The 68,723-nt window shown below is 36.3% G+C and overlaps 1 protein-coding gene and 1 long non-coding RNA gene across 17 annotated transcripts; both read left to right on the forward strand.

Annotated features, from left to right (window-relative positions):
• The first annotated feature begins 26,951 nt into the window (after positions 1-26,951).
• Positions 26,952-32,054, forward strand: LOC110878312. Of its 16 annotated transcripts, none has more exons than XR_004867032.1 (10): positions 26,954-27,124; positions 27,232-27,487; positions 27,572-27,627; positions 27,789-27,868; positions 28,960-29,034; positions 29,559-29,625; positions 29,970-30,202; positions 30,675-30,765; positions 31,106-31,432; positions 31,721-32,054. It is a non-coding gene; the product is annotated as an uncharacterized LOC110878312 (long non-coding RNA). The 16 variants fall into 16 exon arrangements; XR_002557821.2 differs by lacking the exon at positions 31,721-32,054 and having other exon boundaries at positions 26,958-27,124; positions 31,106-31,197; positions 31,359-31,634; XR_002557823.2 differs by having other exon boundaries at positions 26,959-27,124; positions 31,359-31,515.
• Positions 32,055-56,927: 24,873 nt separating this feature from the next.
• On the forward strand, positions 56,928-59,089 carry LOC110876180 (zinc finger MYM-type protein 1-like). Its single transcript, XM_022124359.1, has 2 exons — positions 56,928-58,974; positions 59,052-59,089. Exons 1-2 carry the CDS (start codon positions 56,928-56,930, stop codon positions 59,087-59,089), a joined length of 2,085 nt encoding a protein of 694 aa, XP_021980051.1.
• Positions 59,090-68,723: the final 9,634 nt, after the last annotated feature.

Consider the following 68,723-nt stretch of genomic DNA (forward strand, 5'->3'; position numbering starts at 1 on the left):
AAGTGTCAAAAAGTGCACAAGTTTGCACTTTTGCGCATATCTCGCGTTCTGAATATCCCGGGACACCCAAAAATTTATTTAAGCACTAAAATATTTTATTTTAGTGTGTGACGTGATAAAATTCCTCTCGTCGCGTATTTTGGATCGTTTTTAGCGTCTGTCCGTGTTTCGTCGTAATTCGACGCACAACGTGACCGTACGGCCAAACTAATCGACATTCGGCATATTTTTGAGCATGTTTCATATTCCCTATGCTTAGGCATCATTTTATAGCCTTAAAAATGGTTTAACGGGCCTCAAACGCATCAGAAAGGGGCTAGAAGCATGCAGGGACCAAAACTGCCATTTTAGAAACTTGATTTCCAGCTGTTACCAGCTGTTACAGTTGTTTTAATCAATTGCAAATGGTTTTCTTCAGTCCTTGGGCAGCCCATAGATCTCTAAAACAAGGGGTAAAGGTGTACGGTCCAGATGTGATCACGTTTATCAAGAAACGATCCTAACGGTCCTCAAAAACCTATATATACCCATTGAATTTGGCTCTCATTTGCACCATTTCCTTCAAATCTGCTATGATCTCTAATTTGTGAGGGTCTTGAACTCTTTTTGAGAACCTCCTTCAGTTCATAGGACCTCTTGTAAGTACCCTTTCGTGCCTAGTTTAAATTTCTAGCGGTTATAGCCGAAAGGTCAAACGTTTCGATAAACGCTTTGACTTTTAATCGGTTGAGCCATGGTTCGGAACGAACATGCCTACGTGACCGTAATTAGTAGGTGATTAACCCTCAAAAGGGCGCCTCCTAATTACCAAGTTTACTTAGTTTAATTGTCGGGTCAAATTAAAGTCAAACGGGTTAGTTTTAAATAAAATGCATAACTATTAAATTAGAAGTCATAAAATCAGTTTTGCCACATTAATAACTTGGTAAATATTAGTTGAACATGTCTAAGCATGATTCAACCCGACAATTCTAAGTATAGGCCCGGTTCGGAGCTGAAAGTCGCGAAAGTTGACTTTTGCTTTGACTTTCAGTTCTGGCCCGAATTAGACTTATTTAGATATGCCTTAGGATTCCTTTAGGATCATGTTATGGGTTAGTGTAACCCTCTGAGGTTATACAACCTGAATCCTTAGTTATCCTATTCATTTGCAAGTTTCCGTTATATGCCGAATTGTTGACCGTTATGCCCTTTTGACCTTAAAACAATATTTTTGAAAATGTGAGAGGATAGAAACCTTCACTACTGAATTATAAAGTTGTCCATAAAATTCGACATCAGTTTGAGGTCTAGATTAGGAGTTATGCTCAATAGCGTAATTAGAAGCTTCTTTAGTAATTAAATAGCGTAAATTGCATATAGCCTATCTAAACCCAAATTTTTGTATAAAACTTTATACCTACTGTATTAAAATAATATTTTGGGATTTTTAAAGATTTTTATTCAATTTTAGGCTGAGCATAAATTAGTGTTCTAAGCTTAATTCGGCTAATGCCGGTTTTGCCCTTTTAAGCCATAAAATGAGTTTTATAAATCCGATTGACCCCAAACCTTTTTCTACTGATCTAATATATTAAATATATTATTTTGAGCCTTCTAGAATTTTAAAAATATCAGCTTTCTTTATAAAACCCGGAAATGGCTCCAAATCGCCTTTTTTAAGCGTTTTTAGCACATAAGTATGCACTAGAACCTATTTAAGCATATGGGATTGAAACCAACTGATGTATTCAGTAAAATTTTATATTTTAACAGTAGGAGGATAACTTAAACTCAGAATTTCTGTTTTGACCTTTTAGGCATTTTTGAAATTACCAAAACGCCCCTACGGTGTCTAGAATGATTAAGATTGATAAATTTCACATAAGGATTAATACCCTACTGTTATAACTTAGTAAATTAAGTTTATTTACTGATTTAATCAGACCTGTAACTCAGGTTATTATTTAAACCCTTTTACACCCTTTAAAATGACCAAAATGCCCTTATGAGGCATAAATTGAGTTTAAAACCATTTGGGGCATGATGGAAGGTATCATTCCGATATCACAACATGTTTAAGGCATATTAACTTAGGAAACTTGTATATGACTGTTATGGTTACTCGTTACGCACTTTATGCGTTCGGATCGGCGTAGGTAACTAGTTTACCCATTATAGCCGAAACGGGTCAAACCATATCATTTCGGTCTCAAAATCCAGAATGTGATTAAGTTACCCATATTAAACAAGTATGCAAGCTTGTTGGGTCAAAACCACATTCTAAAAACGGTCTTCGCCTTATCGTGTGTTTAAACCGTAATCTTCATTTAAGAACTAACCGGTCTAGGCTTAGGCCAAATTAAAGACCCGTTAGAAATCTAATAGGTTATTAAAAACCTTCGTTCCAGATTTAGGAGCCCAGTAAAAGCTATCTGTACTTGCTTGGTGGTATACGGCTGGGATTAAATTTATATTTAGCTCAGGTAAATACGTTTAACTTATTTTCCCTATACGGGCTTGGGGTACGGTATATAAAATACCGCTTGGTCGGGGAATTGACCTTAACCAGTTGATGGTTAAGTGCTGTCAAATTAACTCGTTTAAAAATGCTGTTTTGTTTGTTTAACGCCTTAGGGGGTTTAATGACCATGTCCCGGATATCCTTGGCATCATTCAAAGAATGGCCACGACCTTAGCACACGGGTGTAGGCGTACACCCGTAGTGCATTTTATTATGTATAATCGTCGGCACGGGAGGAGTCTCGCGGCGAATTATATTAAGTGGTGTGTCTATTAATCTTTAACCCGGCACGACCCGGGCCACTGAACGCATAACGAACATGTAATTCTTTTACAAGATTATTAAGCAAATAATTATCCCAAGTTATAAAATGTTTTGTGCCACGGGCATTCAAATCAATTTTTAAAAACCTTTTCAAAATGAGTCAGTTGAATTGTATTTACCAGTGAAAACTGATGTATTTTCCCAAAAAGACTAAGTGCAGGTACTACGCGTAATAGGCTGGTTTCTCCTAGCATCATATAGAAGTCTCGCAAGCTTAGATGCCTGAAGTCTGTTGAACAATGTTTTATTTTATTTGCGATCCGCCTGTGGATCTTTTACTTTCCGTATTGTAATACTTGGATATTACTTCATATCGGATTGTAATATATTTTTGCTTCCGTTGTGCATTTAAATTGTGTGGTTTGACTATGATGATATCAACTACGTCACGTACTCCCCACCGGGCCCACCGGTAATACGTGGAAATATCGGGGTGTGACAGTCTATAATTATAAAGGTATAACCGTTGGTTTTCCCGCCACGGCTTTATGCTTCGTGGCGTGTCTATTAACCTTAAACCCAACACGACCCAGGCGACCGAACGCATAGTGAACATGTAATTCTTTTACAAGATTTAATTGATTATTTATCCCAAGTTATAAAGAGCTTGTGCCTTGTGCATTCAAATCAATTTTATTAAACCTTTTACAAAAGTGTCGGTTGAATGTATTTACCAGTGTAAACTGACGTATTTTCCCCAAAAAGATTAAATGCAGGTTCTACTCGAAATAGGCTGGCCACTCCTTAGCATCGTTAGAGTCTCACAAGCTTGGGATGCCTTTATCTGTTGAACAATATTTCTATTTTATTTTGATCCCCTGTGGATTTATTTCGACTACTTGTGATACTTGGATATTACATTCGATGGTTGAAATATATTTATCTTTATGCTTCCGCTGTGCATTTAAATATTGTGTGGTTTGACTATATTGTTGCCAACTACGTCACGGTAATCCCCCACCGGGCCCACCGGTGAAACGTGTGGAAATCGGGGTGTGACATAGAGGGCTATCCTTCGCGGCCCGCGAGGAATTCAATTGCTGGCAATTTTTTTTTTAATTTGTTTGTTTTGAATACGTGACTTGTTTTAAACGGTTTCTAAGGCCTCGTAACCAATGTTTAAGGTAATTTTGATATTAAGAATGATGAGGGAAAGTATACATGAAGGATGAAAAGGTAAATCGTTGCGATCAAAGATTTTGATCTACAGGATACGACATGATCGTCGATGACGATAATGCATGAAGTATGAAATGTAAATTGATTATAGTATGATAAAATGAGTTAATTATGATGAAGGAAAGTGTGAAAAGAAATTTAATGAATGAAATGAATGTTTTATGTAGATGGCGGACAATGTAAACATGAATGATGATGAAACCATGAATATAAGTTGACTAACACGAAGGCTATTAGTTAAAGAACAAGGAATAAGAAGTAAGTGTAAGAATGAATGTATGTTTTGATTAACATGTCTAGAATGTTCGTAATGAAGGATAGTATGGTTTTATGACCTACGTAAATGAATTATTGAAAGCAAATAATGCATGAATGATAAAGAAAAGAATGATATGGTATCTAATAAAGTATGTAATTGTAGATGGCGGGTGCAGTGAGTATAAATGATGATGATGATATTACCAATAATGATGGTAAAGATGATGCCCTATGATAAACGGTATGCGGTGTGGTCACGAAGTGAACGTTAGCACCGAGAATGATGAATGGTATGGTGTGGTCTCGAAATGACCGTTAACACCAAGAATGCTGAATGGTATACGGTGTGGTCACAAAGTGACCATAAACACCGGGGATGATGAATGGTATGCGGCGTGGGCATGAAGTAGCCGTCAACACCGAGGATGATGAAAGGAATGCGGTATGGTCACTAAGTGGCTATTAACACCCGGAATTATGAAATAAAAGCATGATAACCATAATTAAAATGACAAAGGTCAATAAGACGTAAGCATGATGGCATGAAGTAACATATAATGAAGTGAAAAGTATATATAAAATTAACGAAAGTGTAATAAGTAAGAGAATGAAAGTCATTGAAATATGTTAGGCATACTAACATATTTCCTAAACTATGATGTAGAATATTTCTTAAGGCAAATCCAATAGTTTCGTTAAAGTTTCCGAAAATGCAACCTATGATAATTAGGATCCTCTAAATGTCAACCGGGTCATGTCGAAATGTTTCGAAGTAAGAACATATATGATTGGAAGGTTGTGAATGAAGTTCTAGTTGGGTTTATCAACCCTATAATAAGAGATATGTGGTGTGGTCATAAAGGACCGTTAACACCTAGCATGAAAGAAAGGAAAGTATAAAAACTTAAAATGTTAGAACGAAGTGAACATGACTAAAGAATAAATTTTAACAATGATCTCGAATGATTTAGTAGATGGCTGATGAAAACAAAGAAATTGTTAATAAAATATGTTCCGAGTAGCGGATGGTGCGAGAAAGTAAGTAAGAAGGATGAGGGATTCCATTCCCCCTATGAACGAAAGGCATGCATGATGTGGCCTGCCATGACCGATGTTGATGATGATGTACAAGTGGAATAAAAGTTATTGAAACATGATTATGAATACATCAATGTGACTTGAGATGACATGGAAAGTATATGAAGTAATGAATGTAGAAAATGCTTAATGTAGATGACGGGCGAAGGAAATACAAACGATAACAAATGACACGGTAGAAAGGAATAAAAGCAATGATTACGGAAGGGGATGGTATGGTCCTAACATGTAATGAAAGGTAGGAAGATAATTACGAATAAGCTTAGAAAATATTGAACATGAAAGGATGATAGAATTTCAAGTATAGTATAGTCCTAAGGATGAAAATTTTGTCAAACAAAAAGTAAATGTTAATAGAATTAAAATTCTAAAGGAAGATATTTATGGGGTAAGCATGGATAGAGCCTTAAGAAAGGGTTGAAGACGGATGAAAGTTAGAGTCATTAGGTGGGAAGGAAAGTATGAAAGCAAATGAGGATATGCTTTTTCTCCACCTAACTAAAAGATAAGTATAAGCATAACAAGTAAGTGGCACAGATAGCCAGGTGGGTCAACCATAATGTAGGACAAAAAGAACACATACCTATATATATATATAAGTAATGCGTATGTGAATGTATGTGACATATATTGCCGTTGGTCGTGGGAATATGAGTAGGGATATGTTGATAGTTAATCGCCGTAGACTTAAACGGGATATACGAGTAAAAGTAAAACATATGACAAATGTGGTAACATGTGATGGTGTAAGTAATTATATATATACATGGAAGGATGTTGAGGTAATAAGATTATGATGAAAGAAGTATGCTCCGAACACGTTGCGTATTAAGCATGTGATGATCGATTTACGAGGACTAAAATGAAAAATGGGCTAAGACCTACATGGATGATTTGAGCACCGACGAGGATAGAGATTTTTGTAAGAAATGGTAAAATGATAACAAGTATGTCTAAAAATCAATAAGGAAGTACATATATGCGAATTAGTCCATACTGTAGGAATGGATTTACAAGCAACTAATAGTAATAGAGTTATTAAATGTTGAGGCAAGACTATGTATACGTATATATATATATACACACACACATACATTAGTAGTCAAAGTTTTTACGCCACAAGAAGGGGTGAATAGGAAGAATGATGATATTAATAATAGAGGAATCAAGTAGTAGGCTCATGGTGAGCATTATTGTTTCTAACGGCATAGTGAAGGAACAAGTATGGTTAGCAACTTGGAAGGCATAAGTAAATGACTCATAATGCTAGTAAATAAATTATAATCTTCATATCAATACATGAAATAATGGCGGCTCTAAATTCTTGTTTATTGTAAAGTACGGTTATTAGATGTCTTGAAATGTCATGATGGAAATATGGTAAGAGTCGACCCACAGGTCGGAAAATGGGTAGTAGAAAGGAAAGAAAAGTGAGGAACTGTTAAGAAAGCAGGGTACACACTTAGTATGCCAAATTTAGAATAATTAGAAAGAACTGTATGAAAGATGTGAAAGGTTAACGTCGAAGGAAACTAGAATGAAAATATAAGAATGCGTAACTGTTAGAGATGGAATGTTACATAAAGAGGGGTTGACTGGAATGTAAAATATGATGAATATTTAAATGGATATTTGAATAAATCTTGCCCTCTGTCGAGTTCCCTATCGTATGTGAGGAATTCTTAGAAGATAAACATCTAAAGAAATGTCGAGAGTTAAAGTTTTTATACGCATGATTCTTGATTTGTATTACAAAACAACCCTACGTGGTAGAGTATAAACTTAATTATCGAATGAATGGTTGTGCCAAGTTTTGTAACTCATACGTAAAATGGGTGGCATACGTAATAAGCTTATAATCTCGTATGCAACGGAACCTAGGTTGATAAGAATGAACCCTTGGAGACATAATGTTAGGTAATAACCTTAGTATTACAATTGCTAGAATGAATGACGTATGTATGACAGCTATGAAATGTGATGACAAGTATAGCTAAGTGTGACACCTCGAATGTAAGATGAGTTATCCAAATGTAAGTATTGATTACATGATCATACTGATGACGTGATTAAAGACTTATGTTGACCCTTGTAACCTAAGGATAGACGGTAAAGAGGTTAGAGCAAGATAATATGTACACGATTTGTATAAACGTATACGTTAAGCTATGGTTAACCATGCAGTTATGATAGATCATCAGTGAAAGAAATATTGGTCTCGAGTAAAGGTTACGCAGGTATTGCAAGAAATTGTATGAAAAGAACTATCAAGCAAGGGACATGAAAGAAATTTTGCTTGATTTTGGCCCTGGAAGGATGGGGGTATGTAGAAAGCTAAATAGTTATAAACTATTGAAGGATGTTTGATTTGTGATTATATATGAATGAATAGGAATGAACAAGTATGAATATTAAAATATTATGATAATTATTTTCCCCTAAATAGATGTTAGAGGTATGCGGGGATGAATAATCTGACAGATAAGTTTTAAGAAATCAGCTTGAACAATTGAATAATAATCATGAAATAATGTAATAGGATCACCTTGTTTCATACAAGAGTGAATTACCAAGTGTATTAGACAAGTTTAGAGTGGTAATGACCGATTCATCACAAGGGATGATCGAATGAAAGCATGTTATCAAAGTTCGAGGTATGTAATTACGAAGGGTTACAGATAAACTTGTCAGAATGTATGTGTTCAGGTTTCGGGGATGAAACCTTATTTAAGGGGGGTAGACTTGTAACACCCCAAATTTCGTATGTCATATTTTAATGTTATAATAGCAATATTTTTATGAAAAGAAATGGTAAATATAGATTTCTACAATTTTGAAAGTGTTGTAAATAATAGTAAGTTTAAAACCCTTTTTTATGAAAATGAAGTTAACCAAAGGAAAGTAACCAAGTTAGTATGGAAATTACTAATATGAACATACTCTAAAAGATGAAGGGCTGAATGTGTAAATGAGGGTTATAATTTGATAAAAAAATGCTCAAGGTTTTCCCCTAGGGTATGTGCGAACAAGAGAGGGAGAGAGAGCCAAGGGAAATCAAAACCCTAACACCCTAAAATCCATCAAATTGAAAGGGAAAATGAAGGTTAATCGAATGCATGAGCCAAGAACTTTGATTACCTAAGTGAATTGATATCAAGTAAGTTCAATTTTATGTTTTGGTAAAGTTTGAGAAAGTGGGTTGTGGAAGTTGTGATTATGTATGGAATTACACATGTTTGCTAGATGATATGAACAACTAGGAATGTAAATTATGCTTGAATCTGTTATGTTGATGAACTTGGGGGTAAAAACCCACTTGAATGTCATGAAATGATCAAAGATTTGTGAAATCTTTTAGGCTAATTAGTATGATGTTGATGATTTAAGCAATATGCTGATGAAATTTTTATGAATAACTGATTTAGAACTATATGTTCATGGTTAGGATGGTAAATTGTGGAATTAGGGATGTTTATGTTAATCAATGAATGAAATATGGAAATTGTGCTTAAGATGCTTGTACATTATGCTAAACTAACGATACGCACACAACATGTTCGACGAAATGCCTAAGTTGGTTTAGTTATGGTTTTATATGAATACTTGATAAGTTGATGTAACACGTTTATAATAAAGACGTATGTGATTAGTAGACATCATAATATACGGTAAAGAATATGAAAGCAATAAAAGCTAAGACACCCAAAAGACATTCCAAAAGGGTTTGCTAAGACACCCTAAATATAAGCTTCCCAATGAAAAGATCATGTACGTAAGAGGCTACAGGCATTTTTCTTCTATTCATAATTACCTAACAGTTCCGACTAACAGAAGGTAATTATTTTTCCTGACGGAATACATATAGACGTTTACAATTGTAACCAGGTTGTTAAGCCTTACAATTCTCAAAAACATAAGAGGGATTAGTCATACATAACTTAAAACGTGTTTAAACGAGTTCGTTATACGGCCTGCCTACTGTTTACAGGCCTCAAACATGATTCTGATGCAGGGGAGGCCGGAAATTACGGCCTGGGCCGTAATTTACGGCACCTGAATCTTTGTTTCGTCCGTTTACGTTAAAACTTGCGTAACTTTCAATCCGTTTAACCGTTTAACCTCCTGTTTCTTCCCACGTGACCGTATATTCATCCTCTATCATATGGACTCAAAATCTAACACCCGAACTAAGGAAATTCTTAACTTATATGCTTTCGGCTTAATATTCATTTACGAATTATTCGACCCGTTTATGTTTTTATCAAAAAAAACTCATATGTTTATACTCCAAACTCACATGACATTAAACTATAACACTTTTACATTATCCGGAGTTCCGTACATGGGGTTTATGAACCCGATTCCCGGTATGCGTTAAACTCAATCATTTCAATCAATTATACGTAAGTGAACTTCATTAGTAAAACTTCCTTATTTTGACCCGTTGGTCTACATAGCGAAAACCTGCGCTTCTAAATAACCAAATCTTAATAGGCTTCGATTACCATGCTCAAGTAACTAGCACATAACTTTGCTTAAATAAACTAAGAAGTGATTCGGAAATCACTTACTTAATACTACTTAGTTGATATCATCAACAATAACGCATTTCAACATAACTTCTAACAATTATCATACAATTAATCTCTTTTACTAAAGAGGGAGTCCAGGAGTTTACTTACCTCGTACGTCCAATTTACATGTGGCTTCCGTGTTTACCTTAGACCCGAAGCGCTTCCATATTCGTGTCCCTATTGACATGACTCCTATCCATACATGTCATCATAAATGTAGCACGATTAGCTTACGAACATTCGTTCATTCGACTTTCAAATCATGCAATATTTGACTTTTGTTAGCTTATTAACACATATAAGGAATGTGTGTCATCATACTTTATTACTACCGAACATAACACATTAGCTAGCGAGTTCATAACGCAATAGTTTCTTGCATACAATGTTTACCTTTTTAACTTCATATCTATACATAAACCATTTTCCTTTAACTACGCCGTTCACTTATATAACTATTGCATTCACATATAGTTTGCATTCCATAACGCTTTACATAAAAGACCAATTCCATTTTATATCACAATTGACAATATATCAATTTCTCACACAAAACCATTTGTTCATATCCTATTCAAAGCTACTTAGATTGTCATTCAGGCATTTCATCAAACACCTAGTGTGCGTACAACATATGAAGCATTATGTACATGTACCCTATGCATAATTTCACTAGATATCATCATAATTCACATAATCAACCATTCTTGCATAAATCATTTATCCTACACATAGTAATCTATCAATGTTCTAGTGTTCACACAATTATTCATAGAATTGCTCTATTTATTCAAATGACATAAACATCATCCTACTAGAACAAGTGGGTTTTCTCTCAAATCTTTAGCAAATCAAATTGAAGCATAATATACCTTCTAACTAGTGATTCTAACTCATATATAAACTCAATTTCATAGTGATTCACGGATTGGTAAAACCCACTTCATCAAGATGCATCAAAACATGAAATTCTTTCTTACCTTATTATCAGAATACTTAGATTAGTGAGTAATCAAGCACATGCATTCGATTTGTGTCAAGAACCACCATTAATTTGATGAATTTTGACCTTGATTGAACAAGTAGGGTTTCACCCTTTCTTCCCCCTTCTGGTCGCGATACCCACACGCACCCAACTACTGGGTTTTTAATTTTATTATGTTATTTATCAAATCTTACACATTCAACCCCCATGTTATCCATTGTTGTCACTTAATAACCTTTTTCCAAGTTTTATAAACTTTCTTGATATTTTAAAAACTTATCTAATTATATAAAACATTTAGACATTAAAACATTCTATTTTGCAATTTATGGGGTGTTACAATACTTGATAAGTTGATGTAACACGTTTATAATAAAGACGTATGTGATTAGTAGACATCATAATATACGGTAAAGAATATGAAAGCAATAAAATCTAAGTATATGAAATTATGATGTATAGGAACAAAGAAAGAAAAAGGAACAATGCTATCCAAGGCACAAGAAACGCAAGACCCCGGTAAGTTCTTATGAACTTCGCTTATGTAGAAAGTAGAATTTTATGTTAGTTCTCTTGTAAATAATTATTTGATGTTTTATGTGGGAATCATTAGTAAAAATGCCTTATTACGAATTGATAGTGGAAAAAGGAGAAAAAGTATGTTGACGATCCGTGCAAATGGGTCTAAAGTATGAAAATGATATTATTCTGGATGATGTATTAAACCCGTAGTTAAACGGGTCAAATAGGATGAAATTGTTATGAAGTTAAGGTAACTAGATGTTGATTTTTGTACGTCAAACTAGTGGAGAATAATAAACAAGAAAGTAGTAATATGCATGATCCGTGAGAACGGGTCGGATGAAATAAGATGATTTTATGGTGATGGAAGATAAATGGCATGATATTCGTTAAAGCGGAATTGTAGTATGAAAGATTCAAGTAAGATGATGTAAAGATGAAGTGACTCGGTAAAGGGTCAAATAATGCGGTAAAAAAGAGCTAAATAAGAAATAATAATGTATTAGTAATAATGTTTTATCCGAACTAACATGCAAGTTTATGTTATGAATGTAGGTAAATTTCATGCTTAGAATGGCGAGCTCGGATTCGAACACACCACATCATCCATATATGCGCTTCCGGTTCAAGTTAACTTTTGAAATGGGTCAAATAATTTTTGTAATGTAAATGTAAATTTTATGTTTTAGGATGTTCGTAGGTAGTTTGAATTTTAAAACCTTTTTGAGTAGTTCGGACATAACCCTTGTGTTAAGTCTTGTATGGTCACAACTTTTATTTCTTTTGAAAAAGTGTCGTAGAAGTTTATTTGAATGATGTTTGTTAAAAGCAGGGGAATTGTTTATAGTACGAACGGGTCATGCCCAATTTTCGTTAAAAATAGTATGTCATCATTTGTATTTTCGAATGTGAAAAATGTGGGCGTTACACTATCGCAGATTCATTAAAGACATCTCGAAGATCGCTCAACCTCTTACCTCGTTGACATAGAAAGGCGTGATATATTCTTGGGGAACGAGGCAGGAAGATGTTTTCCAGCTCTTGAAGCAAAAACTCTGCAGTGCACCAATCTTGTCATTACCTGAGGGTACCGAGGATTTTGTGGAGTATTGTGATGCTTCTATTCAGGGTCTCGGTTGTGTGCTAATGCAACGCGAGAAGGTGATAGCGTATGCTTCTCGGCAGTTGAAGGTTCATGAGAAGAATTACACGACTCATGACTTAGAGTTGGGGGCTGTGGTCTTTGCGTTAAAAATCTGGAGGCATTACTTGTACGGTACTAAATGCACTATTTATACCGACCACAAGAGCCTTCAGCATATTTTTGATCAGAAGGAGTTGAATATGCGACAGCGTCGCTGGGTAGAACTCTTAAACGACTACGATTGTGCAATCAAGTATCACCCAGGTAAAGCTAACGTTGTAGCTGATGCCCTTAGTCGAAAGGAAACGAAACCCAAGCGTGTACGAGACTTACAACTCACTATTCACTCAAATCTTCCTGATCAGATCCGTACGGCTCAGGCTAAAGCGTTGAAGGAAGAAAACCTGGAAGCTGAATATTTGCGAGGCATGGAAAAACGACTCGTGGAGAGATCAGACGGCATTTATTATTTCATGGAACGGATATGGGTTCCTTTGTTTGGAAATCTTAGGGAGCTTGTGATGGACAAAGCGCACAAGTCCCGATACTCTATTCACTTGGGTTCGGATAAGATGTATCAGGACCTCAAAGTCTTGTATTGGTGGCCGAAGATGGAAGCTAACATCGCGACATATGTGAGTAAGTGTTTGACTTGTGCGAAAGTCAAGGTAGAGTATCAGAAACCCTCAGGCCTGCTTCAGCAACCAGAAATACCCTTGTGGAAATGGGAGCAAATCGCTATGGATTTTGTCACGGGTTTGCCAAGAACTCAAAACAGAAACGATACTATCTGGGTGATCGTTGACCGTCTCACAAAGTCAGCACACTTTTTAGCAATCAAGGAAACGGATAAGTTCTCACAACTTGCTGTTGTTTACCTAAAGGAAGTGGTTTCTAGGCACGGGGTGCCAACCTCTATTATCTCGGATCGTGACCCACGTTTCATATCGGATTTGTGGCAATCAATGCATAAATCATTCGGCTCACGTCTCGACATGAGCACTGCTTACCACCCACAGACGGATAGTCAAAGCGAACGAACCATCCACACGCTTGAAGACATGTTGCGAGCATGTGTGATCGATTTTGGTAAAGGATGGGAGAAACACTTGCCGTTAATAGAGTTCTCTTACAACAACAACTACCATACCAGCATCCAGGCAGCTCCGTTCGAAGCATTGTACGGACGGAAATGTCGTTCTCCTCTCTGTTGGGCTGAGGTGGGTGACACCCAGATCACAAGTCCGGAACTTGTACTTGAAACTTCAGAGAAGATTGTCCAGATCAGAAACCATATGGCGGCAACGTGCGACCTTCAGAAAGCTACGCTGACAAGCGTAGGAAACCCTTGGAGTTCGCTGTAGGCGATCGTGTTATGTTGAAAGTTTCACCCTGGAAGGGTGTGGTGCGATTTGGGAAGCGCGACAAGCTTAATCCACGCTATGTTGGGCCGTTCAAAATTTTGGAGCGAATCAATAAAGTGGCCTACAAGCTCGAGTTACCTGCTGAGTTGGGTAACGTTCATGATGTCTTCCATGTTTCACAACTAAAGAAGTGTTTGTCCGATGAAACACTTGTAGTACCACTTCAAGAACTGAAAATCGACGACAAATTGCAGTTTGTCGAAGAACCCATCGAAATTATGGATCAGGAAGTCAAAGTCCGTAAGCATAGTCGAATTCCAATCGTGAGAGTTCGTTGGAACTCAAGACGTGGACTGGAGTTCACGTGGGAACGCTAAGATCAGATGAAGCTCAAGTATCCTCAACTATTCCTAACTGACCAATCTAATCCTAATGCAACTAGAGAATTTCGGGGCGAAATTCCCTTTCAAGTTGGGGATGATGTGGCACCTGGGGAAAATCCACAGTCATCCTGATCTAACACCATGCTGCATTAAGTTATTTATCTGGGGAAAATCCACAGTCATCCTGATCTAACACCGTGCTGCTTTGAGTTACTTATCTGGTGAAAATCCGGAGTCATCCTGATCTAACACCGTGCTGCTTTGAGTTACTTATCAAATTTCGGGACGAAATTTCTTTCAAGTTGGGGTTGATGTGACAACTCGTGATTTCAAGGTCTTTCATTTACGCATCATTTGTTTCTCAATCCTGTTTTATGTTGTATCATGTGCATCGTGTTTGAATGATTTATGTACTGCTATGTTTGAATGCTATAGGAAAACCTAGGAGTTGTTTAAGGGTTAGACCCAACATGTTTTATTTAACTCTGTGCATCACACACTGGAATCACGAAGAACTCAGGGCAACGAAGAACATGGTTCTTCGTCACGGCCACTCTCGACGAAGAAGTGGGTTCTTCGTCACCACTCTTTGGCGAAGAAGGGTTCTTCGCCAAACAGGTCTTTTGCCGAGAGGTCTTTTGCCAGAAAGGGCCTTGGCCCAGGTTTAGTCATGGGCCTGACTATCATTTAGTTTGTATAACTTTTCATAATCCTCAACCGTAAACACAAAACCCTAAAGTTCTCTCTCCCTACTCTCTGTGCGACGGCAATTTTAGGATCTTGAAGCCTTTCATCTCGTTTAAACTAATCACTTCGGTATCACGGTTAGTGTCCATCATTGTTAGTTGCTAGATCTTGATGTCGTGATTTTACGAAAAACTAGGGTTTTATTGTTTAGATCGTGAACCTAGAACATGTGGTTGAATATGGTATTAAACTATGATTGGACTTGATGATTAGAAACCCTTGGATTAACAAACTGATGATTTGTTCGATTAGTATGATGATTCGCATGATAAATTGTTAGTTATGATTTGTTTGATGAGTAGGAACTGTCATGTTTTGAGTGGAATTGAAAGGTTGATGATTGTTCATAAGTAAGGTGCATGATCAGGATTAAAAGGCGTTGTTTGATCTGAATTGGAAACTGTCAAATCTGTTGGCAACTGTTATAACTGTAAACAATGAATTGTAACCGTCTGTTGAAGCAGCGACGAAACACTCCTCGCGAAGAACATAACTCGACGAAGAACTTGGTCCTTCGTTGATTGGCTGTCGACGAAACACTAAGGTTCTTTGCCACCATCACTCCTCGACGAAACATGGTTCTTCGCAGGAGGGTTCTTCGCCATAAGAGCATTCCACAAAGAATTGGTTCTTCGTGGAGATGCTGCAAGTGAACAATTAGACAGAACAGTTCATGATGTTTGTGAAAATGGGTATTTGTGTTGCATGATAATAATGTTGATTAGGAATGAGAAACTTGATGTGAATTGTGTGAGTAACCATTTCATATGTTACTGGTTATTATGTGATATGCACATGGGATGTGGTCTTAAATGAGAATTGAATACGTGCTGTGTGATGTACGGTAATTTTGTTGATAAATTCAATCTTTGAGAAACTACGTGACTTAATGGTTAATGAAACTGATTATTATGGTAATCACGGTAGGGTTTAGGTTGACCAACTTGGACGGGTAACTTAACATACCGAGCAAAGCTAAGGTGAGTTCATTTCTCTTGAGCATGCGTCCCGGTGGGTGGGACAATCAAACGGGTATTCCTGAGAGGAATAAGTCTTTTCTGGGTAAAAACTGGGATGTTAGATAATACACTCATTTCCTATCACCTTAATTCCCATCTTCTACCGAATAGTTACCTGAGAGGTAATGGGGTATTAGTTGATAGCGCTATTAGGCTTGGCAACCTCACACCGTACCTGAGAGGACGGGCGTGAACTAGTGACCTTAAATCATGACCAATGCTTAGATAGGGGGCATTGGGGATGGGCAAAACAATCTGGAAGCCATCTTGTACGGTACTCGAGTTATTATAAACATTATAATCAATGAACTGGACTAAACACTTGGTAACTAACGTTTTCATAAAACTATGAACTCAACAGCGTTGTCTGATACACTTGTAGCATGCTCGCATGTCGCTAGATTCTATGGACAAGGAACTTGCTGTCTGGAATAGCTGGAGTGATCATGGGTCGTACCGCGTGGATAACATGATGGGCTTACTGTTTTTACATACATTTGGTTTTGAAATATTTAAACAATGATTTACCTTTTTGCTTCCGCTGAACCTGTTAAACTTGTGATATGATTTGGAATATTTGATTCAATAAATGGGAGTTTATTTTAATGTCTTAACATTAGTTCAATGTGATTGGTGGCTAGATCCTGGTACGTCACACGCCTGGCGGGGTTTCCGCATGTGGTATTTTGGGGGTGTGATGCAGAATGAAGGTTTTTATATAACACTACAAATCTCTATAAACCACTACGAATAGCATATAACACCATATAACCCTTTTATAACTCTATATAACACTACAACATTATGTATAACACTGCAACCACCATTCAAAACTATATAGTGTTATATATTTTTATATAGTGTTATATAGTGTTACATAGTGTTATATGGTGTTATATGGTGTTACATGGTGTTATATAGTGTTATTTAGAGTTATATAATGTTATATAGTGTTACATAATGTTATATTTTTCTGATAGCATGTCTATGATAGATGTATAGTGTTATATATTGTTATATTGTGTTATATAATGTTACATAGTGTTGTTATATGGTGATACATAGTATTTTACGGTGTTATAGGGTGTTATATAGTGTTACATGATGGATGTATAGTGTTATATATTTCTTGTAGCAGTTACATATTTCTGGATTTTTTAGAATGTCCGGATTTTAGAATAAGTTTAAAATTAAATCGCTAGAATTTAAGAGTGAATCGCTAGAATTTAGGAGAGGTTACCTAATTTGAAATATATACGAAGACACTGTTACCCCTACAATTTTCAAATCAGTCCAAATAATTAAAACACAATTTATAATTTGGTCCATATTGATTTCAACTATTAGATCAAAGATCTATTGGTTTAAAACACTTCTTACACTTCTCACACTTTAGACGCTTTGTACACTATTCCTACCCTGTAAAAATAAATAAATTAGTAGGGTATACCCATACAAAAACAAACATAGGCCCACTTACAAAACTATTTTTATGTTTAGATTAGTTATTAGCCCATTGGCATTAGGTTTAGACCTTTAGTGAGCTCAATACCAATTTTCGTTAAGGCCCAAGGATACGTTTTTTCAAGCTCGAAGATGGTATATGAATTCTCAAGACCGACCTTGATCACGTGGTTAAACAGTTAAATACTAACTTAAAAACCTATAGTGATAGCCAATCCATAACGGATCCGGTTGGAGTGCAAAAAAATCCAAGTCCGTAGACCCGCAACCCGGCCCGAATGGAGCATGCATGGCTCAACCTAACTCTGTCATCTTTTCAAGACATGGCAATGCATACCACGTTCTCATGTTAATCCTATTTTTTTAGTTTAATTTGCATCCTTTACATAGTTGTACTCTTTGCATTGTGACTAGTACTTTGAATTCCCATTTCCCCTTAAGAATAGGACATAGTTAGTGGCTAGTTTTTTTTGTGTGTTTCTTTCCTTTAAGTATGTGTTCGACACAGTAATGAAAACAGTTTGGTTGATGAAATTTCTTGTGTTAATTATCTCATGTTTGTGGGTTAATTAATTCGTCTATGCTAGCTCAACCGTGGCGCGTTGGGTGGTGAACTTAGACACGATATCTTAGCCGGAGTGGTGTATCTGTATCTTCGGTTGGACATCGCAGCCCTACCGTTTCGTTTGGTGGTGAATCTGTATCCAAACGAACCGTAGAACTATCTTTCATTTTACCGTTTGATTTGAACCGGTGATTCGGGGTGTTACTCCTATCATTTGGTATCAGAGCCGAACGATTTCATCGTCGACTCTATTTCGGTTTACTTTCTTGCAAACCAACAAAAAAAAATCCTCCAAAAAAAAAAAAAAAAAAAGCTTTTCAATTTTATCTTAATGGCAAATGAGAACCAACAAGGATTGGTATACCGGGGAGGATGTTTAGTCATCAGAAGGACTCTTGATGGAAGGCAAGCCATTGAAGAGAATCTACAAAGGGAAGCTGTCTTTGAAACAAGGTGCACTATCAAAAACAAAGTCTGCTCACTCATAATTGACGGAGGCAGTTGTACGAATATAGCATCTCAAACTTTGGTCTCTAAACTCAAGCTCACAACAGTACCGCACCCGACACCTTATATCATCAAATGGCTTAATCAAGGAAGAGGTATTCTTGTATCTGACCGAATCTTACTAACTTTCAGCATTGGTAAAACCTATGTAGATGAACTTTGGTGCGACGTATTGCCCATGGATGCGTGCCATGTGTTGTTAGGCAGGCCTTGGTTATTTGATAGAAGAGTAACACATGACGGTTACAAAAACACGTACTCTTTTAAGTGGGATCACAAAAAAATAATCCTCACCCCAATACACCCTACCCAAATAGCCAGTAACCCACCCGCTCCTTTGAGTACTCTCATAAAGTCCGACTTGCCTGAATGTGCACCAATTAAAGAGCTTATTCCGATAGGGTTAGATGAAGAAGAAAAACCGTCATCAACCGAACAACACCTGCTAGTTAAGCCCCTGCTTCCACCTGAGATACCCCTTCGCTTACCTCCGATACGAGATATCCAACATAATATCAACTTAATCTTGGAATCCGTTTTTCCTAATACACCCGCTTTTAAGGGCAACCACCAAGAACCTGCTAAAGTTCGACAACAGATTGAAGGGCTGCTATTGGAAGACTACTATCATAAAGAAGATTCAAGAGTCAAAAATCTTGGTGATCATGAAAACGAACAGGAAGCGATTGGACTGGATGAAACTGAAAGTTTGGTGGTACCACGAAACCTTAGTAACATGCCGGCTCTAGCAGAAACTTTACAAATGGAAATTACTATCTATACAAGATGCACCATTGTAAACAAGCATGTGTATACACCGGAAATTCCTCCTGAACCACCACCAAAGCAAGAAGTACACCACAGGATATTATTTCATGCTATGCACCATACGTTATGGTACCCATACAAGGCCCAAACCTGTTTTAAACTATACGCCATTGGATATCCACCGGAAATACCTCCTGAGCCGCCGCCTGATGATTCTTTTCCAAGTTTGAGGACAAACTTTCTCAAAGACGAAGAGAATGATAGCCAATCCATAACGGGTCCGGTTGGAGTGCAAAAAAATCCAAGTCCGTAGACCCGCAACCCGGCCCGAATGGAGCATGCATGGCTCAACCTAACTCTGTCATCTTTTCAAGACATGGCAATGCATACCACGTTCTCATGTTAATCCTATTTTTTTAGTTTAATTTGCATCCTTTACATAGTTGTACTCTTTGCATTGTGACTAGTACTTTGAATTCCCATTTCCCCTTAAGAATAGGACATAGTTAGTGGTTAGTTTTTTTTGTGTGTTTCTTTCCTTTAAGTATGTGTTCGACACAGTAATGAAAACAGTTTGGTTGATGAAATTTCTTGTGTTAATTATCTCATGTTTGTGGGTTAATTAATTCGTCTATGCTAGCTCAACCGTGGCGCGTTGGGTGGTGAACTTAGACACGATATCTTAGCCGGAGTGGTGTATCTGTATCTTCGGTTGGACATCGCAGCCCTACCGTTTCGTTTGGTGGTGAATCTGTATCCAAACGAACCGTAGAACTATCTTTCATTTTACCGTTTGATTTGAACCGGTGATTCGGGGTGTTACTCCTATCATATAGTCCTATGGATTCGGCCATGTATAAAACTTTCGGTTTGGTTCGGTTATTTCGATTATGAAAATAAGAATAACCATAACCGAACCGCAACAATATCGACCTTTTGGTTATTTCATTCAGTTTTTTTATTATTTTGGTTATTATTTGGTTATTTTGATTTTATGCACACCCCTAATTAAAGTCACACATTTTACTCTTACACAACTGATATAAACATGAATTGTACACCCATTGAATAAAGTGAACGAACAACAAAGTACACGAAGCAAGACAAAGATTGAGGTCCCTATCTTCTAGAATTGTTAAAAACTATAAATGCAAAGGCAATGGTCACACTCCAGAAAAGAACCAACTTTTCTTGTACACTTCCTTACCCTTCCATGTTTAACCTTATCATCAAATAAAAAAAAGTTTGTAATTATATATAGCGTTCTATTAATTTCTTTCATAAAAATATGTTAACTTTTAACACCCACATTATCAACCAACTGGGGGTGGGGGTTCCAAATTTTGTATTCACTAAAAAGTTAATTTTTAACTTCCAGATTTTCTATTTAAAAAGTGCTCGGAATTGATTATGTTGGCCGTTAAAAAAAAACATTTAAGGTAAGATTTTACAGGGCAGCATCGTCGTGGAAGTCGTTAGAAGTTGTTTCTGAATTTACATGATTAATGAAAAGTTGTAAGAAATGGGTGTCGGTTAAAAGTGATTATTAGTAATAAGTTGCTACTCATCAACCACAACATAGCCATCGTTGATTAGCATTAACTGATTATTAGTAAACATGAGCGGCCCTAGGGGTGGGCGGGGAGGACCATCGGCCAGGGCCCGATATCCCGAAGGACACGTTATTTTATGAAAAAAAAACCTGATATGTATATGTAAAATATGAATTTTAATAGGGTATACCTATACAAACACCAACATAGGCCCACTTACAAAACCATTCTTATGGTTTATATTAGTTATTAGCCAATTGACATTAGGTTTAGACCTTTAATGAGCCCAATACCCAATTTTGTTATGGCCTAAGGCCACGTTTTTTCAAGCTCGAACAGAGTACACGAATTCTTAGGACCGGCCCTGTGAGTAAGTGAACAACACTTTGGTTGTAAGTGGCAATTAGGCCATTAGTAGCAACTTGAAAGATCAACAGAGGTCTCAAAGGTGAATTGCACCGCCTCGTACACACTCCTACCTGCTAAGACTTATAATAATATCTTATGAACGTCAATTGTTACACAATAATTTTAAATATAGAATTACGTATAAATACTTATATGTTACATGTTACGTAAATACTTAATGAAGTTGTTATGATATTCTACTTAAAATTGATTTAGTATAACATACTTATTTGAAACACTAAAAATTTAGTAAAAGTTATAGAATGAAAAATTAACATTAACATAAAAAATAAAAATACTTAATTTGTTAGTTAGAAAGGCCGAATCCACCAATGTCTATAAGAGTCAAACTAAACGGGCGTTGGTATTGAATAATGGATGTTCGAAAATGGATGTTTGAGAATGCAAGTCATATGGTTGTCTGACTGACTGACTCTCCGCTGAAAACCCAACTAATATATATTTCGAGGGGTTGGTTCCGGTACAAACCATATTTATCATACAAACCGTAAGAACAGATACTAGCACTTAAAAAAGTTAAATTAGCACATACTAAAACAATACATAAATAAAAGTAGCACTTTTAAATTATAGTAGCACATGAAAATTAATCAAGATAATTGATTTTAGCACATATGTGAAATGCTATCAACATTTTTCTTTATCAGCACATTGAAAACAAAAGTAAGATCTAAATAAAGAATAATTGTTTGTTAGCATAATTATAAAGAATTCAAGATAATTGATATTATTTAGGTTATCATTTTACCATTTCTCTATAATTGGTTGGATGCCACATGCCACTTTTTAAATGATTCTTACAGTTTGTATACGAAACGTGGTTTGTATTTGATCCTACTCCTATATTTCGATTATTCAAATTTAACCTTATTGCGAAAATGATTACACAGGGAATGTTAATTACTTCTAAAAGTGTGTGACTAACTTTTAATTGTTTATTTAGTACAAATAGTCTTTTTGTACCATTAACAAAACATTTATTAAACTTCAGTACGTTGAAAACTTGAAGTAGAAGTGAGTTAGGATATTGGAGGATAAACTAACTAACTTTTTTTTTAACGGCAAATTTGGATCAGTGACAGACCATTGGAGTATAATCGTGCCATCAGCGGAACCACCCGAATATATCCATCTCCACTAGGCATAATGTCTATACACCAATTCAGGAGGAAACCCAATAAATATAAGGAAACCCCCTTGTGGAAATCGAACCTAGAACCAATTAGTGTTGTTTAAGAACAAAAAGCTTGAATTGCACTTGTAATAAACTCACTTAAAAGTGGATAGGTTGTAAATCACTCGAAATTGAACCAACTTTAAACATAGTGCCGTCCAAGATTTCCCCAAGGCTAACTTTTAATCTCATCTAAACTTATATATAAATATTCTAATTATTTAAAAAAACTAATATAAAATCAAATAATAAATAAATTAAGAGGTGAAATATGATATTTTAAACTTATGTATTTTAAATATTTTAATGTATTTAAAAAACCTTAAAATAACATCAAGTAATAAACAAATCAATAAATAATAATACTTATAACAAAATTATATGAATTAAATTTGATTTTATAACTTTAGGTGATATTTATATTAAAACAAGAAGGTTTAATGTGTTTTACCTATTAATATAAAGGTCTAAGTGAAAACAAATTAAATTAAGCGGGTTCAATTTGTATTTTAATTATTAATATAAGGGTCTAAGTGAAAAAAGTCTACCACGCGATTGGGGGTGGCGTTCTAGGACCGGTTAAATTTGATTTTAACAAAATAAAAAGGTTCACAAAGCGCGTGTTACTTTTTTTGCTTTTTCTTATATAGAGTTTTCGTTTAGAAGTGCTTTTAACAAAATGAAACCGCCACGCAACGTGCATGTTAGGTTTTTATTAAGAAGTTTTCTATCTATGTTTTTATTTCAATTTGGTTTAAAATTGTTAAGTCCTCCATCGCGAAGCGCGGGTTTCACGCTAGTTATTACTATACAAAAGGATCTCTTCGTCTTCCATTGTAATTTCACAAAAAAATTAAGACACCTAAAGATTTAAAATATAAGATATAATTAATCAAAACATGAAAATGATTTCTTCCCATTCCAATAGCAATAAATTTATGACTTCGATACGAAGTCACAATAGAAAACCTAAAATCAGCAACAACCTTTAACAGTAAATGAGCTCAGAGTAGTAACATGCGCTCACTCATTTTACAACGTTCGATCAACGGTAAACTATTATCAACATTAATTGTCGTCAGCAACAAGTTCACGCTGATGTTGAACAAAACTTAAAAATAAGGTGCAAGATGGGCTATCAAAACCCCCATCGTCCACAATCATGATGCATGCTTGTGACGATGCACCCTTTACGGTCCATTGATTTCTTATTGTTAAGGAAACAATATCTAAGAAGAGCTCTCCCTTATAAACCTATGCGAGGTTCTACCTTCCTCTTATACAATAAATTTATGACTTCGTTACGAAGTCACAATAGAAATCGAGTTATTTCTCATAGTTATTCCATTTTAAAAACAACATATTTTAGTCGTTATGTTGTAACCAGTGACAGAACCAGAATCTTTCAGTCATATGGTCACTATAAGATTTTATTCTCTACCGATTACAACAAGGGGATCCAACTCATGTTTAAAAAAAATCCTAATATTATATGGATGAATCTAACAAATTATGATGATTACAAGATCAACGAACCCTCTTGATTTCCATTGGTTCCGCCCCAAATTTTAATATCAATGTCTAAGGGTGTAAACGAGCCGGGCTGAGCCGAGCTCGACTCGGCTCGATTCGAGCCTACTTATTTGAGCTCGAGCTCGGCTCGCAAGTAAAACCAAAAGCTCGAGCCCGGCTCGACTCGGCTCGAGCTATTTTTAGAACAACCTCAAACGAGCTAAAAGTTCGGCTCGAGCTCGCTTCAATATCGCTTAAACGCGCCAAAGCTCGGCTCGCCAATGTTATAATCATTATTATTATATTATATAAAAATAAATAAATTTTTGTTTGGTCTTGTTTAGGCTCGCGAACCTAAACGAGCTTTGTATTTCAGGCGCGAGCTCGGGCTCGATAATTAAACGAGCTCGGACTTGGGCTCATTAAAGCTCGGCTCATTTAAGCTTTAAACCAAGCAGCTCTCGAGCCTTTGGGCTTGTTTATACCCCTATCAGGGTCTGCCTGTGCCTGACGTAGTAATGCAAAGCAAATGGAAATTGTTTGCTGTTAAAAAAAAAAAGTAACGCAAAGGCGCATAGAAATTACATTGCTTTTGCTAGGAGCCTAGGAAGTAGGAACTCCTAAAAGGTGATATATTGGGAGTAGATCTCTACGGATCATAACCAATAAAAATATCATTAAGTTTTCTTTTTTTTTCTAAACTAAACTTCAATAAAACACACTTCCGACCCAAACGGACAAAAAGCCAAACATACAAATAAAAAACGCCTCCGACCTAAATGGGCAAAAGGCAAACAAACTATAATATGTACAACGGATATTTACACGAGTCCTCCCATTGAAGATTTCTTAAGGAAGACCTATTTCTTAACCACACAAACCTCTAGATTTGACTTCCCCTCAAATCTCCTGGAACCCGCACTTACTGTTGTGAAAAACCGTCTCGTTTCTTCCTTTCCATATGCACCAGCATGTGATTATAATAAGGCCGTAGATAATCTTCTTAGCTTTCTTTCCTAGCTGTAAAAATTTGCGAGCTTCCATAATATCTTTGACCCCGAAAGCAAAGAGCGGCAGAATGTTACACCACTCACTAAAACCCATCCAAACCTTGTTTGCTATCATACAAGCCGTAAAAATATCATCCACCGATTCCTCGTAATCCTCACAGAACGACCACACATCTGAGGAAATATTCACATTTCTTCTTATGAGATTCTTCCTAGTTGCTAATCTATCCAGGTTTGCTCTCCATGCCATAATATTACATTTGAGGGGTGCCCAATTGCACCAAATAAACTTTGGCAATTGAATCTCCTCCCTATCTTCACATTTGAGTTTTTTTCACCGATTTGACAGAAAAATACCCGATTTCACTCCCAACCACTTCCATGAGTCACTTTCGCTAAACAAAACCATCAGCGTCACCGTATCTTGGCACTCCTGCCATTCCTGTAACTCAGTTACCGACTCCGGCGCTCTGACCCAATCCCAGTTGTACCCACGACTCCCCAGATTCCGAACAATCCTATCTGCCACTCTACAAGACTTATTCGTCTCCGAATTGAAAAGATGTGGCCATCTAAAAAAATATCATTAAGTAACTTGTATGTCATTATAAACATGGCCGGCAAGGGGGAGGTGTGGGCGGGGAGGACCACCGGTCAGGGCCCGGTATTTCGAGGGGCACGTGTTTTTATGAAAAAAAACCCGATATATATATATATATGTAAAATATTTTTTAATAGGGTACACCCATACAAACACCAAGAATAGGCCCCCTTACAAAACTATTCTTATGTTTTAGATTTTTTTTTTTTTTTTTTTGAACGGCCAACAAAAATATTATTATTTCAACTAGCAAGAAGCTAGACACCAAATTTACAAGACAAGACACCAAATACACCAAACAACCAACACCAAAAACCGTACTAAACAAAATACAATACTACATTACCATATCAAGTTAAAGCTTTGCCAATCGCTCCAAGACCAATGCGGAGACCTCGACCGATTCTTAACCCAGTGAAAGGCCAACGTTTTGGATTCCTCCACAACCTTCGAAACACTCGGAACGGCTTGACGAAATAGAGCCTCGTTTCTCATCTTCCATAAACACCAAATTACTACCTGAGAAATAGCACTGAAGACTTTCTTTTTCTTAGCATTACCTTGCACCAGCATATGGGAATCCAGGATATCCTTTAGACTAAAGGCTATCACAGGGGGAGATTTGCACCACTGGGCCACAACTAACCATACCGATTGAGCGAAATGGCAGGAAGCAAACAGGTGCTCATTGGTCTCATCGAAATCACCGCACAGAAGATACCTTGAGTCACTGACGAAAATATTCCTAGCTGCTAGATTAGTTATTAACCTTTTTGGCATTATGTTTAGACATTTAGTGAGCACAATATCTAATTTAAGTCCTAAGGACACATTTTTTTGAGCTCCAACAGCGTATATCAATATATCATTAAACGCTCGCCTTAATGAAGAGACGATTCTCATAGCTAATGCAGAGATGTGAGTTAACAATTACTTGTAATACTTCTTATCTAGTTTCATTTTAGACTTCAAATAATCTTTTTTACCTTCTATCGCATGTTAAAACACAATCACAAAATTAATAACGATTTAACTCTTAAAGTTTCAATCAACTTTATTTAATAATAATAATAATAATAATAATAATAATAATAATAATAATAATAATAATAATAATCACAACAACTGAAACTGGTGCCAAGAAAGAAAAAAATTGAAAATGAAAGACATCTATACAACCTAATAAAAACCTTAATTAGGGGACACATGTCCTCCATCTAGAGCTTCAATTCTTCATTTTCCTTGCCAAAATTGACATCCATTCCTATTCCCTGTGGTGAAGAGTCACACGGGATCCATTTCCATTCATTCGGGTCGAATTGGTTCTCCTATATAAACACACAACCCGACAATTTTGTTTCTCAATTAGGGTTTCTCAAGCCTCTCTCCCTCTGCTCTCTAAGACTCTTCATAGATCTGCGTATAATCCATCCGATTCAAGGTTAGATATTCCATATTTCTGTAAACATCGTGATTTTATAATTCCAATCTGTAGATCTATGTTTTCCTGCAAGATCTGATTTTCATATTCATTCGTTTTTTTTCTAGGGTTTCATAACAATCGATTTATCTACAACTACATCAAGGTATGATTGCGATATTAAGATATTATTATGATAAGGTGTTCTTATGTGTTCTTTGTAGATCCAACATAGATTTTTTCAATATTTATTGATGATTATTGATCTTGATTTTTTTCATGTTTTGATTTTTGAATCGTTCGATATTATCATCCGAACTGTTTCTTCTCATCATTAATCATTGGAATCCTAATTGTATCACTACAACAACGTCAATACACCAGGTACGATTCAGATTTGTATATTCTATAATTTTGATTGTTGATTTTGAATCATTTTTTTCAAATCTGGATATGTTTCGTATCTAGGGTTTGTCGTCTTCCAGCACAGATCTTCAAAGGTGATCTAATGCTTCATTAACTAGGTACTGCCCTAATCTTTATATTTTTTTATGGTTATGTTTTATGAAGTCTGATTATTACTATGGCATGTCAATCTACATGTTGGATTCAAACGCAAAGTCACTAATAAATGAGTTTTAACAAGGATTGCATATTTGCATTTGTTTTGATTTTGAAATTATAGATGGCAATGGATGTATTACCTGTACCATTGCCACAAAGTTCTTTGCCATGTCCAATTTTTCTCGACAAGATCTCAAACAGGTATATCACTCTTAATTTTGTAAAGTATTTGTCAATTTGTAAACCACTAAACTTTACATTCTACATTATCACGTAGAATTTGAATTTTGTCTTAATCGAAGCCTCTTTTGATTTTATAATGTGTGAGCGACAAGGAATTTAAGTCTTCTTTGATATTATAAGTTTGTATACAGTTCAATTTGGATATAGAAAGTTGTAAGCACTATCAGTGAATGTTAATAAAAAAGAGTATATTGATAGTGTGTATATATAAAATAACACAGGGTAGCCTACAACCTTTTACACTGTTCTAAACAGCACTAAATTGTTCATCTATTTATGCAAAAAAAAAAAAAAAAAAACAAGCCGCATTCCAAGTCAAGTGATTTTGATTTGAATGGTAATGGTTAATAAAGTACTATGTCTCAACAATGCTTCGTGAGAAATAGCAAACTAATTTCTTCTGATGTGTCAATATTCGATAACTTTCTCCCCAACACACATTTGAGCAATCAGGTAGACTTAGCCCACCGAAATATAGTTAGGTAATCAACTTAGTTAAATCTTATTATTGGTGCATTTCTTAAGCTTAAGAGTTCTGTGTTTCAGTTCACATAAGTTTCTTTATTGAATAGTGGTCGTTCATTTTAGTTATAGATAAATAAACTCATAACTATTCGTTGAGCTGTTCTAAATGAGATTCATGGTGTACTATTGTAACAGTTATATCAGGTAATATTGACTGAGATGTAAAAATTTGTGCCGGTTAGGACTTTAAATGTGTTGTTTTGGGTTATCTTAATTATTAATAGCCAGAAAGAATGGACAAATTTTAAATTAGAAAAACGATCAACGATCAAGGATGGAAATGCAACTGATTTGATAATTTCATGTTGCATTTGTTGACTGTCTCTATTGTTGCCACTGTATTTCTCTACAGAAATTTCAATGTACAACACATGAAAATAGATGCCATGACTATTATGTAAATGCTCTTGAGTGTTTGTTGAGTAGTGTTTTTTGGGGAAGAGGATTATTTGTTTAATAAATCTTGCTGTTTGTTTATCTTTTTGCCATTTGAGTCATTTGTTTCTTCCATTATTTTGTTTTAGTGATATATGGCATAGAGTTTGCTTTGCATATGCAAAAATTGGTGCAATTGTCCGTTCTAACTCGAACCTATGGTGGTATGTGACTATTTTCTTTTGACTACTACTCTGCACAACTGTATGTTTTCTATCTACCAATTCGCTTGCATTCTCAATTTCTATTTCAACCAATGTTTTAAAATCCGGTTTTTATACGTACCGAATTTGGCTCAGAAACGACTTAACCGGGTGTATTGGGCGGTTCAACCGGGTGTACCGGGCGGTTTAACCGGTTCTACCGGACAGATCAACCGGCCGATTTGAATCGGTTTTTAAATCATTTATTTCAACAGCTTGGTTTCATGTTACTAGCCCTCATATGGAAGTTTGTCTTTCCTTCATGAATTAATTACAATTTTTTGCGATGGTTAGAATTTGTTCTTCAACAGAGCAATAATGTATTTTTATTTTATATTATTGTTTAGATATTTGAAAACACCTGTTGATGGTGTCATGAATGAATCAGTTCTAAAAAAGGCTCGGTTATCAAATCAGTTATTCTTATTAGTTTCAATCTTTTTTTAGCATTACATTAATCTTTTTCTCCTTCTATTTTCATGTAGGGTTATGTGTTGTGGTGCTTTTATATGGAAATGACATTGATCAAGAATGGGTTATTAACATTGTAAGGTAAGTATTCTTGCTTCTAGCATCATGTCAACTTCTATATGCCATCTATACAAACCATAGTTATTAAAGGCGCGAGGTGCACTCAGGGCGATTTGTTGGGCCCGGGACTTTATCTACGCCTACGTGCGCCTGGGCGCTCGCCTTAATAACTATGCAGAAGATTATGAACTAACCTGAAGATTAAAGGCGTGATGTACACTCAGGGCGATTGTTGGGCCCGGGGCTTTATTTGCGCCTGGGCGCTCGCTTTAATAACTATGATACATACATGTAAAGTGGGTTAAAAGCTCTACTACAAACATTAGTTTTAAACTTAATTTACTTTTATTTTCTATTTCGAGCAGAGAGTATGAGGCAATGAAGCATCACATGCTCTGATGACTAATCGAAAAGGTTAATGGCATGCAAGGAACTAAACAATTTTTATTGAAGATGATTATAGTGATGTTGACTGATATTCATGCGTGAAATCTACTCCCATAAGCAGTGAGAAATGCTTCAATTTCCACTTTAGTTTTTCATAGAATATAATCTTTGTCAATACCGCCAAAAATGAAGATTAAGTCAATTTTTTAAGGTAAGATGCATTGAGTTACATATATAAATTGCATAATAATACAGTTCTACTGCTCATGTTTGAAAAATGGGTGCATCATATGTAGGGATGAGCTCGGTACCAACCGGTATCGAAAATCCCCAAAATGGGTACCGGTATCCCCGGTTCGGTACCGGTATACTCGGTTCAGTACCGGTATTTCAGGGTAGAACTGGTAAATACCGGTACCAAAAACATCGAAAGTCAGTACCGAATATATTTCCGTTCTGGAAATTCGGTACCTGTTCGAAACCGGTACCCTACCATTTGCTCATCCTACCATATGTATATATTCCAACACTAGCCCATCAACTTTATAAGAGGTGGTGCACCTATTTTTCCTCATTGAGCTTACTTACATATATGTTCTTTATATGAATCCTTCTTGCTTCGTTTGATACTTAAATGGACTTCATTATTATTTATGGTAATGCACTTCCTTTGTTAAATGCAGTGTTGTTAATTTGGTAAAGGACATCTATTTTAAGTTACATATGGATGATGATAGAATGTTACCTGTAACATTAATAGTTGGTTTCCAAAGAGTAAGTGATATTTTCACTTATGTTTTTTGTAAAGCTTTGTTTATCAATATTTTCAAGTCTTTATATCATTGTTATATGTAGTGTGCATTTGTTTGGGTATGTACTCTACTCACTTATTAAGGAAGATTTGATTTCCTTATTCTTACTTTTTTATACTTTTAAATACAAGCCAACTGTCAATGGCAGTTGCTAATTTGTATATTCCAAAATTAAAAATTAAAAATCTGATTCTAGCTTTATTCATTGTGTCAACATGAACAATTGCTTGGTAGTTTCGTTTTGATTTGAATATTATGAACTTGATAAACTTTGAAAGAATGAGTTTTCATGTCGAGGCCAGTAAGTGGAAACTTTATAAACTGGAACACTAGATAGAAGGATATGACGCTTACTGTTACCGGAAGCCGTAGTTAAAATAGAGGTCGACTATCGGTAAATTCCATAATCGAATTCCTTTGATGAAATATTATATTCAAATATTCCCAAAAATTTTGATAAGCAATGTGTCCCATTTATTTAGTCAACTTAACATTTTTTCATGCATTTTGTTCTAAGAAGGGTATGATTATTGTTGTTGGGTTATTTGATTTCAGCCTAACTATTGAAGATGGATCTCCAAAAGCGCAAAGAAGAGGTCATGTGATGCATGATGTATGGGGTGGCAAAGGTCATTGTATTTGCATTTTGTTGGTCAAGGGTCGGATTGCTGGTCACATTATGTTGGTGGCGAGTCAGATTGCAATCTAACGTGTAACTTAAAGCTATAAAACTTTGTACTCAATTTGTTGCAACATTATAACCATATCTGTTATTTTTTTACCAGCTATGAATTAAAAAACTGTTTTTAATTTGAGGTTTTTATTATCAAAGGGCTATTTGCTAAAATTAATGGTTATTAATTTTAAATTGGCCTTTTAGTAATAAGTTCTTGACTGGATCACCCTTTTATTTATAGGAGCTTAAAGCGGAAGAATGCTTGAGCTTGAGAGAATTGTATGCAAAAAAGATTTCAGACGTTAACGCAGGAAGGTCAACACATACATTACAGTTTCCTGAATGCGAAACCAATAGGCGTAAACTGGTTGACGTTTACGCCTACGACAAAGTGTTCAGTATCAATGATAATATAACTAATAAGAAGTTGAAGACCTCGGAACACATTCAGAATAAAGAGTGAAATTTTCTATTTCGAGTTTTTGAGCGTTATTGGCGTCATACGTTTGAATTTAGTATTTTTCCTTTTTTGAATAATTGTCTCTTGCTTTAATTTCAATAATATTGTTATTTTATTTGTTGTTAGATTGACAATAATATTTCACGTTATTACGTAATTTCATATATCTGATTGACTTTTTTTCCTATTAAAATTTTTTAAATGTCTTTGATTCAGCAAGATACAAATATACTAGCAATGTCGAAGGTTATATACAACTTAGTGACGATCCTAACTATCCTTTTTTTCTTTCCTTTTTTTTTTTTTGCAATGATAGTAACTCATGAATTGGTATTATACTATCCTATTTTATCTATAATTTGTTATCTTTTATTATTGTTTCTATTTCATAAACTTTACATGTTTTAATGTTGTTATCAAATGTAGATCCTTCCCAAATTAATTACCGACTTAGGTGGTTATGAAGCTCCAGCAAATAGAAGTATTAGAGTAATAGGCTTTCAATTTATATTTCACACACAAAAAAAAAACGTATTTCCTTTGTTTACATATCTTTTCGGTTATTTTAGATCTATAGTATGATACTTTCGTTGTATTTTAATGTTCGATTCAGATTTCCATAATAAGTCCATGCGTACTGTTTCTTTATGATCAGTTTAGACGTAATTTTTTTTTTCTAAAAATAAAAAAACATATCATTTATCAACACCGCGAAATTCGCGGGTATTAGCACTAGTTTTCCATAAACAGCTAAAAATTGTAGGTTCAATTGTCTGACATTGATGACATAAAAATAAAAAATCAAAAAGGTTAAAATCTTAATTAATATAAAGAAATAAAATAAAGTTGACGTATCAATATATTAAAGAGTAAATTACAACTCTTGTCGTTTATGATAAAATCAATTTTCAGACGGTTTCCTTTGGCACAAAAGTTGACGAGTTTTTTCTTTAACGTTTCAAAATTGTGCACGTTATGTTCTTTAGTCCTAACCCAGTTAGACTTTTTTAGTTAAATTTGGTCGTTTGCCTTGCACATGAGTGTATTCTTACCATTTCACCTTCCCGAGCACTATTGAGTAAATAAATTATATCAAGGGACTATTTGTATAGAAAATAAAAAATAAATATATAAATAGAATAAAACCTTTGCGCGCTCTCTTTCTCCCTCTTCTCTCTACCTATCTGTTCTCTCTCTTTATATATCACACATTCTGTTCTCTCTCTCTATCCACACATAATCCAAATCTGAGATGGTGAATGGTGGGTTTAGCGGTGGTGGGTGGTGGATGGTGACGGTTGAGGGTTTATGGATAGTGACGGTGGCAGGTTGTGATGGTGGATGTGGTGGTGGGTGATGGTGGATGTGGTGGCGGGTGATGGTGGATGTGGTGGTGGTGGTTGGTGATTTAGGTTGTTTGCAGGTTGTTGGGACTAGGGTTTCGATGGGGGTGGTGATGGTGGAAACGGTGGCGGGTTGTGATGGTGGATGGGGTGGTGGGTTTAATGGTGGTGGTTGCTGATTTGGGTAGTTTGCAGGTTCATTGGGTTAGGGTTCTAGTGTGGGTGGTGATGATGGAGACGGTGGCGGGTTGTGATAGTGGATGGGGTGGTGGGTTTAATGGGTTGCTGATTTGGGTTGTTGCAGGTTGGGGTTAGGGTTCTGGTGGGGGCGATGATGGTGGTGGTCTAGCAGAGAGAAAGTAGTTGTGGCGGTGGTTGTGGTGATGGAGATGGTGGGTGAAGGAGAGAAAGTGAGAGTCGATGGTGGTGGTGGGTTGGTGGGTGGTGGTGGACTGGTGGGTTAACGGGGGCGGTGATAATTTTTTAAAATATTTTGTTTTAGTTTTTTAAATAATATTAAATAAATTGGTAAAAAGACTAAACACCCTTGTATAATCTGATTTAACTAAAAAATCTAATTGGGTTAGGGCTAAAGGACATAATGTGTATGATTTTGAAACACTAAGGACAAAACTCGTCAACTTTTACGGCAAAAGACATCACCTGAAAAATGGTATTAACATAAAGTACAAAACTTGTAATTTACTTTATATTAAAAATATTATCCAACCCATATTTTTGGTTTTCATCTCTTATTTGCAATGCCTTAACGACAATTTAAAAAAAAAAATGTCAATCATGTTTGAAAATTATCAAATGTTTATTGATAAACATGTCACACTTAACATGAATCATACGAAATTAAGAATCAACATTTTCCCAAACTTCTAGTAGTTTTGATTTTTAGTGGGATGTTTGGAGGCAAGGTTTACTTCGTAGTTGTTTTCTGAAAATTATTTATGTATCAAGTCAAGATACTTCAAACATCATTGTTGTGGAAAATGACACAACAACAAATGCTACTTTGATTTTTGAACCAAACAATATCATTGACTTATTATAATATAACACTACGTTGTCATGTTTAGTCTATCTCAGTTTACAACCGGTCAATTTTGTTCAAGTTTATCCTCATATATAAATATTTGTATGTAGTAACACTATAAGGGTCTCCACACGATACAACAGAAAATACAAACATTGTCAGGTGTGTATTATTCGATTGGTTTGACTATTACACTCAACCGAAGCCAAAATCGAAGATATCGGTCAGTCAATTTTATTAACCAATCGATTTTTGGTTAACCAGTTCGGTTTATTCAGTTAGATTAATGATTTTTTGTTCGTTTCATTTAATTTCGCTTAGAAATACATGAAATTGAAGTTTGAATACATGAAATGGAAGTATAAATATTTGAAATGAAAGTCTAAATACATGAAATGAAGGTATAAAATATGAAATACATGAACTGGGGGCATAAAAGCTATAAATATATGAAAATATGAATAGTTCGTTTTGGTTAAACGAATGTACAAAAAAAACCGATAACCGTTTTTGGTTAGTTCGGTTTTCAGTTAATCGGTTATCAGTTAATGTAGTTTTTGGTTGATTTTGGTTTGATTTAGTCTGTTTCGGTTCGGTTTCGATTAACGATTCAGTTATTGCTCACCCTACTGTTGTTCACATAACATATCAATTTTTAATTAAGAGAAAAATGCCCGGATAGTCCCTGTGGTTTCGCCTTTTTTCACCTATAGTCCCCAACTTTCTAAAACTACCTGAATAGTCCCCAAGTTTTCATTTTTTGTTCCCGGATAGTCCCTGGGTCTAACTTCAGTTACTTTTCTCTGTTAAAATGATGTGAAATGACAAAAATACCCTTTCCTTAAAAGGCCAAACCACAGGGACTATCCGGGCATTTTTCTCTTTTTATTTATAAAACTCCACCACCACACTTCATCTTCAACCTCCACCCACCATCACCCTCCTCCACCCTCCACCATCACCCTCTCTCTCTCCCTCTCCCTCTCCAATTCCGGCGAAAGTCCGGTTTTCCAGCCGTTTTTCACCGTGTCGCGAAATCTGAACCGAATAACTTACAGCAGCCACCTCCATCTTCATTTAATCCCTCCACCTTCAAAATCTGAACCGTGTCGCGAAATCTGAACCGAAACAGATCTAACCTGTAGTTGAACCAAGTCACTTGAACTCGAAACTAAACCCGAACCAAACTCAAACTGATAACACCACCCACCACTGTCTTTGTCGCTGTCTTCGGCCGACATCTCCGTCGGCCACCACCACCGTTGCGGCTCCACCTCCAATACATCCAAAACCATCAAAAATTGATTAAAAGATGTGTAAATCCTTCAACACCACCGCATCATCAATTCATCATCCTAATCATCATCGTCTTCAACCGCATCAGCATCATCATAAACGACAGCCGGCAACATCACCATTATCGGTCAGAAAATTAAAGAAAAGAAAAAAGAGAGAAGAAAGGGGACACCAGTTCTTACCGAGATACAAAACTTGTCGGAAGATTGCCTTCACCGTCGCTCACGGCCACTGTCGTCGTTCTCGCCGTCGCCGGCCGTCGGACACCTCGTCGGTTCCCTCCTTTCTCTGATTCCCCTCTCTAATTCTTTGTTCTCATCGTCTAGCAGCACCGTACGCCACCACCATCAGGTGGTGGCCGTATAATTTCGTGAAACAGGAGAGTGGTGTGTGGTGTGAGGGTCTCGTCGGAAGAGGAGGGTGGAGGTGGGGGAGGTGATTGGTCGGAGAACGAGGAGACGGCGCTAAAACCGGCCGGAGATCACCTCCGGTGATCGGAGTTCTGTGAGAGAGGGAGCAGGGGGATCTATAGTGTGCGGATTTTGTGATTAGGGTTTCAAATGAAGAGGGTTTTGTTTTGTGATTAGGGTTTCAAATGCCCGGATAGTCCCTGTGGTTTGGCCTTAAAAAAAAAGGTAAATTGGTCATTTCACACACTCTTAACACCCACTTAACAGAGAAAAGTAACTGAAGTTAGACCCAGGGACTATCCGGGAACAAAAAATGAAAACTTGGGGACTATTCAGGTAGTTTTAGAAAGTTGAGGACTATAGGTGAAAAAAGGCGAAACCACAGGGACTATCCGGGCATTTTTCTCTTTAATTAACATAGCAATACTATACTCAAATAAAAGAGAGTATAAAATGGTCACTTTTATGGTGTATTTAAAAAAATATATTAATGTACGAAACAGTTATTGTTGTTTAAAAATCGTGTGGGTAATTAGTTTTTCATCGGGGGATAAAATGTAATTAATAATTAATTAATAAGAATTTGGTTAAAGATGAGAGAATAAAATGTAATAAAGATGAGAATTTTAAAATAATTATTATTTAAAAGACTATTTTACCCTTATTTTATGATTATAGTTTATGCATTGAACTAAAAATTTTTTTTTAACTTTTAGATACCTTAAAATATCCGAAATTTTAAAATATCCAACCTTGTTCATTACATATAGTATAGAGTTATAGCTCCTTGAAAGAAATAGAAAATTAAATAAACATAATATTTTTATATTTAATCTAGATGAAATGCGACTAGTGGAGTTGCATTAAAAGCAACATCATATATTCAATCATATTACTTTTATATGTGTTAAAACACATAGAGAAAGGTTCATTTGAAAAGAAATTTAATGTGAGAAAAAAAAAAAAGAAAGGACATATACGTAAAATGCTATTTCATTTATAACTTTTATTATTAAGTTTTCTCTCTTTAATTAATTAGTCAACTAATCATTAATTATCCTACATATAATCTACAAAACCTACACATATCAAAATTTTCCTACATATATCATACACATTATATAATTTTATCCTACACAGTCGAAATTTATCCTACACACCTCGAAATATATCCTACACAACTCGTAATTTATCCTACACAACTAATAATTTATTCTACACTTTAAATTAAGTTGTTTTTTTTTTTAATTTGGAAAAAGTATATATTTTGAAAAGGAGTTACAAATTTAATTTAGCTAGTTATTAAAGAGGAAGAATACAAATTAATGATTTATATAAGTTTACCAATATACCCTTATATTAAAATTAAAATCCAAATATTAAATGAAGTAAATTGAAACATTCTTATTGGTGAAACTTTTTCTTTTTATCTTCTTACAAAAAAATTCTTCTCATTTGAACCCTCCACAAAACACATATTAGGATAAAGGGTGTGGGGGTAAACCATCATGGATGGAAGGCTATATCACTTCTTTCCCTAACCTATCATGGTTTGTATGGATTAAACCATGATAACCATGGTCCTTCTTTCCATTTTTCAAGTAATCATTTCCTTTTACTTTAGACAAAGATAAATTAAAATAAATAAGGGGATAGTGGTTTGGGTTATGCCCACACCCTTAGGGTAGTGGTTTTGGATTGTGGATTAGAGGTGGGTGACATGACACTGACCTGGAGGGTCATGGTGGTCATGAGGGTCATGACCACACCCTATAGCCTAATCCGTTCGATATTTGCGTTTTGACCCAATCGCAATACAACTATAGGATACATTGAGTTCAATCGGATACGTCAAAACGTGTGTTTTCATATGATTAACACATCACCTAACGCTTGGACTAATCCGTTCGATATTTGCGAAGTACCCGCGCCGCAACGCGCGGGTCTTATTACTAGTTACAATTAAAAACATCATCATCCAAAGCCCTTCTTGGTTTTGTATGTGCAAAAGTGAGTTGGAGACTACTGACCACATTTCACCTCGTGTGTTTATGGCCTCGGTGGTGTGGCATCACATTAGTGAGTGGTGCAAAATCCCTCACATATACGTTTTCTCTATTGGTGATGTTTTTCAAATACACAAGTTCATGCCAGGAAATGAGAATAAAAGGAGACTTTTCAAGCCATTATGTTGGTGTCTTGTTGGAGTATTTAGTAGGCATAAAACATGTGTATCTTTCCTAATGACCGATGAAGATCCTAAATATAGTGGGAGAGATCGAGACTCTTACGGGGTCGTTTGGTTCATGGAATATCTACGACGGAATTGAAATGTTTGAAAGGGATTGGAATTAATTCCAATAGAAATTAGTGTTGTGTTTGGTTTGTATAATTGTTAAGGGAATTTGAATGCAGAAATAAATTATTTACAAAATTACCATGTATAACCTCATTCTTAGATATAATAAAAAGGTGAATAATGGAAAGATGTGGTAATTTGGTAATCTTGAAACATTTCTTAGGAAAGATTATAATTCCTTCCCATATACAAAGGATTGTTAAATTCCTTTCATTGATAGAATTTGGAGGAATGTTTTCTAATTCTAATTCCATTAAAAACCAACCAAACACAATTTCTAAAGGAAAGTTTTCAAATGTCAGTTCTTTCGAATTTCATGAACCAAACGGCCCCTTAGCTTCCTTTGGGTTAGGAATCGCTGAGGATTGATTGGGTCAAATGGAGGACTTTCGATTTTATTATGTAATTTTGTTTGTTGTATTGTTGTTTTTGTTGTATGTTGAGTCCATGCTAGCGGCTTCTAGTTTTTTTTGTGGTTAAGGAAAGATTTTGTATCAGAAACAAAAATTAAAAATAAATTTGAGTTTGGGATTTAACTTGATTTATTTTAAAGTTTCATGTTGAAAATGTCATTATAAAAAGTAGAGGTGCTGATTGTGTGCTAAGCTAAAGTTAAGGGACCAAAGTGGAGCACTTTTATATATAAAAGAGATGGATCATACATACTTTGATGATATCTCTCCTTTTTCACACTTCTACTTTTCTCACGTTGTTGTGTGTCTTTGTCTTCTTTGTTGATTTTCTTTGTAATTTTATGTATTGTAAGTTACTTTAATCATTATTTGAGTTTATAGGTTTTTGTTTACGAAGTATGGAAGAAACAACCTAAATAACATATATAACACAAGTGTGAGGTTCATTGAGCAACACTAAAGGAATAGTGGAGAATTGACTCAAACGAACTCCAATTGGACTCATTCCAGCGGCGTTGAAACCGGCTCGTCGAACCCTAACTAGGATCTTTTAACCCTAAACTCTAAATCATAACCCTAAACCCTAAATATATTAGGGTTTGGCTTTTAGGGTTTTGCTTTAGGGTTTAGCTTTACACTATGTTCTCGAGTGTCATTTAACAGAGGAGGGGAAGGAAAATTTTCTCTCCTAATCTCTCCAATTTGGGAGGATGAATATATGGTCATATTTGATCATATTTTCTTCCTTTTTCCCTCCTTTTCCCTCCCCTCCCCTTGTTAAATGAAACTCGGGAACATAGTTTTTCATATTTTCATCTCTTTTCCCTCCCCTCCCCCTGTTAAATGAGACTCGGGATTAGATTTAGTGTTTAGCTTTAGGGTTTAGGGTTTAGCTTTTGAGTTTAGGGTTTAGCCTTTAGGGTTTAGCTTTTAGGGTTTATAGTTTAAATTTTACGGTTTAACTTAGGTTTTAGCTTTAGGGTTTAGAGTTTAGGAGTTAGGATTTAAGGTTTAGGGTTAAGAGATCTTAGTTAGGGTTCGACGAGCCGGTTCCAACGCCGCTGGAATGAGTCCAATTAGAGTTCGTTTGAGTCAGTTTCCTACTGTTCCCCACTTTTTTAGTGTTCCCAATAAACGTTCCCCTATAACACAAAAAAAATAAAATATATCCTCAATCTATATATATATATATATATCACATAAGGGGTGGGCATTGGTTGGTTCGGTAAGTTGATGATCTTACTACTAACGGAGATCAAGCTTTTTTTTATTGCTAAGCAACTTAATATTGATGGGATATTATTCCTACTAGTAAGAGGAAGTTGTAGGCGTTATAGAATAATATCATTTGAATTCAAGTCAAAGATATGAAAATTATCTTTATATCTCTACCAGGTCTTTGTAAGTGTCTTCTAAATTATTTAGAGAATCTTAGCTGGTTTTTAGCTTAGGAATCGCAATATAAGTTCAACGCAATCGAAACTCTTATTGTAAAACTCGTTTGAAGATTAATCTCAGTTGTGTGATTCGGGGATTTATGTGTTTATTGTATTCTCGATATTTGATCAGAATTGTGTTCTCAAGCATGGACGAAGCTTTTAAGGGGCGGGAGGGAGCGGCCGACCCCCCGAACTTTTCGCTCAATAGTGGAGAGTATGTAGTTTTCATATAGAAATTTTTGGGTATATACGTTTTCGGCCCACGGTTTTATAGAAATTTTTAGGTCCGGTGACTTCCGCCCTCCAGGTCGGAAATCTCAAGCTTCGCCACTGTATCTCAAGTTTATTGATTAAACAACTAGCCTAAGACTCTGCGAGCTTCGTGGGTGGCTAAACACCAACTAAACACATAAAATAATTTAAACGTAGAAGCGTTAAAGTGTGATTTGTTAAGCCTAATATTTTGACACAGTTGAGCACGTCCCAATAGTACATCTACATAATGTTCGTTACAAATTAAGTTTTTGTCAACTAAACCTTCATGATGTTTTCATGATGTCTTCTTTAACTCCACTATCGCATTCATCCTCTGATATTATCAATTCCAATCAGGACGACTTAGAATTTAAAGCTCTATTGCTAGATTATTAAAAAGCGTTAATTACTGTTTTCGTCCCTGTGGTTTGTCAAAAAATCACTATTTCAGTCTATTAGTTTAAAAATTGCGATTTCAGTCCTTGTGGTTTCACTTTCGTAACCATTTCAGTCCACCTCGTAACCATTTCAGTCCCTGTACTTACAGAATAAATGGATTGAAATGGTTACGAAAGTGAAACCACAGGGACTGAAAATGGTCACGAAAGTGAAACCACACGGACTGAAATCGCAATTTTTAAACTAATGGATTGAAATAGTGATTTTTAACAAACCACATGACGAAACAGTAATTAACTCAAAAGAGTTAATTACTGTTTTATATACATGAAATTAATTTGAAATAAATAGATTCTTACCTAAGTGTAAGAACAACTCAAACGGGTTCTTAGAGATATCAACTGGTTGGCTACCCTCCAACACTTGATTTGATATAAATCCCTTTTACTGTTATAGAAAAAAATTAGGTTATAACTCAGAAATTTTCCGGGTACGAAATTCAATTTATAACAAATAAAAGTATAAAAATAACACTTTAACATCTAAAATATCATCTTTTCCTTTTCTCCATCATAAATTTTTAATTGGTTTCTTAAACTTTTTCTTGTTGTAAAGAGCTATAAAAACATACAAAAGCAAGAATGTAAAGTAAACGTCTATATTTAGAGCATTTACATTGGAACCTCTATTCTATATTATATAGAGAAAATAATAGAGGAAACAACAAAAATACCATGACATTGGAATTTCTATAATAGAAAAAAATTAAAATAAAGGACACCTCTATATTTATAGGGTCACATACACTCAACCTTCAATATTATTATTCTGAGTGTGTAATATATAATATGATTTTGAAAAACTTCATTTATACCACAGCCTCACCAATTTTGAAAACACTTATTTAAAAAAAAAAGACTCATTTCATCACAACCTGTTTTAATCGAGTTAATCACAGGTTATCCTCTAAATATCTTTTGACATCTATACATAAAATAAATACAAACAAACTAATCATATGTCACACCCCGATCTCCACGTGTCACCGGTGGGCCCGGTGTGGGGTACAGTGACGTGGTTGGCATCGTCATAGACAAACAACACAATATAATAATGCACAGCGGAAGCAGAATAGATACATTTCAACTTTAATCAAAATGACATAATAAACATCATAAGTAGTTGAAACGGATCCACAGGCGGATCAATTAAAATAAGAATAAATTGTTCAACAGTTATTTGTCGTCCGAGCTTGCGAGACTATAGTGGACGCTCTTAGGAAACAGCCAGCCTATTTCGTATAGTACCTGCACTTAACCTTTTGGGAAAAATACGTCAGTTTACACTGGTAAATACAAATCGACTGACTCATTTTGAAAATGATTGAAAATTGATTTAGATGCACAAGGCATAAATATTTTTATTAACTTGGGATATTTATGCAATATAAACTTGTGAACGATTTACATGTACCCGTACTTATGGTGGCCCGGGATCTGCTGTCCGGGCTAAAGATTAAATGACACACCACATTAAAGAGTTATACACGCCGGGTGTACGCCTACACCCCGTGCTCTGGTCGTGGCCATCTCGTAAGATAATGCCAAGGATATCCGGGACACGGTCAATAACCCCCCAAAGCCTAAAGTAAGACAAGACTGTTTAAACGAGTCGCACAAGCTATTCAAGACTGTACACCCATAAGGTGCAGGACTTGTGCGCCCGATCAAGCGGTATTTTAAATACCGTACCCCAAGCCCGTATAGGGAAAATAAGTCAAAATGCATTTACCTGAGCAAGTATGAATCACAAACAGTAAGTGTAGGTAGCTTTTACTGGGCCTCCTAATCTGGAACAAAGGTTTATAATAACCTATTAGATTTCTAACGGGTCTTTTATTTAAGCCTAAGCTTTGACCGGTTAGTTTTTAAGAATGATACGGTTTACGCACGATTAAGCGAAAGACCGGATAGAATGTGATTTAGACCCGACAAGTTTGAATACTTGTATAATATGGGTATACTAAATACATTCTGGATTTTAAGATAAAAATGATAACGTTTGACCCGTTTCGGTCAATTTACGCAAATTAGTTACGTAAACCGAACCGAACGCAAAAAGGGCATTACGGGTAGCCAAAAGAGTCAAATGCAAGTTTCCTGAGATAATATGCTTTAAATATGATATAACTTCAGTAAGTTATGTTCTATATTGCCCGGAATAATTTTAAACTCAATTTATGCCTTAGAAGGGCATTTTGGTCATTTAAAAGATTATGAAAGAGTCAAATTAGAAATCTGAGTTTCGGGTATGGTTTATACAGTAAATATACTTCATTTAACATATTATAACGGTAGGGTATGACCCATATACCAAACTTAACATTTAAAATCAAACTATGCACCGTAGGGGTATTTTAGTAATTTCACAAGGGCTAAAAACGCCAAAACTGGACATCTGAGTTCATATACTTATACTTACTGCTATTATATGAAAATATGCTAATTACATCAGTGGGTATAAGTCTTATATGTTTAAAATGAGTATAACGCTTACTATGCGTTAAAAACGCTTAAAATACGATTTAACGCCGTTTCCGGGTTTTCAAAATAAATCTGGGATTTTTATATTTCCAGAATACTTAAAATAATTTATTTAACACATAAAATCAGTAGGAAAAGGTTTCGGGTCAAAAGAATGCATAAAACTCATTTTATGGCCTAAACGGTCAAAACCGACATAAACCGAAATAACTAAGCGATCTAAGATATGATCAGCCAAAAATTAAATAAAAATCATCTAAAATCCCAAAATATTATATAACATCAGTGGGTAAAAAGTTTTGTATCAAAACGTGGCCTGAAATGGGTTATATGCGAAAAGGGCCGTTTATGTAATTTAAGAACATAGTTTTACGCTAATGGCCATAACTCAAAATCTGGACCACCAACTGATCCGAAATTTTCGGTGCAAGTTTATATATTAGAAATAAAGATTTCTACTCTTTCACTTTTCCAAAAATCACGTTTTATATCAAAAAGGGCAAAATAGTCAACTTTTAAGCATAATCGGAAACATGCAAATGAATCGGCTAAGCATAGACTCAAACAACAAAAATTCCAGAAAGTTTTACCAAAGTAAAAATGGTCAAAAATACCCTCCAATACAGATCTCAAATATGCATGTACGAATCCGAATCGATGGTCTACGAAATAGTCGTTTTACAAGACTTTCGGTTCCGATTCGTATCTATACTAAGGATTGTCGAGTTGATCATGGTAAAACACATTCTTATATTCATTATAAAGCTATCTATGATGATCAAACAGATTGCATGTCATCTACATTACCATTTAAGCTATTTTTCACAAAAACCATTTCTGTTGACTTTTTAGAAACAAGTTTGACTCGACAATTAGCATGCATTAAGTGGGAATCAGTGAATACCCTTTTGAGGGTTTGTTTCCCACATAAATACCAACATAAACGTGGTTTCAATTTGAGAAAATGACTGAGTGAAACTCATTTAATCAGAAAGTCAAAGTATAAGAACAATCAGTTTGACTTTTACTAATAATCGATGCAAGAACGAATTAGAGACTGAATTAGAAGCTTACAAAGGTCCTATTGATGCCTAGCTAACACTAGGATGTTGCCTTGACGTTCAGATTTGCTCCAGGAAGTTGTCTTGAGAGTTTTACAAGTTGGATGTTCTTGTTCACAATGTATGAGCTCAAAGAAATGAGCTTTTGATCTGTTTTATGGATGAAATCAGAGGTAGTAGCAAGTTCTCAGTAGCCTAGGCATGCAAGGACTTTCATTGGATCAAAAGAGAGGTGATAACAGCTGTTTACAACTTCAAATTCGGACCCAAAATGGTCATTTTCGCGATTTCTGTTACTGGCAGTCCCACGCGGCCCGCCTGGGCATGTCCAGGCGGGTCGCCTGACCCTCTGATCAGCCAAACAAGTTTCAAACATTGACAGCTTTGGTCCCTGGTCTTGCACGCGATGTTTCGGCTGCTTATTTTGACTCGTAAACCCCCAAACTTGGTTTCTAAGAACCTTAGGACATTTACCAACATGGTAATGTCCTCGGATAACTTTGCGCTCAACCGAAAAGCCATGTAATTCGACGTTGACGCTTTTAACCCCTCAAGTACGGTTTTGGCCATAACTTTCTCATACGTTGACGAAACTTCACGAAATTTTAACCACATATTCTAGTGAGTATATTTTAGCTTCTCAAAGCTTCGGGTCTACCAAAAGTTCACTCAGAGGTATAAATTAAACATGTTGACACTTTTGGCCCCTATAGTTTGCAATTTCTCACTTTGGTGCAATTTCCGCGTCGTATGATCCATGAACCATCCGTTTAAGGTTATGAACATTATGTAGGGTTATCATAGAGTCTATTTATCCATTGTTGACACTTTGGACCCTTACGTTCCATAGTTTTCACCGTTTGTCACTTTTAGTCCCTCTAAAGTATATTTTCACATACCGGAACCTTATGACACGTGTCAAGACATTATTGGACGAAATTTTTCGAGGTGTTACATCCTCACCCCCTTAAAAGAAATCTCGACCTCGAGATTTACTGAAACAAATGGGGATATTTTTCTTGCATCGTGGATTCCACTTCCCACGTATATTCGGGTCCTCTACGGGCATCCCATTTGACCTTTACAATAGGCACGTGCTTCCTCCGAAGCTTTTTCACCTGTCGATCCTCAATCGACAAAGGTTTTTCTACGAACTTCAAACTTTCGTCTATGTGTATATCTGTATGCGGTATAACCAGTGATTCGTCAGCGAAACACTTCTTTAAGTTACAGATGTGGAACACATTGTGAATAGCACTAAGCTCTTCAGGCAAGTTTAACTTATAAGCAACTGACCCGACACGTTCGATAATCTCGAAAGGTCCTATATATCTCGGGCTTACCTTGCCTTTCTTTCCAAACCGCATCACACCCTTCCAGGGTGATACTTTAAGCAATACTTTATCACCTACCTCGAAGTGAAAGTCTTTGCGCTTAGGATCCGCATAACTTTTCTGCCTGTCCCTGGCAGCTTTCAAACGATCGCGAATCTGAACGATCTTGTCTGTCGTCTCAAAGACGATATCTGGTCCTGACAACTGGACATCTCCAACTTCTGCCCAACAAATGGGCGATCTACACTTTCTACCGTATAGGGCTTCAAAAGGCGCAGCCTTTATGCTGGAATGGTAGCTATTGTTGTAGGAGAATTCAATCAGTGGTAGGTTCTTATCCCAACTACCACCCAAGTCGATCGCACATGCATGAAGCATGTCTTCCAAAGTTTGAATAGTACGCTCACTCTGACCATCGGTCTGAGGATGATAAGCCGTACTAAAATTCAAACGAGTGCCCAACGACTGTTGGAAACTCTTCCAAAAATGTGACGTATATCTAGTATCTCTATCAGAGATAATAGATATAGGTATACCATGTAGCGCTACAATCTTATCGACGTATAATTGGGCTAACATATCTGAGCTATACGTCTCCTTGATGGGTAGAAAATGAGCTGACTTAGTCAGTCTATCTACTATGACCCATATGGTATCATTTCCCTTTTTCGTCTTCGGCAACTTGGTGATGAAATCCATTGTCACCATCTCCCATTTCCACTTGGGAATTTCAGGTTGCTGAAGCAAACCTGACGGCTTCTGATGCTCAGCCTTGACTTGCGCACAAGTCAAACATTTAGCTACATGCTCAGCTACTGACTTTTTCAAACCAATCCACCAGTAGTTTGCTTTCAAATCCTGGTACATCTTATCAGCTCCAGGATGAACGGAATATTTAGAGCTGTGGGCTTCCTGGAGGATAACATCCCGAAGTCCTCCATAAACTGGAACCCATATTCGTCCGTTTAGTCGTAGCATTCCATCTTTATCGTAGGATAACTGCTCCTCAGTTACTCCTAACTTCTCCGCAGGATAGTTAGCTTCCAACACAGCTTCCTTCTGTGCAGCTAACACCCTTTCATTTAAATTATTTCTTATTTCAATGCGCTTGGCATTGATTCTGATCGGTTTCACCCTTTCCTTTCTGCTTAAGGCGTCGGCAACTACATTTGCCTTGCCTGGATGGTATCTTATCTCACAGTCATAGTCATTGAGAGTTTCCATCCATCGCCTTTGACGCATGTTCAATTCTTTCTGATTGAACAAGTGCTGAAGACTCTTGTGATCCGAATAAATTATACACTTGGTTCCATACAAGTAATGTCTCCATAGCTTCAAAGCAAATACAACAGCACCCAATTCCAAATCGTGGGTGGTGTAGTTCTTCTCATGCACCTTGAGCTGTCGAGAAGCGTAGGCAATGACTTTGCCTCTCTGCATGAGCACACAGCCCATACCTGTGTGCGATGCATCGCAATACACTATGAAATCTTCTATGCCATCGGGCAATGTCAACACTGGAGCATTGCTCAACTTCTTCTTCAAAATATCGAAGGATTCCTGCTGCTTAGGGCCCCAATCGAACTTAATCTTCTTACGAGTCAGCGAAGTTAGGGGCGCAGCAATTCTTGAAAAGTTCTCAATAAATCGCCTATAATATCCTGCCAACCCGAGGAAACTGCGAATCTCGGTAGGAGTCTTCGGCTCCTGCCAGTTCATGACTGCTTCTACTTTAGCGGGATCTACTTGGATACCACGCTCGCTTACTACATGTCCAAGGAATTGGACTTCTCGAAGCCAAAATTCACACTTCGAAAATTTGGCATAAAGCTTCTCTTGATGCAGAAGTTTGAGAATACAACGAAGGTGTTTCTCATGGTCAGCTTGGATCTTCGAGTAGATAAGGATGTCGTCAATAAAGACGATGACGAATTTATCTAGATAAGGCTTGCAGACACGGTTCATGAGATCCATGAATGCGGCTGGTGCGTTTGTGAGCCCGAACGGCATCACTAGGAACTCATAATGTCCATATCGAGTCCTAAACGCTGTCTTGTGCACATCTTCGTCTTTGACCTTCAACTGATGATAACCTGACCTCAGGTCAATCTTGGAGAAATAGCTTGCTCCTTGCAACTGATCGAACAGATCGTCGATCCTGGGTAACGGATATCTATTTTTGATAGTGACCTTATTAAGCTCACGATAATCGATGCACAGACGCATCGATCCATCCTTCTTCTTAACGAACAAGATTGGTGCTCCCCAAGGAGACGAGCTAGGTCTAATAAAACCTTTAGCTAATAGATCATCCAACTGCGTCCTCAACTCCTTCATCTCCGTTGGTGCCAATCTGTATGGTGCTCTTGCTACAGGCGCTGCACCTGGGATGATGTCTATACGAAACTCCACTTGCCTATCCGGTGGCAAACCGGGGAGTTCTTCAGGAAATACTTCAGGATATTCCGAGATAACAGGGATATCCTCAATCTTTGGCTTCGGCTCATCAATGGTAACTTGTGCCATATAAATGACACATCCTTTCTGCATGCATCTGGATGCCTTGAGCATGGACACTTGCTCAGGCAATCCATGCTGGGTGTCTCCTTGAATAGTAAGTGACTCACCAGACGGAGTCTTAACTACTACTTGCTTTCTGTTGCACAGAATCTGGGCCTGGTTACTCGACAACCAATCCATGCCTATCACTATGTCGAATCCAGCTAGCTTAAAGGGAAGCAAGGATAACGGGAAAGAGTGATTCCTAATGGATATAACACATCCATCTAGAACAGTCGAGGCGGTTTCTATGGTTCCATCGGCTAATTCCACCTCATATTTCACACTTAGGGTTTTAACAGGAAGGTTCAACAATTTACAAAACTTATCATCTACAAACGACTTATCAGCTCCTGAATCAAACAAGACTCTAGCAAAAACATCATTTACAAGAAACGTACCTGTAATGACGTTGTCGTCAAGGACTGCTTCCTTGGCATCCATTCTGAAGACTCTCGCATTAGTCTTCTTTCCGTCATCAGCTTTCTTCGCATTCTTTGGGCAGTTTGGCCGAATGTGCCCTTTCTCGTTGCAACCAAAACAAGTTGCATCCTTCATTTTCTTGCAATCCACAGCTTTATGATCTGTGGACTTGCAGATTCCACAACGTTTCTCGGAAGACTGGGATTTTGCTTCCAAACGACACTTCCCAAAGTGGTGTCTCTTGCAGTTCTTGCATCTGGGTTTTTCACCCGACTGATCTCCTTTCTTGAACCCCGACCCTTTTCTATGGTCGTTGTTTCCCTTGTGTCGTTTCTCAGATCTTCGTGAGGTGTCATCCTCACGTTTCCTCTTGTTTTCCTCTGAGCTCTTCATAGCTCTCAGTCTGACTACATCTTGAGTGAGGGAGAGGGATAGATCAGCTACTGATCTAAATGTAGTAGGCCTTGAAGCCTTGACGCTTGCCTTTATCTCCGGTGCCAGACCCCCAATAAATCGAGCAATCCTTCGCGGCTCCGGGGTCACCAGATAAGGCACTAACCGAGATAAAGTGTTGAACGTAGTAAGATACGCTTGACAATCGAGATTCTTCATAACCAGAGATACGAAATCCGATTCAATTCTTTCGACCTCATACTGCGGGCAGAAATTCTCTTTGATCAGGGCCACAAACTGTTCCCATGACAAACCGTACAGTGTGGCCTTACCGGCAGCTTGTAGGAGTGACTTCCACCATGCTAACGCATCTCCCTTGAACGACTGGGACACGTACTTCACGACGTCCCTATCAGCACACCCGCTGATATCAACCACAGTATCCATCTCATCGATCCACGTCATGCAATCTACTGCTCCTTTTTCCCCAGTAAAATCTCTGGGTTTGCAAGATACGAAATATTTGTACGTACAGGACTTGCTGTACGTATCATGCTTCAGCTTGACTTCTTGCTTAGGAATACTGCTGTGGTTGTAGGAGTGATTATCATCCTCATCTTTCTTCGGCTCACTCTTTTTAGAAGGTGGCTTACTATGAGGCTCAGAATGAGTCTTGGGCTTTACGTGCGTTACTGTTCGGGTTCTACTCCGAGTACCGCTAGATTCCCTGAATTGCCTATCCATAGCTTTGGCAACTGCGTTATCTATCAGTGCTTGCAATTCTTCACCAGTGACGTGAATCCTGGTATTATCTGGGTGTTCTCCAGAATGGCTGTTGGTTTCCTCCGATTTGGCCATTGTAGCTTTAAGCTACAATAAAGGACAAGGTCTATTTAGAAACCTAGCAGCATTATCGTCCTAGACGATTTATTAACCATGGTATTAATAACCATATTATGGAATGTAATATATATTGGCACAATAGGCCTAGTCACTTCGGACAACTTACTAAATTATAAATTTAGATTTTTATAGGATTAGCATTGTATAATTAAACAAATAATCCTTTACTAGGCAGGGAGTCATAAACCACAACTGCCACTATATGACATAGTCATAACCCGCAGGTATCAAGTCATAAACAGACTTGTGTACAGATATAATCTGTAGATAATTTATTAAAAAGGGTGGCTTGTGTGATTTTACAGATCACGCTTGGCCAGGAATGTTAACATGTTTTCAGATGTTAACAGAGATTTGAATCTTTTCAACCAGGTTTTACCATATTGGCTAGGCCTGTAAATAAGGCATTCAAGCTAGGTTCTACCTTACTAAGATTCTTATTAAAATGGCAAATCAAATAAAAATTGATATTTTCCATTTATTTTAATATTATTCATGCACACAAATAAAATGAGAAATTCAAATTAACCATTTCAAATTTTAAATAAAGTACTAGTACATCTTTGCCCTAAACGGGACTTTAATTCAAATAACATGAATACCATGCCCGCGCAGGGGCTAAACAAACAACAACAACAAATAAAGCAAAACAAACCCACGCAGGGGTTAATAGAACAACATACCCACGCAGGGGTAGAATAAGGGAAATATACCCACGCAGGGGTAGAGTACAGGAATAGATGTCCACGCAGGGACATGAGTAAAAGAGCTAACAACAAAGGATCTAACGATCCTTCTTACTCTTACCCTTGAGCAAATCAAACATCTTCTTGAACATGCCATCGTTGCGTCGGCGATCGGCTCGCATCTCATGTTGCAAATCACGTCGTACACTGTTTATTCCTTGCAGGATTTCCTGAACCTGCGGCGGCGACATCATAGGTGCCGGCGGTGGTGGCTGGTACTGCTGTGGCTGCGATGGCTGCTGGTAGCCCTGCGGTGGGAAACCAAAAGCTGATGGTCCCGTAGCCCAGGGACCTCCAAATGTACTCTCCTGGTTGAGAGGGTTGTAGCCTGAGGCTAACCAATAGGGATCTCCCATATAATCATAACCGGGAGGGAAAGTCGGCTCAAACGGGTTGAACTGCACTGCGCTGGCGTAAGCCGGAATCGGCTCTCCGAAGTTCTGCGGCGGCAGAGGCGGAATCGGCGCAGAAGTGACCTCCGAAACGGGATGCGGAGACTCCCCCATCTCGGACTCCTCATGAAGAGGTGAGTAGCGGCTGCTACCAATGTGCGGAGGGGTACCAATGCGAATCCCTCCTCGCGTAGACATACGCGCATTCCTCCGTGGCCTCTGAGGCGGAGGAGGCAAAACTGGTGGTGGCGGTGGCGACGGAGTGATCACGTCGCGCCAGAGGGCCTCAGATAGGTCCTGCTGCAAGGGCGGCTGCTGAAGCTGCTGCTGCTGAGAGTGGTGCTGCGAGTGCACCGGCGAACCATGGCGAGACTGGAGCATCGGAGAGTTGTGGTGGCTGGGGGTGTAAAACCAATCGTGCTGCCGAAATCTCTCCTCATAGCTATCCACACCATTGTAGGGTGATCCCCTAAATGGTGACCCATCCGATATCTCGATGGGATGGTTGGGCGTACCTGACGGTGGCAGTGAAGGGTCCGTGTCCTCGTCAACCTCCATCTCGTGACCACCAGAGAAGTGGTCTTCCGGTCCTAGTGGGTTATGACCCACCGGCTCATCCAAGAAAGCGTCAGGGTTGTATAGGCCCTGATAAGCTGGTGCTGGGTAGTGGTGAGGTGACTGATGAAGAGGTATATAAGATCCATGGGAACCATGGGGCCCATTTTCCGAGTGGGGCCCAAATGATTGGGGTAGTGATGGCGAAGTGCTCGCAGATACCGAGTGCCTGGCTGGCTCGGCAAATGATCTCCAAAGATCGTTGGCTGCGGTGTTGTGCGAAGCTGATGGAGCTCGCCTGTGTGAGGGTCCTGCCTCATGATCGTGCGATGTGGCGAATCCTCCTCGTCCTCGCATACGTGGTGGCATGATGAACCTGTCAAAAATTAAACAAGTTGCACAACAAAATATATAAGACAAAGCTAATAGTTAAAATAAAGGTAAAATAAACGAAATGTCGAACATTTCCTAAGTTCTTTGTCTAGACTCGAAAATCGAGGATTGTGCAATTGTGTAACTGAGATTAAACACAAAGGACTAGTGTTTAATTCACTCAGCGTTGGCTCTGATACCAACCTGTCACACCCCGATCTCCACGTGTCACCGGTGGGCCCGGTGTGGGGTACAGTGACGTGGTTGGCATCGTCATAGACAAACAACACAATATAATAATGCACAGCGGAAGCAGAATAGATACATTTCAACTTTAATCAAAATGACATAATAAACATCATAAGTAGTTGAAACGGATCCACAGGCGGATCAATTAAAATAAGAATAAATTGTTCAACAGTTATTTGTCGTCCGAGCTTGCGAGACTATAGTGGACGCTCTTAGGAAACAGCCAGCCTATTTCGTATAGTACCTGCACTTAACCTTTTGGGAAAAATACGTCAGTTTACACTGGTAAATACAAATCGACTGACTCATTTTGAAAATGATTGAAAATTGATTTAGATGCACAAGGCATAAATATTTTTATTAACTTGGGATATTTATGCAATATAAACTTGTGAACGATTTACATGTACCCGTACTTATGGTGGCCCGGGATCTGCTGTCCGGGCTAAAGATTAAATGACACACCACATTAAAGAGTTATACACGCCGGGTGTACGCCTACACCCCGTGCTCTGGTCGTGGCCATCTCGTAAGATAATGCCAAGGATATCCGGGACACGGTCAATAACCCCCCAAAGCCTAAAGTAAGACAAGACTGTTTAAACGAGTCGCACAAGCTATTCAAGACTGTACACCCATAAGGTGCAGGACTTGTGCGCCCCATCAAGCGGTATTTTAAATACCGTACCCCAAGCCCGTATAGGGAAAATAAGTCAAAATGCATTTACCTGAGCAAGTATGAATCACAAACAGTAAGTGTAGGTAGCTTTTACTGGGCCTCCTAATCTGGAACAAAGGTTTATAATAACCTATTAGATTTCTAACGGGTCTTTTATTTAAGCCTAAGCTTTGACCGATTAGTTTTTAAGAATGATACGGTTTACGCACGATTAAAGCGAAAGACCGGATAGAATGTGATTTAGACCCGACAAGTTTGAATACTTGTATAATATGGGTATACTAAATACATTCTGGATTTTAAGATAAAAATGATAACGTTTGACCCGTTTCGGTCAATTTACGCAAATTAGTTACGTAAACCGAACCGAACGCAAAAAGGGCGTTACGGGTAGCCAAAAGAGTCAAATGCAAGTTTCCTGAGATAATATGCTTTAAATATGATATAACATCAGTAAGTTATGTTCTATATTGCCCGGAATAATTTTAAACTCAATTTATGCCTTAGAAGGGCATTTTGGTCATTTAAAAGATTATGAAAGAGTCAAATTAGAAATCTGAGTTTCGGGTCTGGTTTATACAGTAAATATACTTCATTTAACATATTATAACGGTAGGGTATGACCCATATACCAAACTTAACATTTAAAATCAAACTATGCCCCGTAGGGGTATTTTAGTAATTTCACAAGGGCTAAAAACGCCAAAACTGGACATCTGAGTTCATATACTTATACTTACTGTTATTATATGAAAATATGCTAATTACATCAGTAGGTATAAGTCTTATATGTTTAAAATGAGTATAACGCTTACTATGCGTTAAAAACGCTTAAAATACGATTTAACGCCGTTTCCGGGTTTTCAAAATAAATCTGGGATTTTTATATTTCCAGAATACTTAAAATAATTTATATAACATATAAAATCAGTAGGAAAAGGTTTCGGGTCAAAAGAATGCATAAAACTCATTTTATGGCCTAAACGGTCAAAACCGACATAAACCGAAATAACTAAGCGATCTAAGATATGCTCAGCCAAAAATTAAATAAAAATCATCTAAAATCCCAAAATATTATATAACATCAGTGGGTAAAAAGTTTTGTATCAAAACGTGGCCTGAAATGGGTTATATGCGAAAAGGGTCGTTTATGTAATTTAAGAACATAGTTTTACGCTAATGGCCATAACTCAAAATCTGGACCACCAACTGATCCGAAATTTTCGGTGCAAGTTTATATATTAGAAATAAAGATTTCTACTCTTTCACTTTTCCAAAAATCACGTTTTATATCAAAAAGGGCAAAATAGTCAACTTTTAAGCATAATCGGAAACATGCAAATGAATCGGCTAAGCATAGACTCAAACAACAAAAATTCCAGAAAGTTTTACCAAAGTAAAAATGGTCAAAAATACCCTCCAATACAGATCTCAAACATGCATGTACGAATCCGAATCGATGGTCTATGAAATAGTCGTTTTACAAGACTTTCGGTTCCGATTCGTATCTATACTAAGGATTGTCGAGTTGATCATGGTAAAACACATTCTTATATTCATTATAAAGCTATCTATGATGATCAAACAGATTGCATGTCATCTACATTACCATTTAAGCTATTTTTCACAAAAACCATTTCTGTTGACTTTTTAGAAACAAGTTTGACTCGACAATTAGCATGCATTAAGTGGGAATCAGTGAATACCCTTTTGAGGGTTTGTTTCCCACATAAATACCAACATAAATGTGGTTTCAATTTGAGAAAATGACTGAGTGAAACTCGTTTAATCAGAAAGTCAAAGTATAAGAACAATCAGTTTGACTTTTACTAATAATCGATGCAAGAACGAATTAGAGACTGAATTAGAAGCTTACAAAGGTCCTATTGATGCCTAGCTAACACTAGGATGTTGCCTTGACGTTCAGATTTGCTCCAGGAAGTTGTCTTGAGAGTTTTACAAGTTGGATGTTCTTGATCACAATGTATGAGCTCAAAGAAATGAGCTTTTGATCTGTTTTATGGATGAAATCAGAGGTAGTAGCAAGTTCTCAGTAGCCTAGGCATGCAAGGACTTTCATTGGATCAAAAGAGAGGTGATAACAGCTGTTTACAACTTCAAATTCGGACCCAAAATGGTCATTTTCGCGATTTCTGTTACTGGCAGTCCCACGCGGCCCGCCTGGGCATGTCCAGGCGGGTTGCCTGACCCTCTGATCAGCCAAACAAGTTTCAAACATTGACAGCTTTGGTCCCTGGTCTTGCACGCGATGTTTCGGCTGCTTATTTTGACTCGTAAACCCCCAAACTTGGTTTCTAAGAACCTTAGGACATTTACCAACATGGTAATGTCCTCGGATAACTTTGCGCTCAACCGAAAAGCCATGTAATTCGACGTTGACGCTTTTAACCCCTCAAGTACGGTTTTGGCCATAACTTTCTCATACGTTGACGAAACTTCACGAAATTTTAACCACATATTCTAGTGAGTATATTTTAGCTTCTCAAAGCTTCGGGTCTACCAAAAGTTCACTCAGAGGTATAAATTAAACATGTTGACACTTTTGGCCCCTATAGTTTGCAATTTCTCACTTTGGTGCAATTTCCGCGTCGTATGATCCATGAACCATCCGTTTAAGGTTATGAACATTATGTAGGGTTATCATAGAGTCTATTTATCCATTTTTGACACTTTGGACCCTTACGTTCCATAGTTTTCACCGTTTGTCACTTTTAGTCCCTCTAAAGTATATTTTCACATACCGGAACCTTATGACACGTGTCAAGACATTATTGGACGAAATTTTTCGAGGTGTTACATCATAAGTCCGTCTTTAAACAATTTTTTAAAGTTTACCTACTTGAGCAATTAGAGATAAATATAAAGCAAATCACCCGTTAGGTAAAAACGGTTGACATTGCGTTTTTTTTTTCAGTAAACCAAACTTTATTAATCACCAAAAGAGGCATACAAACCAGGGGCGGACCTATTAAGGCCCGTGGGTGGGCGGCCGCACCCCTTGAAAAAAAAAATTTTAGTGTTATTTGTCGCGAAAAATCCCGACCGCACCCCTTGGAAAATTTCGACCGCACCCCTTGGAAAAATCTGACCGCACCCCTTAAAAAATGTTAGAAATTTATATAAAAAAAATTTGTGAACACGTATTTAAACCCGATCCAATTATGTAAACAAATCTCTTTAAATAAAATTTGTATTCATATAGCCCAACATCAAGCCCAATGGAATAAGGTTATGGTAAAACCCAACCCAAATAACAAAATCAATTAACAAAACATAACCCAATTACCCAAATAAACCCAATCGGCGACCTTTCATCTCTCCCGCCCTCCCCTCTCTTCTACAGCAACCAAGACTCTCTTCTGAAGCAACCAAGAAAGAAGAAGGATCAAGTTGATCCGATCAACACAGGCTTCGATCGACCACCAGGTACACTCGATTTTGTTCTTCAAATCTTCAATAGTTTTGAATTTTGATAAGGTTTTTGAATTTTGATACTTGATAGAATGATAAGGTTGTAGTATTAAAGTTGCTGTTGTAAGCAAGTCGGCAAGTCGGCGGTGGCAAATGGTTTACTAAATGTTGCTGTTGATTTATATTTATTAAATGTTGCTGTTGATTTATAGCCACAAGTCCACAAGAAGTTAAATTTAGTATTTAATAATAGATTGTTTATATTGGGTTGTTGATAAAATATTAAATTAAATTGTTATTGAATGTTTGATAAACAATGTATCAAAACACACATCCGATTGTTGATAAAATATTAAATTGTTTATTTTGTATGTGATTAATAGGCACAATGAGTAAAGATGTTATGGCGCGATTTCTCAACAAGAGGAAAGCGGATGAAATTGGATCATCTTCCGATTTTGTTGATGTGAATGATCTTCCCTCGGATCCTCATGATCGCAAGGCGATAGCATCATACAACGTGAATCAACGAGATGATGTTAGAAGGGCATACCTACTAAGAGGACCATGTCAACCAACGGGTATTAAATATCCAACATCAACGTTTCAAGGTAAAGAGTTGAGAAAATTCAAACAAGAATGGTATGACCGAAAGGAATACAAGGGATGGTTAGAGTATAGTATAAAATCGGATCGTGTGTTTTGCTTATGTTGTTACTTGTTTAGGTCCGAATTTGGTGATCATAGAGACACATTTGTTTTGAACGGGTATAACAATTGGAAAAAAGTACATGAGGTACTTACAAAACATGTTGGGTTAGTTAATAGTGCCCACAACAAATGTTTCCAAAAGTGTGCCGATTTACTTAACGAAAAGCAAGTGGTAAACACACAATGGGACAAAAGGACCCCTAAGGAGAAACGTGATTACAAACTTAGATTAAGTGCTTCTACTTTGCTTGGAAAAAGGTTGTTGAATGGCGGTTTGGCGTTTCGTGGTCATGATGAGTCAAAAGATTCATTAAATAAAGGAAATTTTTTAGAGCTTTTAGAACTAATGGGTGAAATGAATGAAGAGCTTGGTAAGGTTATCTTAGAGAATGCACCGGCGAATAACCAAATGACTAGTCCTAAAATTCAAGCGGACATTAAACATTGTTACGCTCAAGAGGTACTTAAACAAATTTTTGAAGATCTTGGTGATGATGTTTTTTCTTTATTAGTTGATGAATCATGTGATGTTTCAAAAAAAGAACAAATGGTGGTTGTTATTCGTTATGTTGATAAAGTTGGGATTGTTAAGGAGCGTTTTATTGGGCTTGTTCATGTCAAAGAGACAAGCGCATTAACACTTAAATCGGCTATTGATGATATGTTGGCACGTTATGGGTTGAGTTTGAAAAGGATTAGAGGCCAAGGTTACGACGGGGCAAGTAACATGTCAGGTGAGTTTAACGGCTTAAGAGCTCTTATTTTAAAGGAAAATGTTTCGGCTTTCTATATTCATTGTTTTGCACACCAACTTCAATTAGTTGTTGTGGCGGTGGCACACAAACACACACCTATTTGGAGAGTATTTGAAACGATAACATGTTTAACAAATGCCGTTTGTGCATCTTCTAAGCGACAAGACATGCTTCGTGAAAGCCAAAGAAGACAATTGGAAAAAATAGAAGACGTGCTTTGTACCGGAAGTGGGTTGAATCAAGAAATGACACTTTCAAGACCCGGAGATACACGTTGGAATTCCCACTATAAAACGCTTTCGCGTTTGATTACTTTATATCCAAACATTATGGAAGTTCTTGGATGTATAGTAGAAACGGGTCAAACTCTTCCTTGTAGTAGACAAGCGGACGGACTTCTAGAGGATATGAAAAAATACGACTTTGTATTTTACATACACTTGATGGAGCATATTCTAAACGTCACACATACATTGTCCCAATGTCTACAAAGAAAAGAACAAGATTTGATGAATGCGGTTAAATTGGTTTCTTCCACAAAAAACCAACTTGAAAAGTTTAGGTTGGAAGGATTTAATGAGTTCTTGGAGAAGGTTAACTCTTTTTGTGACATGTATGAACTTGAGGTGAAAAATTTAGACGATGAATATATTAACCCAAGATGGCCAAGAAGAAAAACGAACATCTCAAATCGGCACTATTACGAGTATGATTGCTTCAATGCGGTTCTAGATTTGCAAATTCAAGAATTTGGGAACCGTTTTAACGAGGTAACATCGGAACTACTTCTTTGTATCAGTTGTTTGAGTCCGTGTGATAATTTTAGTGCGTTTGACATTCCAAATATACTAAAGTTAGCCGGAAAGTATCCATATGATTTCGATGAAGCCGAAAAACGAAGGCTTCCGGTTCAACTCAGAAACTACATTGATTTTGTGAAAAAAGATAAACAATTCGCCAACTTGGATGGTTTGTCAAGTCTTGTAAGGTTAATGGTTTCAACAAATATTCACGTAACTTTTACATTGGTATATCGTTTATTGAAGCTTGTTCTCGTATTACCCGTCGCAACCGCAACCGTTGAAAGATGTTTTTCGGCAATGAAGAATGTGAAGACCGACTTGCGTAATCGGACTGGCGATGAGAATTTAAGTGATAGTTGTATATGTTATATAGAGAAAGACTTGCTTAAGAAAGTACCTCTAGATGATGTTTTGGATAGATTTCAAAAAATGAAAACCCGTAGGGCGACTTTTTAAATATGTTTGTAACAATATTTGACGTGTTTTTGATGATTATATAAATTTAAATTTGATGTTCTTTTTTTTACATGACCCGACCCGACCCGAACCGGTTTTTTTATGTATATATCTAGACGCCTAAAAATTAAAAAAAAATCCGCACCCCCATGAAAAAATTCCTGGGTCCGTCACTGATACAAACAACAATTAAGCTTCCAAAAAAACACACTAAGATACATCCAAAATACTCTTACCCCATTACACATTCAATCACTTTAAAAAAATTATCTATACACATACACTAACCAAAGTCTAAACCAGAGAAAGTGGACCAGATTGAGAGATTGACGCCTATCGATCTGTTAATCATCCACCAGAGAGTAGCCTCCTTAATGTCTTGCACTATTTTAGTTTGAAAAGCATCGACCCCTTTGAAGATCTTATCATTTATCCTTAACCATAGCCTTCATACTGTCATGAGAAATACAATATAAATCGACATTTTTTTTCGTGGGCGTATCCCGATAATTCTACATACACAAACCTTCCAACATATTGATTTAGCGAAGATACGTGAAGCAAACAAAAGACAGGAAGAGCAGCTTTTATATTTTTTTATCATACGTGTAATCATTTTATAAATAATGCTATACAAAATTACAGGAAGAGAAACTGTTATAGTTATTTTTTTTTATAATATCAATCATAATCCTATACACACCTTGTCGTAGCTTAAACACATTTCTTCAGATTATGGCCCAATTTGATCAGATTCTAAAAAACGAAGAAAGATTATCATGAGATACTGTAAAACTGGGGTTTAGGATGTAAACCATAAAAATAACAAATTAATTTAAATGATTAGCCTTGCAGAAAACCCAAATCGGGAAGTTTACCTGAATCGTTAACGAAAAAAATCAGACTCAGATTGGGTTACTCAAGCGGATATTAATCACTGGAATAAGATCGAGTATCAAACATAAGGGCACACATGAGTTGATTAATGGAACAAAATGGTGAGGAGAAGAATATACATCAGTGAATCGAATAGAGATCAATTTCCCATAGGATCCCATTTAAGATATATAGATATATAGATATAGATAAAGAACGGTGCAAGATATACCTTTCCTTCAACTTCTCATAGGATCCCATTCAAGAGTTCCTTGTAGGGGAAGAAGTCTGAAAGAAGCTCATCACCTAAAATTACAAAACACAATTTGAATTAGATATGCAACTCGAGTACAAAAACAATAGTCGAAGAAGACTCGAAGCATCCCTTAAATTATAAATAATATAGTCAAAGCATCTCATAAAAAAACATCAAGATTTCAAAGCGTTCAAAATTTAAAATCAAACACAATAATGGTTTACTTCAAAATTTAAATTTAAAATAATGATTGACTTCAAAATTTAAAATTTAAAATCTGAAAATCAAATCACTAATATCCAATCCCTTAAATGAAGCAAACTTATTAGGAAAGTCTAACTTTTCAAATTTAAATTCAATTTACAGATTCGAAATTTAAAATCAAACACATTAATGGCAAACTTTCAAATTTAAATTTAAAATAATAGTTGACTTCGAAATTGAAAATTTAAAATCAAACACAATAATGGTTTACTTCAAAATTTAAATTTAAAAGACTTCAAAATTTAAAATTTAAAATTTAAAATCTGAAAATCAAATGTAACACCCCGAAAATATAAACCTTTATTTTAGAATTATAAAGTGAAAATAAACAAGAATTAACTAACTAGGAATTTTTAACCTAGTTAATTACAAGTCTTGAGATAACTCACACTAAGGTTAAAACACTTAAACTAAAAGCTAAATGATAAGTTGAGGGACTAAATTAATCAAATCTGAAAGTTAAACACTAAAATAGTAAACAAATCACAAAAACCACACACTTGTGGGTGGGCATCGATCGACCAGGAGAAGGGGGCGACCAGGAGTTCTCTCCAAACCCTAGCTTCACATAAAATTCACAAATCGAAGCCCTCAATCCGCTCCAAATCAAGTTCTAAACACAAATTAGTAATCACCTCGTTGTAGGGATCAAAAGGTATGTAAAATTTTGGTATTTTGATCCATCATGAATTCTAGGTTAATTGTGAAAAAAAAAAACTGAAACTGAGCCTAAATATGTCATGCATGAATGAATCTTGAAGTAATATGATGTCTAGAGTTAAACCCTAGATGATTTCTTGTGAAAACCTTACATCATATTTATAGGGTTTGTGATTTACATGGTAGGAGACTAATGAGTTTGAAGAAACTTGATAAATACTAGAATTTTGACTCTTGTTCTAGCGCAATCTGAATTTGTAAAGTAATTTCAGAAATATTGATGTTAAGACATGTGTGGATTTGCCTAATTGAAGTTAAATTAGATGCTAATTTCAAGTCACGAACTTGGTTTGGTTTATATAAAAATTTGACCCGCTAGGTGTTTGATAAAATGCCTAAATAGAGATTAAGATGTTAAAAATCGGATAAAAACGCAGATTTGATTATTGTTAATAATGTTGCGTTAATAATCATGTAAAGAGTTCTAAACCAATGGTAAATTGAACTCTTTAGGCAAAGAGTCCGGATCGTCAAGCGGACAAGCTGGAGGGAATACGCGTGGGAAAGGAGTGCTCTAAAGGTACGAAATTACCGTTTCGTTACATTAAGTTTATTTGTTAGTTTATGTCGTTATATTGAAACACGGTAAACAAGATAAACCAATATGTCACGAAAGTGACTATGTGTCTTAAACAAGTAAAAACGGGTCAAAACAAGTTGAAGAGTAAACTTTGATGTTGGTTACCATCACTTGATGAATGGTTATAAACAAAGCGTAAGCCGTGTAGCGGACACGCTAAACTAGTTGAGAAATTTAACTCCTAATACAGGAGTTAAAGTTCGGAATTGTAAGCATGTCAAGTAGCATAAAAAGGCAAGCTCGAAACCTTGGAAACAAGCATGTAGTTTATTGCATAAGCGATCCCTCGAAAGGGAAGCGAAACGTGATAGTGGGTAAAATCCGGATATGAGTAATTAGCCTTAGTCATGTGATAAACGTGTTTAAAGTTAAATTACAGTGATGTAGGAAAAGAATCGGCAAAACTGCAAAAACAAGAAAGGATGTACAGCAGCTACCATAAGTTATGGTGGCTACCGTAACTTACGGTAGCGAGTAAAACGTTACGGTGGTTTCCCACTGAGTTACGGCAGACCACAGTTACCCAGGGGCCACCATAACTTACGGTGGCTACCGTAAGTTACTGTAGCGCCTAGTCACGGAAGCTGAATTTTCATATTTTTGGTTACTTGAAATTGTTTTTGAACATAGTTTCGATTATGTTAATTTCCATGGACTTTAATACTAACGTTTATCTAAAAATTTCAGTTTCTAGGTATTACATGTAAGGGGGATGATGATCAAGCAAAAGCAATCGAACCGAACACACAAATCAACGCTTCCGCACTTGATCTATTTTGTTTTTAAGATTATGTAAACACTTGTAGTTCTGTCTTGAATATTTGTTTAGTAGGATTATAACGTCAACATTATGATTAGGTATGGTCTTAAAATCTTGAAAGTTTTTGTAAACTCTAAATATTTGTAGTAAATGCAAGTTTATTATCATTAAATCTAGTAATATTAAGCCGGGTCTTACATCAAATCACTAATATCCAATCTCGTAAATCAAGCAAACTTATTAGAAAAGTCTAACCTTGCCAAGCAAAACCAACAGACATAGAAACAAACTCATAAGAGAGGGAAAAAATATAAAACAAACAAAAGGAGGGGTTTCAAAAAACGTAAATGAATTTATTTATAGAAACACTACAAATTTTCCGGAAATTAATACAATACCAAATTTATTAGTAACTAAAAAATACAGCCAAAATTAAATGAGCATAAAGTATGAAACCAAACATTATACCGGATAAAAAATAGGAAAAAAAAACAATAAAACTAAATTTTTTTATTAACATGTCCGACGAAGTTTAATTGTCCGGCAATGGCATAAAATTTAGGGTTAACCATGAAAAAATAAAAAAAACAAAACAAAAGAATCATTAATACATATTAATACCAATACAAAATTTATTAGTAAAAAAACAAAGATTTTCAAATTTCAAAAAATATCATAGTTTGATTTGCCAAAAAAACAAAATAACTTAAAAATTATAGAGATTAGCATAAATGATGAAAACTATCATTATACCGGATCAAAAAACACCAAAAAAACGATAACATTAAACTTACCTCTTGTGTTCGAAGAAGATTCAGACTCCTGCAATTGCATAAAATTTAGGGTTTATCATGAAAAAAACAAAAAATAAAATAAAAAAATCAGTAAGAGCATCACTCTTTCAAAGACATCAAGAATAGATCCATTAATAAGATTAGATTCGAAAAATTTAAATCATCATCAGCAACACAAAAATACAGAAAAATGATTAAAAAAGTGCGATTGAGCATTTAAAATACATAATAATCTAATCTAGTTTACATACCTGCAGAATAAGTGGAATGATCTACAAAAAAAAAAAAAAGAACAAATTCTGAGAAACTTAAAAATTAATGTGATTGTCGAAAATTATAGAAACTAACACAAAATTTGGAAGCAATTAAAACTTTAATATAAGTTATCTTGATAAATTTGGAAATACGTTACAATTTAGACTACTTTGATAAGTATCCATAATTGATATAACTTTCAAAAATTCAAATTTTGAAATAATCAGTCAAAACAATTACCTAAATAGTTAAATATTATTCAAACTTAAATTCAAAACCAATGAGGTTAATATATTCATAATATAATCAATATCCAATGATTGTGAAAAAAAATCAATCACAAAAAATACAGAAAAATGATTAAAAAATGTGCGATTAAGCATTTAAAATACATAAAAATCTAATCTAGTTTACATACCCGCAGAATAAGTGGAATGATCTACAAAAAAAAAAAAAAGAACAAATTCTGAGAAACTTGAAAATTAATGTGATTGTCGAAAATTATGGAAACTAACACAAAATTTGGAAGCAATTAAAACTTTAATATAAGTTATCTTGATAAATTTGGAAATACGTTACAATTTAGACAACTTTGATAAGTATCCATAATTGATATAAATTTCAAAAATTCAAATTTTGAAATAACCAGTCAAAACAATTTACCTAAATAGTTAAATATTATTCAAACTTAAATTCAAAACCAATAAGGTTAATATATTCATAATATAATCAATATCTAAATGATTGTGAAAAAAAATCAATCACCAAAAATACAGAAAAATGATTAAGAAAAGTGCGATTAAGCATTTAAAATACATAACAATCTAATCTAGTTTACATACCTGCAGAATAAGTGGAATGATCTACAAAAAAAGAAGAAGAACAAATTCTGAGAAACTTGAAAATTAATGTGATTGTCGAAAACTATGGAAACTAACACAAAATTTGGAAGCAATTAAAATTTTAATATAAGTTATCATGATAAATTTGGAAATACGTTACAATTTAGACAACTTTGATAAGTATCCATAATTGATATAAATTTCAAAAATTTAAATTTTGAAATAATCAATCAAAATTATTTACCTAAAGAACGATAAAGAAGACTCAAAATAACACCAAATCTATGGAAAACGAACCTGCTTGCAATCGATTGGAAGAAGGATCAGCTCTCTAAAGGACCTGTTGTCAACAAAGACATCACAATTTTAAGGATTTAAATAGAGAATGATGGATGAAACATTGCTTACGCTTAAACAATAATCTGTACTATAACCTTTCTGGTATGCCAAATCATCACTCCCAATTGTTGAACTGTAATAGTGTCAGCAAACAACATCACATCTGACAATTGCTCAAAATCTACTTCAATACGTGAATTTAACAGGAAAACCTAAAGATGAACATATGATAGAGAACATCAAACAGGAAGCGACATTATCAAACATGAATCGATATTTGAAGAATTGTTACCTATTTGTTGCATCGTTTGGAGAAGACAGTGATGGATCCCATCTTTCAAAAAGCACCAAATCTTGAAAAATATCACAGAAGCACTCAAGAAATGAATATAGGTATTGATGAATGCATAAGTTAGAAATCACTGAAACCCTAAGAAGAGGCAGCGGCTAGGTCTTCCAGACACCAACAACGCCGCAAAAAGAAAATTGAAAACACGGATACATACCTTATACGCCGCATAATAAGGACTGGTTGCTTCCACTCGTGATTGAAGATGAAGAAATCTAGGGTTCAGGAGATTGCAAATAACATAGTAAAGATCAATAGATGATATCTAGGGTTTAAGGAAGAAATAGATAGTGTTTAACAATGACAAATAAAAATCAAAGAGGGAAAAGAAAAATAACATACCTATGTTTTTTGAAGATCAATCGATGAAGAAGGAAGAACCGGATGAAGGAGATGGGTATTAGGGTTTTGGAGTGAAGTGAAGCGTATTAAAGAAGCTAAGGAGGATGGTTTTGGCGGAAAAAGTAAAAAAAAAGTGGTCTAAGCAAATGCCATGTGGCAAGTAATGGCTTAAGCTAATGCCATGTGGCTTAAGCTTGTTTTGCTTTATTAGAAGTAGTAGATTACCTGTTGCAAAGTCTTTGATCAATTAATCAAACAACTTTTAGTTAAGAAACCGATCCAACCACAAATCCAACTATATTTGGGTCAAATATAGTATACTAAAAATCATTTTAATTTATTTAATAGTAATCATAAGATGTATTTTCCGGGATGTACTTGTAGGCCTAGCCGACTTTGAAGGTTCCCTAGATTGTTTAAGAATACCATTAATTTAAATAATTAAGTCTTGTGGGTACTCATCTAGGATAAATAGGGAAATTGAAACCGCTGATAATAGTATACGGAACACCGTTATAAGTTAAAACCGTTAGAATTATTAATTGTGTGAAAAAAATAGAATAAATGAACTATATTTGACCCAAAGTCTATGGAATCTCCCTTGCGGATGGTACTCTGATCGAGAATCCCTCTGACTTAAGAAAAAATGATAAAATTACCGAAGCTTATGTTGTCGTTGCTGGAGATGGTGACTCTGGTTTAGTTCTCATGTACCGGACAAAGATTTATTTTATTCTAATTGCTGAAGATAGAATAGTAATGACACGACCAGTTAAAACTGTACAAGTTAAAGATTTATTTTATTCTAATTCCTGAAGATAGAATACTGATGACACAGCCAGTAACACATCAACATATATGGTCACACACAAAGTAACCACATATCATGTATTTAGTATGTTTAACCCAAATAATATTCTGCTTGTGTGGTACCATCAACTATGACTAATATGGTGCAGAGGGGATTGAAATGTTGAATACACTTTTTTCTTTTTTTACATATTTTAACATATAATATGTACTTATAGGGGTTAAGTTATTCTACAAAGACTCCTAAAAATAAGAAGTGTAAGAAGACATTATAGAGTGACAAGTGTCCAACAGCCTAAAACTTAAACCCACTACACCACCACCCAAAACCTAAACACCCACCCCACCCCACCCCACCACCACCTAAAAACCTAACCCCTCCCCCGCAAATATATATATATATATATATATATATATATATATATATATATATATATATATATATAGGGTAAGGTTCATGCGAGAACCACCTTTATTGCGAGAACCGCGAGAACCAATATGAACACAACCTAAAATAGCTAAAAAACCTAACCCCCCCCCTCCAAAAACCTAAACCCCCCCAGCCCCCCTCCTCCCCCCCCCCCCCCGCCCAAAAAAAACATAACCCCCCCAAGCTAAATGCTAAAAACTAAACCCCCCAGAAAATATAAAAAAACCTACCCCCCGGGTGACATGTAACACCCCGTGTTTTCGAAAGTCAAAGTCAAAGTCAAGATTGACTTCTCAGACGGTAGTTAGTCTATTTTGTGTTTTCACGTTAGTTGTATTATGTGGAGTAATTAATTACAATCGAATTAATCGAAGTTTATTTATCGATGCGAACCGCTTTACGGCTGTGAATGATAGGAAGTAACAATGCGATAAAGTCAATTAATCAATAATCGATCTAATCTAATCATCATCGAACTCGAGACTCGAATTACGCGAATTTTGGTGTTAATATACGTGTGTGTGTGCCTTATGTGTTACTTGTGCGTGTCTACTTTATGTTGTGTGTGGTAATCAATCGAAACTCGACTCGAAATCGAAAATCAATCAAACTCAATCGAAATGGAAGCATGATAATTGGTGGAGAAGAGATAGCGCAAGATATAGATGATTGTATGTTAGATATAGTGATTGGGATTAAAAGTAATTTGAATAGGAAACTCTATCGTACTCGCATCGTCCTCAATCGAAATCGAAATATCAAAAATCATCGCACCAAACACTCGAATCAGGCGACTGATCGATCAGGCTACCAGCCGATCGAACAGCCAGCCGATCGGACTGCTGTCCGATCGGACAGGCTATCCGAACGAGTTGCCTGGCCGATCGGCCAGCCCTTTCCTCTTATGGCATCCTATAAATACCCCTTGTCACTCTCAAACTTTCTACTTTTGGAAACCTCTGTCCGACCAGCTCGTGCTCCCCTCTTTTTCTCAGATTCCTTCCGATTTCGGTAAGATTTCATCCTAAATCTTGTACTTTCTTGATCTACACGCACTCCGACACCTTTCTATCTTTCAAATCTTAACTTTTAACTGTGAAATCATCAAGATTCAAGTGTTCTAGGATGATGTCATCATGGTGTTCTTGAAGAACTTCATGTTTTGGCCTCAATCCACCAAGAATAACTTGGATCTAGCCGATTTCCACATAAACAAACAAAGATCTTTCATGGATCTAAACATTTGCACGGTGAGAAGGATTGAAAGATGGTTTTTCCAACTTTCTTTCAACTCTTTTACACTCAATGTCTTCAAAACCGATAGAAACGGAGCTTGTGCCGACTTACAAATCACTCCAGTGGCTGCATGACTCAAGATTTGGATTCTATCCACGAGGTTCACCGATTTCGGGTTAAACGTTAAACTCCGTTCCGAACAGTTCACTGGCCGGGTTTGGGTGATTCCTGTCCGATCAGGAGGAACAAGTAAGAACGAGGGTTCTATGGTTCGACTCGTTGTCAGAACACCTCGATATAACGACAAAGCAGTCAGAACAGCCAAGTGTTAGACGAACAGGCTGATCAGGTCAGGATGACTGACCGATCGGACTGCTGTCTAAACGGACAGCCAGCCGAACGGACAGCCAACCGATCGGTTAACACATGGCCCCGCACTTAATCAATTATTTTGAAGACTAGTATTGAACGAACAGCTGTTCGATCGGACTACCATCCGATCGGATTACTCTTCGGATCATGAGATACTATACTTCAACACTTAGTCGATTTTCAACGTGTTCAATGCACTAGGAGTGCCACCCGATCGAACAGCCGTCCGATCAG

The sequence above is a fragment of the Helianthus annuus genome, chromosome 9, assembly GCF_002127325.2.
Source record: "Helianthus annuus cultivar XRQ/B chromosome 9, HanXRQr2.0-SUNRISE, whole genome shotgun sequence".
NCBI lineage: Eukaryota > Viridiplantae > Streptophyta > Magnoliopsida > Asterales > Asteraceae > Helianthus > Helianthus annuus.

Excerpts from the sequence above, each read along its gene's own strand:
- LOC110876180 (XM_022124359.1), top strand. The coding sequence starts at position 56,928 with ATGAGTAAAGATGTTATGGCGCGATTTCTCAACAAGAGGAAAGCGGAT. Across the intron at positions 58,975-59,051 it reads ACAATTCGCCAACTTGGATG|CTTGTTCTCGTATTACCCGT; the intron begins GTTTGTCAAGTC and ends CGTTTATTGAAG.